General features: G+C 51.3%; 1 long non-coding RNA gene across 2 annotated transcripts; it reads left to right on the forward strand.

Moving 5' to 3' along the window:
• Positions 1-3,919: 3,919 nt before the first annotated feature.
• Positions 3,920-10,453, forward strand: LOC132596891 (uncharacterized). 2 transcript variants are annotated; one of them, XR_009563198.1, is made up of 4 exons: positions 3,920-4,875; positions 5,985-6,078; positions 6,963-8,938; positions 10,012-10,453. It is a non-coding gene; the product is annotated as an uncharacterized lncRNA (long non-coding RNA). The 2 variants fall into 2 exon arrangements; XR_009563197.1 differs by having other exon boundaries at positions 3,920-6,078.
• Positions 10,454-71,386: the final 60,933 nt, after the last annotated feature.

Genomic DNA, 71,386 nt, shown 5'->3' on the forward strand with positions numbered 1-71,386 from the left:
ATGGCCTCATCCACCACTCAGGCCCAGCTCAGGGTACCATTCCCCTGCCGGTGCCATTAGAGCTGGTGCATGATACCCTCCCTTATGGGAAAACACCGAAAACAAACGTGTTTCAGTCACGTGCAAAGGGCTCCTTGGATGTAGTGCCAGCCTCTCCAGAGACAGAGGAGTTGGAGTCTCAGCAGCCCCCCAAAACCCCCGCCCAGGGGGACATGGACAGCCAGACCCTGGAGGCAGCGCCGCCTTTGCGGAAGAGGCGTCTGGGTGCTCTTGCCCTGCTGACGTTTGATCCTTGAGCAGAGGTTGCCCTTGGTGAATTCGCTTTATTTGTGTTGAATCACACAAAGGCAACTTTTGTTTGAGTATCAAATCCTGCCTGGGATGGCTTCTGGGACCCAGTGGCAAGCTCAGGGTCTACGCCTCTCCCGTGATCAAGAACGGACGGTGTGGCTGTGAGGCTCTACGCCTCTCCGGTGGACGAGGACGGATGCTGGTCAGAGAACACAGGTTGATTTGTGACGTGGGGCACCCGGGCCCTTGAAGGAGGGCATTGGTGCTGCATCTGCTTCAGTTCTTACCTTGGACCCTCTGTAATCACCGTTACATTTGGTCTTTGAGCCCAAAGACGTTCTTGCTCCACCATTTTTTCTCTGAAGGTACTTTGACCTTGTGAATAGGTACGGAGTTTGCCCTCGGAAATTTTAGAAGCTGCAGCTTCTCATTGTGTTTCTCCCTCTCTCTCTGTCTTTCCATCTCCCTGCCAGACAGTGCTCTCAATTTTCTCCTTGGTTATGAAATGAAGAGAGGCTATCCGTGTTTCATCCCATTTGTATCAAATAAGAGTGATAAAAATAATCAACACAAAATAAAACCAAAAACAACTGAAACGGCACAGAGCAAAGCCGAGCATATTCAATTGACTACAAATTGGCAGAAGAATCCAATTTTCTTGACAACATGTCAGCTGCCACATTTGACCTGGGGAAATAGAACATTGTAGACATGGTGGCCGCACGATGAAATTGACAGTGGCAGCCGCTCTAGACAGTGAGATTTGATGTAGACAGAGTGTGTTGAGGAAATCAAATCTTCATTCAGATTTTTAAATGGAAAAGAACCGATCCTAATGAAAATGATTTGGGGAAAATAACCAGGGAAATAAAAGAAATGAAAACAGCTCAACAGCGTAGCCAGGAAAGCTAAACTGGGAATTGGATTAGTTTAATGGAATTCACCCTGATAAACAAGTTTTTATAAAAATCAGCGTTGGTCCAATTCTCATTAAGATGGTTAAATTCATGTTGTGTTTGGACTGGAGTCGATGGGGTCGGTAGGAAGATGGGGTCAAAGCACAGCATCCTTTATGCAGCTGACCTTTTCTTTCTTTCCCAAATCTTCCCAGAGAGCTTTCCGGATGGACGTGCTGACTTCAGGGGTGACATGCTGGTGAAGTTGGGTGCATGTTGTCACCAGAGTTGGTGCTATCTTGGTGACGTGCATCCCCTGGCCTGCTCCTTCTTGGTCTCCTTCCACCCCCTTGTAGGGTTCTGGATCACATGCTGATTCCAGAAGTGAGGCAGAAGTCCCTTGGTCCGTGGGGTCTGGTCCTTCAGGGCCGTTGTCTCCAGTACTACTGTTGAATACACAGGAAGGCTGGGACATTCCCAGGTGTAATCCTTCCTAGTATCCCAGTGTTGGCACCTCTCAGGGCCCCATGCTGGCCCCAGAGACATGCCCCTCGTTGGTGCTGAATGTCACGTGGACGTGGAGGCTGAGCCTTGCTTGGGGCGTGGTCCTGGAGTTGGTGCTTCTGCGATCAGAACCATTGCCTGGGATGTGAAAAGAGCTTGTCCTTTGCCAGCACGCTTTATACATGACCAACGTGGCGTGGTGGATCTCTTTACAGAACGACGCCTGCCTTGGAGGATTCCCAGAAGCCATGTCACCCACAGGAAGTGGCCAGCAGCCAGAGCCCTCTCCAGGGTAGGTGCATGAGTGCTGCCCCGGGACGTGCCCTGAAGGTACTGACGATGTGTGTCATCTGGTCCACTAGCTGTCGCCGTCCAGCCCGTTCTCATGAGCACTTCTGGCAGGTGATGCCAGCCCTGGGAAAAGTCTCAGAAGTGCAGGTCAGTATCCATGATTCCTGAAGGGAAGCTGCCCATAATACGTTTTCTTTCTTTAGGACAGACCTTAGGTGGCTGGCCTTTCGCTCCGATTGTAGCAAAACCCACGGGGCTTTCTGAACTCATGCCAACGTCAGGGAAAGGATTCTGCTGTCGGTCCCACTCCAAAGTTCACAAAATGGGTGGTGGGCACAGAATCCGGCCTCTGCTTGTGGCATACATCGTCTGCTCCCCAGCCCTCACAGGCCAGTCCGTTATTGGGGGCACATTCTGAGCATTTCAACTCTGAGAGAGACTGGGGTTCTGATAGCAGAGCTGCTTTGCCTCGTTTTGGAGAGAGGTCATCTGCGGTTCTTTGCTTCGTTCTTCCTCTTCCCCCCCGCCCCCCGCCCTTTCTATTTGGTGTTTCATTTGCTTTGTGTATGAGGCTAATCAAACGGTCAGCCAGTTTCTTTGTGTTAAATCACCCTGTGAAGGATGCTGGGGTGACGACGCCCACGGGGGGCCAGAGGCAGTGTTGGTGGGACCTCGGAGAGTGCAGCTGTGGGCGTCAGCATCATGCACTCGCACAGCACCTCACTGAGCTCCCTCCAAAGGCATCATCTTCCGGAGGGAGGCCCTCTGCCTGTGCGGGGTGGGAGGCCTGGAGTCGCCCTCTCTGGGGTCTGGGGATAAAGAGTTGGCCCCGTGGGGGTTCATCTTCATCGACTCTGCGTCAGGGTTCACTCCACCTGCAGAGACAGTCCGTGGATGGGATGACTGGGGGCAAAGGGCATTTCACATGTCCACGGGCTCCCATGGGCAGCCGTCGGGGCAGTGTACCCAAGGATGGGCACCTCTCTGCAGTATAAGATCCCACCTGGGTCTCTCTCTTAACTTCCAGGAAGGGCCTCTATCTTCACCTCACTCCGGGGAGGTGATGTTCATTAGCCTTGGCCACTGGGAGGGTCCCTGTCTAGGGTGGTGTCCCGGTCCCTGAACGCCCAGCGTTCAAGCTGCCCTGGGGAGGGTCTTCTGGAAGCACAGCCACCTTGAAGCATCGCCTTAGTCCAAGCGTCCGAGCCTCTCCGTGGTACGCGGGGAGAGGTTACCCGAGCAACTTTGCATCTGGACGACGAATGTTGCTCGGTGAACCCCTTTTCGGTATCAAATTCCAGCAGAGAGGCCGTCTCGGAGGCTGTGGCACCTCGGGGAAGAACGTCGGTATTGGCATCACTCTGGGGTACAGGATGGATGGTCGACCAGTTGGAAAGTAATTGTTTCTAATGTACTTCACCTGGTCCACTAGCCGTCCGTACCCACTGCGGCCTGCGGGGCCTGCGGGCCTGGGCAAGTCACTGGCTTCTCAGCTCAGCGTCTCTCCTGGTACCTGAAGGGAGATCGACCGTGTTATATTCGCTTTATTGACTTCGAATAATACATGGTTGATCTTTTCTCAGTATCAAATCTCACCTTGGAGGACCCCTTGGAGACGAAGCCCTTGGCGGGGGTGGAAGCAGAGCGGGGACTTTCGTGTCACTGCCGGGATGGGTGCCTGGATGGAGGCCAGGTCCTCAAGGCGGGGCGGGGCGGGGCGGGGCGGGGCGTGCGCCGCCTGTGATGGGTTCCGCCTCTCACCTGTGGTATGTGACCCACCCTCAGGGCGGCTCCCGGGAGGCCACCATCCTTGCTGCCCAGCTGCGGCCGGCGGAGTAGGCGCCACCTTGGGTACTTGAGGAGAGGTTGTCTGTGATGAGTTCGCTTTATTAATGACGAATATAACACAGATGGCCTGTTTTCAGTACCACCTACCCCCTCACGCGCAGGGCCAGGCCTGAGGCTGGCCTCCTTCAGGGTACGTGACTGCATGGGCTTCGCGTGTGATGCGTCTCATCCGTCCTGCAAGAGCTTCCTGTTGGGCGCGCTGACTTCGGGAGGGAGGCGGAGCTTGCACTGGGGCGCTGGTCATGAAGCATTTGCTCGGTGTGTGACGAATGGCCCGGGTTCCGTCTGTTGCCCATGCCCAACGCCACTGAGTCGCAGGGGTCTCCACAGGGCCCCCCACTGGCCCGCACCTGCCACTCTGCAGGGCGTCCCGCCGAAGGCTGACCCTGTGCATGGCTGCGCCTGCAGGTGTGTCCTCGCCGCTTCCGCTCCCATCCCAATGCCCCCAGACCCAGAGGGATGACCCCCTTCGGGGAAGAGCCCGAGGGCCTGCCTGCTGTGCGCGCTGATCTTCCTGGTGCTTGAGGAGAGGTTGCCCGTGGCCCGTTCGCATTCTTCATGACGCACAATACACGGTCGGCCTCTCTTCAGTATCACATCCCGCCTTGCATGCCTCCTGCAAGCTCGCCAGTGTCCGGTGCCCAGCGGCCAGCGACCAGCGTCCACGAAGGCGGAGCACGCGCCGACTCATCCGGGGCCATGGGGCGGGCCGTGGGCGGGGCCGTCTGAGGAAGGAGCCTCCGTGTGCAGTCAGCCCTGCTCAGTGGTACCTGGCATAGGTTGTCTGTGAGGTGTTCACTTTCTATACGATGAATATTATACAGTCAACCTCTTCCCGGTATCAAATCCCGCCTTGGACGACTTCTGCTCTGGTGCAGACTCCGGGCGGCAGAAGCCTCCACGCGGGTTGACCCGTGGACTTGGTTTAGGACCTGTGCCGCTGGCCTCTTCATTTTCCAGCTGCATCCGTTCTGGAGGGTTCCCGAGAGCAGCGCGGAGCGGACTCCGTGGTTCCCGCGGTCCCAGACGGCCCTGCTGGGCCCAGGTGCTGGGCTAGGTTTACCTGCTGACTCTTATTTCCCGCTGGCACCCTCACCCCCACCCCAGCCCTGCCGAGACCCAGGCACGGCAGGATCGCCCAGGGCAGGGGAAGGGTCCAGGGCCCCTGGAAAGGTGAACTCGAAGAGCACCTCCAGAGGATGACCTAGGGCTGTTTGGTATTTGCTAATTGCCCTCTGGGCTCCAGGAAGCCATTTCTGAGCCTGGCTTGCATCATCCCCACTGGCAAGAGATAACTTCCTTGCCTTGGAAATCTCAGCTCTGGGCATGCCTTTCCCCATGGGCTGCTCCTCGGGCCGTGGCCTCTCTGTGCCCAGCACGTAGCGAGGGGTCGCCCCAGCTCCAGGAAGATCAGCAGTGACCTTGCCAGTGGGGCGTCAGGCCTTCAAGCTCTACAGATGCGCCTCCTTCTGCTGGGGTGCCCACCCCTCCTCTCCAGCCCCTCAGCCATAGCCCTGCAGGAGAGATCGCCCTTTCTGGCCTGGACCGCTACCCAGGCCCCCCATCTGCGTCTCCTTCCCGTCCCCCTCCTCCTTCTGCCAGGGAGAACCTTCCAGAGTGCAGTCTGGCTCTCTCTGCCCTGCCCAGAGCCCCTCCGTGGCACCCCTGCCCTCATGCTCGGCTCTAAAACAGTAACTAGTGTCTCAAGGCCCCCAGACTGGCCAACCTCACCCCCTGCCCCTCCCTGCCTATGACACTTTACGGTGTATGCCCATTTTTACGTCCATCCGTCCTCCTGCCGGGAGCTGAGTCCCTGGTGGCCGCCTCTGTGCAGCCTGCCCTGACGCCCTTCCCCCCATCCGGGGTGCAGGCCTCCCTTAGCCCCCCATGCCCTGTATGTTCTTTCCTGGGACACTGCAGAATCTCTTGCTCTTTGCTTCACCCCGCCCCCACCAAGAGTTGCCCCCTTTCTAGAGCAGGGGTTTGGGATTCTGGAGGTGTTGAAATGTCCCTTGCTCAGCAAGGCTGTCCCTGATCACCCAGCCTAGCTCCCACCTCTTCCCAGCAACCTTCTCTCATCACCTTGTTACCATTGTCTTCCTAGCTTATCCAAAATTACCTGATGTTAATATTTTCTTTCTCTCTCTCCTCTAGACTGTAAAATTTCTCAGGGCAGGAAATTTTTCTGTCATGTTGCCTGCTGTGCCTCCAGCCCTGGGATCCAGGCCAGGCCCACAATAGCAGAATGGTGAGTGTTTGTCGATTGAGTAACGGACTCCCTAAGGACTGGGACCTTATCAAGTTAATCCCTAGGAAAGTGCCAAGCACAAAGGAGGCACTCAAGATGTGGTGATGAGCATATGAATATGGTAATTGGTTTTTAGAATTTCTTCACATTTTTTAAAAGCCATTTGATTTTTCATCATTTTCTGCCCCTTCCAGGATGTCATTTGAGAGTCTGAGGTTTGCTGCTGGGTCTGGGCTCTTCTTTCCACTTTCCAGGGGGCCCCCAGGGCCCGGAAAGGAGTGACAAGCCCCAGTACAACCCCACAGACCCTAATTGAGGCCCCACCCCCCACCACCTTCTAGCAAACTCCACAGCACTCAGAGCCGTGTGCTCTGGGGGACTCCATCTGCAACAGGCTGGAGCGTGGCGTCAGGGCTAATATTTTATTCATGGAACTGAATAAATGGGGACATTTGGAGATGAAAATTGTTGTTAATGCATCCACACATCTTCGGAATACATTAAATGTGTGTGGGGGGCGGGAGGGGACATTAGCCTTATTTAATGGCTCCGATGTAAGCATCCCCACACCAGAGCACTGCATTAATGAGCACGGCTGCCTCGGCCCCCTCAATCTCCCAGGCTGCTGCCCGGGAGAAGCATTGCGTACATCGCCGCCACTTGAGAATTATGCATGAGACAAAAGGTCAGCCCAGGGTACCAGACACTGGGCAGCGTGCAGGTTCCAAACTCATTTTAGACCCAAAGACGGTGACCCTGTGCCGCTTGGTGCAGAATTTCATTAAAAGCCAAATTACTGGTTTATCTGTTGTTTGAGGAGAAGAGAAAATAAACAAAGGGCCTTTTTCATCTGACAAGCCGAATGAAAATGTCTGTACCCACAGCAGCCAGGAGGAAAGTCACCACAGACCCTGGAGCCAGAGGATCGGTGACTCGGGGCCATTGCCCAGGCGCCGTAAGTAAGCCAGCCGAAGGTTCCAGCTCAGGGGTGCTCGCTGAGTTCCGGTGCCTGTGTGGGCAAGGGCCCCATGGCCCCAGATTCTCTTTGCATGATGAGGTAGGCTTACTTTTCCCAACACACAGCTTGCCATCCTTTTCGTGGTTTTCCCCTGCACCCACCTGGCACCTCCAGTTTGGTGCCGTTCCTCCTGGAATGGAGTGTTTTCAGTTGGGTGCAGTGCCCACGGCCCTTGGCCCGGAGAGTGGGCCGCTTGCTCCAGAAGAAGACCCAAAGCACAGTGGGAGTCTAAATACCAAAGACCACGTTGAGTGTCTTCGAGCGCGTTTGACGGCTGTATCCACCCCTCGGGCGAGTACAGATCAAGTCAGGACAGTTGGTAGGCAAGAATGAGTGCTCAGACCAGCCCGGTGAGCTCTGCAGGGTGGACTCGGCACCCCTCCCCTCCCCCAGGCTCCCTCTCCTCTCTGCTCTGCCCCACGCTTGCTTGTACCACCCTGCACAGAGTCAGCGGCTGGTGCAGCTCTGGGGACCCATGGAGCTCACAGTCCTCATGGGTCCTTGAGGATGCAAAGACCCCCCCAAATGCCAGGGCTGAGTGAGACCCTTGAGTTTATTCCCCTCCTCTTCCGTCCCTCTACTCGCATCCTCATACACGTAAGAAAACTGACATCCAGGGCGGTAGAATGCTTGGCTGTGACTGTTTTTCCTAAGGGTGGTCTTAAGCTTTGGGGTCTAGACCACCTCTGGCAAATAAGCAGTTTCCCTCTTGGTAACGACAGGGGTGACCCAGCACCCCAGGGCTACGGGAACGCCAAGCGGGACTCAATACCTCATTTCTCAGGGGCTTGCTGGGGGTGACGCTGCTGCCCTGCTCCAGAGCTTCTAGAAGCCAGCGCCTTCGCTCTGCAGTGCCAGCTCATAGTAGGTGCTCAGCTAACGCCTGGATCAAAGCTGGGCTCAGACACCAGCGCAAAGTAAGTATCCGACCTGGGAGTGTATTGAATCAGGTCTTTATTGCCGGGAGGAAGCACACAGGAGGCACTGGGAGGACATTTGTGGAATGAATAAATAAAAGCATGCTCTTTGAGGGAATAAAGGAGCAGAGAAACCAGGAAGAACCTGGGGGAGACAGACATAAATCTCCAGCAAGCACCGCCAAGCTTCTGCAGTCAAGGTTGCTGAAAAGACCCTGCGGAGACAGAGGGGCCATTTGTCACTGCGGGGACGGGCTTGAGGGCCAGGAAGCAAGGGCAGGATGGAACCTTGTTCATCACTTCCGCATTATCCCGGCGGCAATGGAGGGGAGCCCACGGCCATGCCGCCTGCCTGGCGGAATGAGTGCCGGGCTAGGGGTGGGGAAGGACCCCGAGGAAGGGCAGGCTGGGCTGGAGGAGGAGGCAGCCATCTCAGAGCCCACCTCATGCCCTTGGCGCTGCAGTTGTTGTTTTCATACCTATGAGTCCCTATCCAGGGCTCCGCTCCAGTGCCACTTCCTACAGGAAGCCCTCCCTGATCCACCCCTCCACACAGAACCTCAATCTGCAGTCAGATGTCAGTCCTCTGATCCTTTGATCAATAGGTATCTCCTGGCCCAGCCTGCACGCTCCATGGGGACAGGGGCTGTTTCTGGTGTGGTGGCTGTGAGGCCCCTGTGCTTGGTTCGGCCCGGGGAAGGCACTGCATGATGCTGGTTAGCCCTGTCTTGCCTTTGCAGGCACTCTGGACCTGGCACTCGACAGGTGCCCAGTGCATGGACATCCCATGGGCGGAGCCTTGGGTTGACCCCAACCAGGAGCCAAGGGCTGGGCCAGAGGTGGCTGCAAGGACCGCTTCTGCCTAGAGAGATGTGACTGTGAGCTTGGGATCCTGGCCCAACCCTGGAGGCATTCCTTGGATCTGGTGAGTGCTCACCGGAAGGACCACTGGTTGCTTCCCATTTGGGCCTGGCACAGAAGTGGGGTTTGCCCAGGGCACACAGGGTCCAGGGAGCCACGCCCATTATGAGGGTCAGGGCCACCTTACCCGACGTAGCTCCCCTGGCTTCCAACAGTGTTTGTTGAGTGAATGAATGAAACAGGGCCTCCTGACTCCTGCCCGGAGCTCCCTCGACCCCCACCATGGCCTTGCTCCAAGCAGAGGCCAGCCCTCCTCCCTCTGGCTGCAGAAAAGGGAGGGAACCCCACAGGGGCAGGGCTGCAGTAAGCGTACGGGGCGCTTGAGCAGGCTGGGCCCTGACTTGGGTGCCCCGAGCCCCACGCCCAGGGTCCCCGGTCTTCCCTGTGGCAGGACGCTGCTGAGAAGGTGCAGAGTCTGGGGTGTAGGAAACCGTCCAGCGTGCTGCCTCCCACCATCTGCGATATCTTCGTTTTCGCTAACACTCAAAAATAGACGTTTCTGTTATGCTCTCTCGTTGGCAGGGGAGCGGCGGGGCCTGCCAAGGCCTGGGGGAGCCCGCCAGCCTGCGGAGTTTTACTGTACAAACAGTTGGGGAGGGGGGCGTCTCTGCTAACTTGAAATCCCCATCAGTAAACATGCCAATTTAAAGTGTAATTAACTCAGGCCGGAAAACATTCAGCTTTGGACTGCCTTTCACAGTTGACGTTGTTTTTCTTTTATTTATTTATCTCTTTCCGGGTGTGGTGGTGTCTGCGGCAGGTTTCAGCCAGGAAAAATCCAAGGGGGGCTTGAGTGGGGAGGGGGCCGGGTTGGGAGAGGCAGCCATGGAGGGAAGAGAGGGGAGGTCGGACCGACACCCCTTCGGCCCTTGGCCTGGTGTCTCTATCCACTTTCTGTCCAGGGAGATGGGCGCCAGGGGAGGAAACAGAGGCAGAGGGAAGGAGGGCAGACCCCAGTGCCAGCTGGGCCCAGCGATTCAGTCGTGGGCGCGTCGGGGACCCCGGGATGACACTGGGCTTGTGGAGGGGGCTCTGGTTGTCCCTCCTGACTCCCCGCTGTTTTGCCTCCCCTCTCAGTGGCCAGCTTGCTTTCTCTGAACCCATCTTGGAGTCTCAGCCCTTTCCTCTCCTGATCCCATCTCCTGCTTCACACGACTGCACCATGGTCCCTGGTGGTGATCGAGGCAGAGGGCACCCACGCCCCAGGAGACAGATGCACAGCGCCCTCCCTGCCTCACCCAGGAAGCTGGGGGAGGCCCCTGCACCCCCTAGCGTTTGAAGCACCCGGACTTGAGTACCGGGGGACCATCCCGCGGCGGGAAGGACCGGCCTTCACGTGGACCGTGGGGAGGACCGAGGACCGTATGGGCTCATGGAGATGCCAAGGTCCATGCCCTGCCCCACCAGACAGCGGGGCTGGGAGGTGAAAACGCTGGTTAGAAGGACGTAAGAATTCCTGCTCTTCCCTCTGAAGCACTTTGAATCTTGTCAGACCATTTGAGTAATAAACACACATCATAAAAATCTAAATACGTTTGTGTGTCTGTGTGTTCAGAGATGGTGTTGGTTAAGTGGAGGGTTTAGAAACAGAGGCCGTCTGCCTCTGGGACGGCTTCTCACGCAGAGCCCCCGGCCTTGGCCCGCGGAGCACTGCGCGGGGAGCGTCTTCCTGCGGACCACCCCCAACCTGTGAGCTCCCGTCCCGCGTGGGAACCAGAGCCACGGAAGGACGTGCTTTCCTCTCAGTCTCAGGTCTGAGACGGTCCCCCAGCCGCAGCTGCCAGCCCCCACGAGGGGCAGAGAGGCCAGAGCCCAGGGACAGGGTCGGTGCCCACGCCTCGCTCTGCCAGCCTCCGCCTGGTCACGACACAGCCGGGCTGACTCAGACGCAGCCCTGAGCGGGAGCCTCATAAATTACGTAATTACCTACGAAACCTGCCACCGCCGGCTCTCAGCCGGGAAGGACACGCTCCGGCCGTGGGTGACTCACGCTGTTTTCCCCAGAGCCTTTCGCCCGCGCTCTGCCCGCTGCCTTGACCTGGGCTGCCTGGACTGCGGGGGAGCCAGCTGGGCTTCTTCCCCGGCTCCCCAGCATAGGAAAGGCAGGCAGCCACCGTTCTGCCAGCGCTTCGGGTTGGGGGGGTACCTTCTTCAGCCCCCCTCTGCACCCCCCATGGCCCTCCAGATGGACAGCTCCCATCTGACAGAGGAGGAAACTGAGGCCCAGAGAGGTTGCTCTGACTAGTGTCAGAGCGTAGACCTTTGGATGAGTGCAGCCGCTGGGTAGACCCCCAAACCTCTGGCCCCTCCCCTCTTCTCCAGAGTCCCTTGATGTGGGCAAACGCTACCTCTGGAAAAACACTTCTACTCTTGAAAGTGACTTTGACTTTGGGCAACAGGCATAAGGTTGCCCTTCCAACCTGAACTGGGTGTATATACCTGGTGGGGGATGCTGGGGGAGGGGATGCCATTCTTATAAAGAATGGGGTCTGGGGAGCGTGGGCTCCGATGAGGACTTAGGTTCACATCCAGCCTTTGTCACTTACTGGCACTGAGCCTCGGTTTCCTCATCTACAGAATGAGCACCCACCTCGCAGACGGGATGAGAGTGAAATGGGTTTCACGTATACACGAAGTGCTGACCGGGTCAGGTTCTCACTGAAGTGGGGTTTCCCTCCCACTGACCCATGGCTGGCGAGGGTCCCCGGGGACCCTGAAGTCACAACACACCTGCAGCCTGACCCACCCCGGCCTGGAGACCACCCCCTTCTCATGGTCCAGACTACCCCTCGTCACTGGCCACAGTGCCCAGCCCCTGGGCACGCTCCATCTGCCTCCCAGCTCCTGAAGGCGCGCCCCAAACAGAATCACAAGGAACAGAGCCTGTTATGTCCAGAGTCACGTGCAGCTCTGCAGCAAGGTCACGAGGGTGCCGAGGGTCCCCAAATAGATGTGCTGAGGGGCTGGCTTCCTGGGGAAAATCTTGGAGCAGGTACTTTTCCTCCGATGGCCTCAACCTGTCTTTCCTTCCTCATCATGATCCCCCTGGGGCTGGCCCACCGTTCCAGTAATGATATAACAGCCACCCTCTCCAACTGCGCACCTACTGTGCCAGGCAGGAGCTGGATGCTACATCCAAACCCACAGGAGAAGGTCCTGGCGAACAGCACAAATCTGGAGGCAGATCTTGTCAGGATCCTGGCTCCACGTGAACCCTGGGAGGTCACTTGCCTGCACTGGGACTCAGTCTTCTCATCTGTAAAATGGGTGTAACTGAATCAGACTATGTGACATTGACGTCCCAAGAGTCCCTTCCTGTACCATCACCGCATGTGACCAGGCTTCCAGGTTATGGGGTCACTGTCCCCTCAACCACCAAAACACCCCACCACCATCTCTGCTCCCTCCATCGTCCAGGGGGTCCCAGCCCCTCCACAGTTCTGCATTCACAGGGAGGTGGGACAGGGCAGGGCTCACACGCCCTCTCTCCCTGGGACTCCTCACCCCCTCCTTGCCTCCACTCCACAACCCCCTCCTCACCTCCCTCTGCTCTCTGCCCCCTTGCTCTTTTCTTCCCCAGGCACCATCAAGCCAGAAGTGTCCACGGAAGTTTCTAGAAGTTACCCCGGGGAGTTGCAGCTCCCTAGAGGGAACACCCGGAATCTGAGCATCAGGCCTCATTGCTCATGAAGCTTCAGTTCTGCCACAGGATGGGGAGCGGTGCTGTTGCCTGGGTCCAGCCCCTGTGGCCTGGGGGCCAGGCCTCCCCTCATCCCTTCCTGTAGCCCTTCATGGGACTCCGGTCCTATCAGGGATGCTGGGGCATCAGAGGGGCTTTGCTGGCTCCCCAGGACACAGAGCACAGCCATTTCCTCAAGGCAGTGCCCTGGGGCACAGGCTCTACACACCAACTGCCTCCGTTCTCATCCCAGTGTAACACTGTGCGCGGTATTTCATCTCTGTGGGCCTCAGGCTTCCTATCTGTTAAATGGGGCTGTCATGAGGATTAAATGAGTTAATCCGTGCAAGTGGATGAATATTAGCTGTGAGACGCTTCACTGCTCATCGTCTCTGAGACCCCGTGAGATACCTAAGGTGCCCCCCTTTATTCTTCTGGTTGAGGTGGTGGTGTGCCCCACTATTTTTTTGCTCCCTTGCCATGATCACTGACACCTTTGGTCCCCAGAGTGAGGGGTCACAATTTGACTATCGCAGAGGTCAACTTCTCAGCAGCCTCCAGACCCTTCTCCGCTGGGGACACTCCTGTCCCGGCTTCCGGGCTGTGAGGGCTGCAGATGGGGAGGGGTGGCTGGATGCTTGGATGGGAGGGTCCAGAGATAGAATTCAAGTCAGGGTGTGGAGCTAGATGCCGGGAGACAAGACCAGAACTCAGCACACAGCCTGGCACCTGGGAGGAGCCGGAGAATTAATGACAAAATGGGGGCCCCCGGGCTTGGGGACCCTTGGATGTATCTTAGGCCAAATGGTTTGGTGTCAGAGGACAGGACAGACAGGGCCAGGCAATGTTGGCCAGTGGTCAGCGCTGTGACTCAGGCTGGTTCTGGGTACCGTGGGGACCCCTGAGCTGGCAGCCCCAAACCTCAGCAAGGGGCCTTGTGGCATGGTGCTCTGTCCTGCCAGCCCACGACCTCAGCATGGACTGTCAGAGGGTTGAGGAATGTGTGTGTACGTGTATGAATGATTGCCTACCCCACCATGTGCACATGTACACACACGCAGATATGCACATGAGTAAGAGAAGGCTTTCTGTGTGCTTGCCAAGGTCAGGGACCCTGGACAGGGTGCACCGGGGTCAAGGGAGTCAGGAAGCAGAAGTGTCTACTGCCAGAGATGGTGAAGAGTAATGGGCATTAATGGAAGGTGAGTACTGGATCGGGAACTGAGCTAGAAGAAAGGTCTGGGGTCAGAGTGGACCTGGTCCTCTCTGAAGTAAGGCTACTCACTAGTTCTTTCTGAGACTAAAGCAACTGACACCCTGTGCAGCTGTCCCTGGGTCACTCTGATGCCTCTGAGTCACAGGACTCTCTCATCCTCTGCTGGTCACTAATGAAGTTGACTCCACTGTGGCCTCCTGGTGATGAGCCCTCTCTGCTCAGAGGGGGGCGGTCGCTTCCACTCACACCCAGTTCCCCTAATGGCCACGCTCATTTGCTTCCCGCGGCACAGGGGGCACTGCCTCTGCTCTGAGGACTGCTCAGCAGACACACCTCTCCTTTGGCGGCACACCTGACAGAGCAGGGCTGGGGTCATGCACTACCCAAGAATACAGTCAAGTTTTCTCACAGGAAGAAAGTTTGTTTTCCAGAATCAACTACATTTCCAGCCCCCAGGACAGGGATGGGAGACTGGGGGGTGGGGAGGGCAAGTGGATGATAGATTAAAGGTGCTTCACTCCCCACTTGGGTTCCAATCCTTTAACCATGAAGACAGGGATGGGGAGGAAAGTGTCATTGATGTTGCAAGCACCACACGCTCCAACACCTGAGCCACAGCCCAGCTCTGCAGTGGACTTGCTGTGTGACCTTGGGGAAGTCACTCAGACCCTATGTGCTTCCGTTTCCTTACTGCGTGACCTGAGTTTTTTGGAGAGAGACCTGAGACCCCGCCTGACACAGCGTCGTGCGGAGAGCTGGCGCTCCGTCACCCCGAGGGCTCCCTGCCAGCATCCTCGGCCCCTCCCCCCCGCCCCCCCCCCCCCCGCCTGGCGCAGACACGGGGGATGCTGGGTGCGTGGAACAGACCACCTTGAGCTTGGGGCACGGCCGCTGTGCACCGGCCTCTCCCCCGCAGAGGGAGGAAGACTCAAACCGAGCCCTCCGAGGGGCCATGGACGATGACTGGCGCAGGGGCTCTCGGTCCCCAGGATGCGGGGGCGGAGGCCCCTTCCTGGAGTCCTGGCTGGGTCGGTAGGGCTGTTGTTTGTCTCCCGTCTGCTGTCACCTTCCGTTTAGCATCATCCTCACGGCGCTGACGTTTTCCTGAGGCCAGTCCAGGAGGAAGGGAGCCGGTGGCTGCTCGGGACACGCAAGGGGGGAGACGGGGTGTGGGTGGTGGGCCTGGGCTTTACCAAGGCTGCCTCCTCCCTGGACTTGCGGTGAAGAGGTGGTACGGGCCCCTCCCCCATGGCGGGTCACGCCATCGGTCCCCCCCAGGCTCCAACAGCCGTAGGTTTCCAGCTTCCCCGCCTCGTTTGTGCACAGCAGAGCGGGTCCCTGGGTAGCTCTCCAGCCTGAAACACGGCAGCTGTCCTGTTTCCTCCTGCATCTCCTTTCCCTGGGACTCAGTGCCGGTGTTTGCAGCAAAAGGAGTCTCAGCTGGGGACTCAGCGGCCTTTCCTAGCCACCTGGCACGTCGTAACCTGTAACAAAACAATAGCCATTAGAGTACGTTAATATTCAAGCACGCAGTTTCCACTTAACCGGTGGTTTCCGAGCACCCCACGCGCTGGACAGAGAGCCAGTGGTGCCCAGTCTCTCCCTAGCCAAGTGCAAGGCCAGGAGACAAAAGAGTGAGACCCCAAGAGGCCTGGGGCAGCTAACGGGACGGGGTGCCCACTCTCAGGGCCGGGGAGAAAGAGCCTTGGGTCATTCCCTCAGCGCAGTGGGATGAACCCACGGCCCCAGGATGCTGTCCGGGGCACGGGAAGGCAGCGGAATGCAAAGAGCGTAAGTGCGTCCCTATCCTTTATCGCCAGGAATGCACCTGCCGCCTGTCTGGCAGCTTTTAATACCACCTCTCCCATTTTCGGCTGGAAGAAAGTCAGCTTCGGCTTGGGAACCCATCTGCCTGAGGTCCCCGTGGGAAGGCGGCGGCGGTGGAGTTAACACAGCCCCCAATGGCAAACCCTCCGGAAAGGCAGGTGCTGGCTGTCACTGTCCCAACTGACATCCTCGTACCCCGGGGTGGCCGGTGGGTGGTCCGGGCTGCCAGGCTGCGGGGGAAGAACCCAACTTGGGTCCCAGGGAGGTGGATTTTGAATGGTTGCCGGGAGGGTGCAGAGCGGGAAAGCCACTGACGGCAGAGAGAAGGCCAGGACACGGCTCAGCGGGCAGAGGGAGGGCTTGGGGGGTCCCGGGGGTCCTGCCCTCTGGCCCGTGGCTAAGGCAGGACATTGTACCCCGGGCTGCACAAAGAAGAAAAGTTTGCGCTCTTCTCGGGGCTGTGTTTCCCCGTAGCCCAGGGCGGTTCGGCGAAATCACTGAGAATGAGGCTGCTGGTTGCTAATGGCCTTGGGGAAAATGGGATGCAATTTAGCCGTTATTTTTCCGGCCCAGAGCTATTGAATAAATGAAGCGCGCTGGGTCTGAGTCACCGGCTGACACACCGCCCGGCTCCTGGCGTCAGGGCCGGCGGGGCGGGGCGGGGCGGGGGCGGGGGGCCTGGAGAAGGTCTGTGAGGGTGGTGGGCGGGTAGCTGGTGGGCTGCTCTCCACTTGCCTGGCGCAGGATGGGAGGGCGAGGGGAGGGGGAAGAGGTGGCCTGGGACGGGGGAGGTGGGGGAGGGACGCAGAGCAGAGCTTGTTACGCGCATGGGACAACGGGGCAGGATGAGGGCGGGCGACAGAGGGGGTACTGAGAGGGGAGAGGGCGGTAGGCAGTGAGGGGCTTGCAAGAGATCATGACCTTGCCTCAGGCGGGGGCAGCCGCTGGGGGACCATTTGCCATCGTCACGCACAGTTAGGGGCCTCCCCCAGGCTTGGGGACTCCTGGAAACGTGGGCAGCAAGCAGACTACCACCGCTTGGGGGAGGGGAGATCAGTCCGTCTGAGCCTTCGGCGTCGCCCGCTTAGGACCCCCTCCCGCGCGCCCCGCCCGCCGCGGTGGGGAGGGGGCGGCAGGGGGGACGGCGCTGGGGTTTGTCCGCAAGCCGCGTGTCTGCGGGACAGCAGCCCGTGAGCTGGGGGCTGCAGTGGGGGCAGGGCTGCAGCCGGCAGACCCTGCTCTGCGCTGGGAAAGCTAAAGGCCGCCTGGGGCCCTCTGGTGCGGTGAAGGGAGGAAGCTTGCCAAACAGCCCCACGGGGGGTCAGCTCCAGGCCTGGGGGGGGGGGCCGGGAGGCTGGGTGGGGGTCCAGAGCTCCCTCACCTGTAGGAAGCCCCCCACCCCCCACCCCCCGCGTGGAGGCGGAAGACCTGGGACATCCCTGGCTTCTCTAAGAATCTGCTGTGTGACCCTGGGCGGGCGCAGGCCTCTCTGAGCCTTCAGTTTCCAGGTGGTAAAATGAAAAACGCAAACAGTGGAAAGTCCTCCTGAGTAGGTAGTCGGTGCCCATGTAAACATGCAGTCTGCGCCGCCAGCCCCCGGGATGGCCAGAGCCTACGGGGCCAGGTTTGGACCCTAGGTCTGAGTTGCTGGATTCTTCTCACACTTTCCAGAACACAGTCGGGGCACACATGAGGGGGCAGGTGCTCCCCACAGAGAGCCTGCTCCCAGCCCCAGTGAGGCTGTCACAAGGGGGCCTCCTCTTCCTCTCCCTGATACCCCCTCCCCCTCACTTATGTCACCCCAGAGCCTCCTTCCAGGGTCCCATCACCACCAGCCCCCTCCAGGAAGCCTGCAGGAGGACACAGCCAGCTGTGAGCCCGGACCAACAGAGGGGAGAAGAGGGGTTACAAGATTCGGACCTCCCGGTCCAGGGGGCTGAACTGTGGAAGGACGCTGGCAGCTTGGCACAGAGCACCCTGTGATGGGTGGCTGTCCCCCTGAGCCACCAAGCCCACCCACTTGCCCTCAGGTCCCAGATGTCTCTGGGGGACTCCCTCCTCCCCTGCCAGCACCACCAAACTCTGGAGGTGCCCGGGGAAGTTGCTTCAGAAATGCAGGATATAACGTGGCCAAGGTGCCTGTGCTCTGGGCTCCCTGGTGGGTGGGGCCCCTTCTCAGGGTGCTCACCCCTGTCTGTTCCTGAGAGCAGGTGAGTGCACCACTAGGCAGCCGGCCCAAGGCTCTTCCTGTAGGAGGGACAGCCAGGGTCAGCCAAGGGTGTCCCTGTTGGTGGTGGAGAGCCTGGCACTCTCGCCCTCACATCACTGAATGCTCCCCTTTGCTCTCTAATGGAGCAGCCCAGAGCCACACAACTGGCGTGTCAGTGCCCTCAGCCAGAGGCCAGCAGGATCCCACCCGCAGATGAACAAGTCGGGGCTATGACATATTGCAGCGAGGAAGCCTGGGGGCGTCTCGGCGTGCTCCGATGTGGGTTTGATTAGGAGGCTTGGGTCGGGGTGGGGTCTACGCAATCTCTAGGTGGATTGGATCCTGTCGAAAAGCGGGAGCTTCTATGACTGGGCGTCTCAATAGACCTTTTCTGCAGACTAGAATGGAGATGAAGCTGCAGTTGGGAAAGAAGCAGCTGTCCCTCATTTTAAGCCAAGAGAGGGGCTGCTTGGCATTCTGCGGAAGGCGCAGCGACCTTGTTTCTGTCTGTGCTGAGACAGTTATGAAGTGGCCTTGCTTTGTCTCATCCCATCACCGTCTCTGAGGAGGCTTGTCTGAGGTTGTTCTCTGTGAGATGGTTTATATCCAGGAGGAGAGTAACCCTGCCCAGCTGGGAGTGCCAGGCCAGCTTCTGGGGAGTGGGGCCAGCTCCTTTCTCTTCTTCCCTAGTAAAGAGCGAGGTGAAGCTCAACCACCTGCACACCTACCTGCAGAGCATGATTCCAAGCATTTATTTTTAGGTTAGGGTTGCTTTCTTTTTTTCCCAGCTTTATTGAGGTGTAACTGACAAAACTGTGTACACTTAAAGTGTACAGTGTGATGATTTGATATACCTATGCATTATGAAATAATTACCATAATCAAGTTAATTAATACATCCATCACCTGACAGAGTTACCTTTTTCGTATGTGATGAGAATGTTGAAAATCTACTCTCTTAGCATCTTTCAGGCATACAAAACATTATAGTTAACGATAATCACCACGCTGTACGTTAGATCACCAGAACTTATTCATCTCATAACTGGAAATTTGTACCTTTAACCAGCATCTTCACTTCCAAGGTCCAGGCAACTACCCTTCTACTCTCAGTTTTCTATGGGCTTAACCTTTTTTTTTTTAAGATTCCACGTGTAAGTGATATCAAGTGAGAGTAATTGTCTTTCTTTGCTCAACTTATTTCACATCACATAATGTCTGCCAGGCTCATCCATGGCAGGATTTCCTTCGTTTTTATGGCTGAATAATATTCCATTGTACACATAAAACAGTTTCTTTACCCGTTCCTCCACTGATGGACGTTGTTTCCCTATCTTGGCTCTTGTGAATGATGCTGCAATGAACGCGGGATGCAGATATCTTTTCAGTTATGCTTTTATCTTCTTTGGATAAATACCCACAAGTGGAATTGCTGGATCATGTGGTCATTCCACCTATCTATCTACTACATCTTCTTTATCCATTCATCTGTTGATGGACACAGGTTGTTTCCATATCTTGGCAATTGTAAATAATGCTGTTATGAACATTGGGGTGCATGTATCTTTTTGAATTAGTGAGGTTTTTTTTTCAGATGTATACCCAGGGGTGGGATTGCTGGGTTATATGGTAATTTTATTTTCAGTTTTTTGAGAAACCTCCATACTGTTTTCCACAGTGGCTGCACCAATTTACATTCCCACCAACAGTGTGTGAGCGTTCCCTTTTCTCCACATTTGTGCCAACATTTGTTATTTGTGTTCTTTTTGATGACAGTGTATCTGAAAGCAGCAGGATACACATTCTTTTCAAGTGCACATTGAACATTGTCCAGGACAGATCACATGCTAGGCCACAAAACAAGGCTTGTTAAATTTAAGAAAAAATCATATCAATCACCTTTTCTGACCACAAAATTATGAGACTAGAAATCAACTATAAGAAAAATTATCTGCAAAAAAAAAGCACAGCTATATGGGTACTGAACAATATGCTGCTAAACAACAAATGGATCACTGAAGAACTCAAAGAGGAAATCAACAAACACCTAGGGATAAATGAACACGAAAACACTATGATCCAAAACGTATGGGAGGCGGCAAAAGCAGCTCTAAGAGGGAAGTTTATAGCATACAAGCTTACCTCAGGAAACAAGAAAAACCTCAAATAAACAACCTAACCTAACACCTGAAAGAATTAGAGAAAGAAAAATAAACAGAACGCAAAATTAGTAGAAGGAAAGAAATCATAAAGATGAGAGCAGAAGTAAATTAAATAAAGACTAAAAAAGTAGAAAAGATCAATGAAACTCTAAGCTGGTTCTTTGAAAAGAGAAACAAAATTGTTAAACCTGTAGCCAGACTCATCAAGAAAAAAGGGAGAGGGCCCAAATCAATAAAATCATAAATGAAAAAGAAGTTACAACCAACACCACAGAAATACAGAGGATCATAAGAGACTACTACAAACAACTGTATGCCAATAAATTGGACAACCTAGAAGAAATGGAGCCAGGACGAAATAGAAAATCAAACAGACCAATTACTAGTAAGGAAATTGAATCAGTAATTTAAAAACTCCCAACGAACAAAAGTCCAGGACCAGACAGTTTCACAGGTGAGTTCTACCAAATATTTAGAGAAGAGTTAACATCTATCCTTCTCAAAGTATTCCAAAAATTTGCAGAGGAAGGAACACTTTCAAACTCATTCTATGGGACCAGCATCACCCTAATACCAAAACCAGACAAAGATATCACAAAAAGAAAACTACAGGCCGACATCACTGATGAAAATAGATGTGAAATTCTCAACAAAATCCTAGCAAACCAATTCCAACAATACATTAAAAGGATCATACACCATGATCAAGTGAGATTTATCCCAGACATGCAAGGATTCTTCAATATCCACAAATCATTCAATGTGATACATTAGCAAATTGAAGAATAAAAATCACATGATCATCTCGATAGATACAGAAAAAGTTTTTGACAAAATTCGACATCCATTTATGATAAAAACTCACCAGAAAGCAGACATAGAGGGAACATACTGCAACATAAGGCCATATATGACAAACCCACAGCTAACATCATACTCAATGGTGAAAAGCTGAAAGCATTTCCTCTAAGATCAGGAACAAGACAAGGATGCCTACTTTTGCCACTTTTATTCAACATAGTATTGGACATCCTAGCCACAGCAATCAGAGAAGGAAAAGAAATAAAAGGAATTTAAATTGGAAAGGAGGATTTAAAAAGTCACTGTTTGCAGATGACATGATAGTATACACAGAAAATCCTAAAGACACCACTGGAAAACTACTAGAGCTCATCAATGAATTTGGTAAAGTTGCAGGATACAAGATTAATACACAGAAACCGGTTGCAGTTCTATACGCTAACAATGAAGTATCAGAAAAATTAAGGAAACAATCCCATTTATCATCACATTAAAAAGAATAAAATAACTAGAAATAAATCTACCTAAGGAGGCAAAATACCTGTACTCTGAAAACTATAAGACATTGATGAAAGAAATTGAAGATAACACAAACAGATGGAAATAATATACCATGTTGTTGGATTGGAAGAATCAATGCTGTCAAAATTACTATACTACCCAAGGCAATCTACAGATTCAATGCAATCCCTCTCAAAATACCAATGGCATTTTTCACAGAACTAGAACAAATAATGTTAAAATTTGTATGGAAACACAAAAGACCCCAAATAGCCAAAACAATCTTGAGAAAGAAGAACAGAGTTGTAGGAGTCCTGCTGCCTGACTTCAGACTATACAACAAAGCTACAGCAATCAAAACAGTATGGTACTGGCACAAAAACAGACACATAGATCAATGGAATAGAACAGAGAGCCCAGAAATAAATCCATTCACTTATGGTCAGTTAATCCACAACAAAGGAGGCAAGAAAATACAATGGAGAAAAGACAGTCTCTTTTTCATTGTGTCCAGTTTTATGCCCGTACCATACTGTTTTGATTCCTATATCTTTGTAGTACAGTTTGAAATCAGGAAGTGTGATGCCTCCAGCTTTGTCTTGGCTATTTAGTGGTTCCATACAAATATGAGGACTGTTTGTTCTATTTCTGTGAAAAATTTCATTGACATTTTGATATAGATTGCATTGAGTCTATAGATGGCTTGGGGTAGTATGGACATTTAACAATGTTAATTCTTCCAATTCATCACCATGGGATATTTTTCAAATTATTTGTGTCTTCTTCAATTTCTTTCAATTGTCTTATAGTTTTCAATATACAGATATTGTACCTCCTCAGTTAAATTTATTCCTGAGTATTTTATTCTTTTTGATGCAATTGTAAAAGGGATTAGTGTCTTAATTTCTCTTTCTGATAATTTGTTATTAGTGTATAGAAATGCAACTGATTTTTGTATATTGATTTTGTATTCTGAACCTTTACCGAATTCATTTATTAGTTCCAACAGTTTTTTTTAAATGGAGTCTTTAGGGTTTTCCTTATATAATATCATACCATCTATAAATAGATGACATGTATAGACTCCATATGAGTCTCTTATGTTCCTTTGTATTTTTCTGGTATCAATTGTGATGTCTCCTCTTTCATTTCTGATTTACTTATTTGAGTCTTCTCTCTTTTTATCTTGGTCTAGCTGAAGGTTTGCTAATTTTATTACCTTTAAAAAACGAGTGCTTCACTTTGTTGATTTTTCTATTGTTTTTCTTCTATTTCATTTATTTCTGCTCTGATCTTTATTATTTCCTTCCTTCAGCTAACTTTGGACTTAGTTTCTCCACTTTTTCTAGGTACTTGAGGTATAAAATTAGGTTGTTTATTTGACATGCGTCTTTTTTCTCAATTTAGATGTTTATTTCTATAAACTTCCCCTCTTAGAACTGTTTTTGTTGCATCTTATGAGTTTTGGTATATTGTGTTTCCATTTTCATTTTTCTCAAGATTTTAAAATTTTACCTTTTTATTCCTTCTTTGACTCATTGATTGTTCAGGAGTGTGTTGTTTAATTTACACGTATTTGTGAATTTTACAATTTTCTTCCTGTTATTGATTTCTAGTTACGTACCATTGTGCTCAGAAAAATACTTGATATAATTGCAATCTTCTTAACTTTGTTAAGACTTGTTTAGTAGCCTAACGTATGATCTATCCTGGAGAAGTGTGTGCTTTAAGAAGAATGTTGTATGGAATTTTCCTATATGTTTGTTAGATCCACTTCTCTGAAGTGTAGCTCAAGTCTAATATTTCCTTATTGATTTTCCATCTAGATGATCTATCCATTGTTGAAAGTGGAATATTGAAGTTCTCTACTACTTTTGCATTGCTGTCTATTTTTGCCTTCAGGTGTGCTAATATTTGCTTCATATTTAGGTACTACAATGTTAGGTGCACATATATTTATAATTGTTATATGCTTTTGATAAAGTCACCCCTTTATCATTATATAGTGACCTTCTTTGTCTCTTGTTACAGTTTTTGACTTCATATCTATTTTGTCTGACGTAAGCATAGCTACCCCTGCTCTCTTTGGGTTTCCCTTTGCATGGAATAGCTTTTCCCATCCCTTCACTTTCAGCCTATCTGTGTCCTTAAAGCTGAGGTGAGTATCCTGTAGGTAGCATATAAATGAGTCTTGGTTTTTTGCCTATACAGCCACTCTATGTTTTTTGAGAGTAAAATTTAACCTACTTACATTTAAAGTAATTACTGATAAGTAAGACCTAAGTATTGTTATCTTGTGGTTTTATGACTATTTTGTAGTTCCTTTTTTCCTTTATTCCTCTCTTTTTTTCCTTTCCTCTCTCCTCTTTTGTGATATTCCATAGCATATTCTTTGATTCCTTTCACTTTATCTTTTGTGCATCTACTATATGTTTTTTCCTTTGTGATTACCATAAGACTTACATAATACATCTTATAGTTACAACAGTCTATTTTAAGCTGGTAACAACTTAACTTTGATTGCATACAAAAGGTCTAACTTTGATTCATCTCCCACATTTTGTGTTTTTGATGTCACGATTTAAAATTTTTGTACTGTATATCCATTAACAAATTGTTGTAAATATAGTCATTTTTAATACCTTTGTCTTTTAACCCTTATACTAGAGTTAAGTGATTTATATACCAGCATAATATTACTAGAGTGTTCTGAATTTGACAACATACTTACCTGTACCAGTGAGTTTTATAGTTTCATATATTTTCATGTTACTAATTGGTGTCCTTTCATTTCAGCTTGAAGACCTCCCTTTAGTATTTCTTACAAGGCAGGTTTAGTGGGGATGAACTCCCTCAGCTTTTGTCTGGGGAGTCTTTATCTCTCTTTCATTTCTGAAGGTAAACTTTGATGGGTAAAGTATTCTTGGTTGGCAGTTTTGTTTTGTTTTGTTTTTTCCCAGAACTTTGAGTACCTCATTTCATTCTTTCCTGGCCTGCAAGGCTTCTGCTGAGAAATCCATTGATAGCTTTATGGAGGTTCCCTTGTATGAGATGAGTTTTGTTTCTCTGACCCCTTAAAAATTCTTTCTTTGAAATTAAAGAGAACAAAAATAGATGGAAAGATATCCCATAATATTGGAAGAGAAGAATTAATATTGTTAAATTCCAATGGCATTTTTCACAGAAATAGAAAAAACTACCCTAATATTTATATGGAACCATAAAAAACCTGAAATAGCCAAAGCAATCTTGAGAAAGAAGGACAAAGCTGGAGGCATCACATGTCCTGATTTCAAACTATATTACAAAGCTATAGTAATCAAAACAGTATGGTACTGGCATAAAACAAGGCACATTGACCAATGGAACAGAATAGAGGCTCAGAAATAAACTCATGCCTACACAGTCAACTAATCTTTGATAAGGACACAAAAAACACACAATGGGGAAAGGATAGACCCTTCAATAAATGGTGTTGGGAAAATTGGATATCCACATGCAAAAGAGTGAAACTGGACTTTTACACCATTCACAAAAATTAATTCAAAATGGAGTGAAGATTTAAATGTAGAACCTGAAACCAAAGTCTAAGAAGAAAGCATTGGGAAAAAGCTCCTTGACATTGGTCTTGACAGTGATTTCTTGGATACGACACGAAAAGCACAGGCAATTAAAAAAAAAAAAAAAAAACAAGTGGGACTATCTCAAACTAAAAAGCCTCTGCACAGCAAAGGAAACCATCAACAAAATGAAAAAACCACCTACTGAATGTGAGAAAAACTTTGCAAACCATATATCTGATAATGGGTTAATATCCAAAATATACAAGGTGCTCATACAACTCAATAGCCAAAATACAAATAACCTGATCAAAAAATGGGCAGAGGACCTGAATAGGCATTTTCCCAAAGAAGAAAAACAGGTGGCCAACAGGCACATGAAAAGATAGATGTTCAACATCACTAATCATCAGGGAAAATCAAATCAAAACCACCATGAGATAACACGTTTCACCTGTTAGCATGGCTATGATCAAAAAGACAAGAAGTAACAGTGTCGGCGAGAATGTGAAAAAAAGGGAACCTATGTGCACTGCTTGTGGGAATGTAAATTGGTGCAGCCACTATGGAAAACAGTATGGGTGTTCCTCAAAACTTAAAAGTGGAATGACCACATGATCCAGCAATTCCACTTGTGGGTATTTATCCAAAGAAAATAAAAGCATAACTGAAAAGATATCTGCATCCCGTGTTCATTGCAGCATCATTCACAAGAGCCAAGATATGGAAACAACCTAGGTGTCCATCAGTGGAGGAATGGGTAAAGCAACTGTGTTTTCTGTGTACAATGGAATATTATTCAGCCATGAAAAAGAAGGAAATCCTGCCATTTGGAACAACATGGATGAGCCTGGTGGACATGATGCTAATATTTTAAGCATTTATGAATATGGCCTCATGAAATCCTGACCTCACCTCCAGTGGGTGGGTGTTACTGTTAGCCCCTCTTTACTGATGAGCAAACTGAGGCCAGAGAGTTTGAGCAACTTGCCCAGGTCACAGAGATGCTAAATGGCCAGCTGGGGTTTGAACTTAGGTCCTTAGGCTCTTGAGTCTAAGCTCACCTTTGAGGATATAGCTTTCCAGCCCACTGAGAGGGTGAGAGAGACTGGGGTGAGTAATGGGGTCACTAAGGGTCCCCACCCAGTCTAGCCCCAGGGTTGCTGGGGTAGACAGTCAGAAGCTGTGATCAGAGCACAGCTGGGATCCAGGAACCAAGGTGTGGTTAACCAAATAATTACCCCCAAAGATGTCCAAATCCTAATCCCCAGCCCCTGTGAATATGCGACTTTTGCAGATGTGATTCAGTTAAGGACCTTGAGTTGGGGAGATGAGCCCAGATTATCTGCATGGGCCCAATGTAAACATAGGTGTCCCTATCAGAGCAAGCAGGAGGGTCAGAGATGGCAAAGGGGAAAGGAGAGGAGACAGTGGAAGCAGAGGTAAAAGAGAGAGAGAGACAGGAAGATGTCGTGCACCTGGCTTTGAAGACGGAGGGGGGGCTGTGAGCCAAGGACTGCAGGCGGCCTCTAGAAGCTGGAAAAGGCAGAAAACCTAATTCTACCTCGGAGCCTCCAGAAGGGACTCAGCCCTGCCAACACCTTGATTTTTAACCCAGTGAGAACCATTTTGAGCCTCTGACCTCCAGAAGTGTTAGATAATAAATTTGTGTTACTGAAGATGCTAAGTTAGTAATTTATTGTAGTAGCAATGAGAAACGAATACACGGAAACACAGCTAGGGCATTTCAGGACACAGGAACCTTGCTCATGGCAGCTGGGGCTGGAGAGGCACTGGGAGCGCGTTCCGTGACATGCTCTGATCTTCCCGCTCAGGAATCTACCCTGGATGCCGTTGGGGGTATTTGGGGGGTGAGGGGCAGCAGGGAGACCGGGCAGAGTCTCCTGCTCCGTCAGGTGGAGATGGAGCTGGCTTGGTCCAGGGGCTGGAGAGAAGCGATGGGTCCATGGGATATCGAGATGCTTAGGACTGTGGGGGCTGGAAGCATGAGCGGAGGGACCTTGGGGCTCCTGGCTCAAGCCCTAAGTGCTCTCTTAAGCTACTTGTAAGAAGAGGGCCCAGGAGGAAGGAACAGGCTGGTGGTGGGAAGGTGACAATTTGCCCGGGAGCCCGTGGGTCCTTCTCATCCAGCAGGGAGGTGTCAGGGAGCCCCGAGGGCAGGGTCCCTCCGCCCCTGAGTTGGCCTCTGCAAAGCTAGCCCAGCTCCCTGGGATGAGGGCCCCTTGTGAGGCCCGGGCTGGGGGTAGAGTGAGGGCCTGGCCTGGCGGCATGTGGCTCTGACCCTCGAGTGACGCCCCAGACGCAGTGTGGACACCAAGCCCTGCTCGCAGGCTCAGCCCTGGAGGTGGGAGGCCAGGCCTGGCGCCCCGCACGTGGTTTTGGAACAACAGCCTTCCGAGACTTGTTTGGTGCCCGTCGAAGACCACGAGCAAATTGCCAGTGGTAGAACATCACAGAAACATTGTTTCTTGCAAAATACTGGAAAGAACCAAGGCAGCGTTACCCAACAGCACAGCGGGGCCTGTGTGCGCAGCCGGGGAGCCAGGCGCCGGGACTTGGACAGCATGTCCTGCCAGGCTGGGAGCATCCCCACCTCTGCGGCCAGATTCCTCAACGACCACTTGGAAACAGAATTGACGGGGACTCAGGGGACAGGAGCCTCTTTCCACTCCCGCTGATAGGAAGTGTTTACAGCCCAAGCCGGCCTGGTCTGGCAGCCCCCTGGCCTCTGTGGCCAGCAGACCATGGCTTTGGGGCTGGAAGACGTGCCCAGACTCTGCGGGATCAGCAGGGCCCTGGGCCTGGCGGGGCTGGCGGGGCTGGCTGGGCACGGGCCTCACCCCTCCCAGTCTGCCTGGGGCTTTAGGGGGAGAGCACGCTTATAGCCTCGGCTCATCTGAAGCCATATCTCCTTCCACTTAGTCCACGCATGCACTTAAGTGGGTGTGACTGGGGGCTTGGGGGCAGGGTCCTGGCAAGCAGAACCCAACAGTAATTCTCCACCATTAAAACAGGATGGAGCTAAGTGGTCATGCGGGGAAACTAGGAAACAGGCGTAAAGAAAATAAGAGAAACTTAAGAAGTTGATTGTTTTGAAATCTCCCCTTGCCTGCCCCCTTCCTGATACACCCTGCGACGTCCTCCGTGCAGGTGGGGTGAGTTTCCCTGTTTGCAGCCCTGTGTCTGACTGGGTGACTTAAAGGGCTGTCCAGGGCCCGAGACTGCGCTGAAGGCCCCAGACGTGCCCTGGCGCCCAGGCTTATTCCTGGGGCCCCAGGTACTTGGCCTGCACCGTACGCAGTGTTTACCACCCTGCTTCTCTGATTGGCAAACTGAGGCTCCAGCTCTTAAGAAACCTGGGATCTCAGGGGCGGTGAGTGCGGAGCTGGGGCTCTGCCCCAGGCGATCCTGCCCCATAACCTGGGCTGACCGCACAGCACACCGCCCCCGACTCAGGCCCTCGCCATGTTCAGAGGCCCTCACCCGGCTCCTCTGAAGGACCCTGATTTCAGGGCCGTCCCTGGCTCACAGCCTTGCTCTGCCTCTGCCCCTGCTGTCCCGGCCACCACGAGCTCATGGCGCCCTCCTCTTCACACACCTGTAGGCACTGGCCTGCCCTGGGCACCCACCTGGGCTGCACCATCCCAGACCCAGACCCAGGCTCTGGGTCACCTCCATCCGTTGGGGAGCATCATGGGCAGATGAAAAAATTATACGTTGGAGTCCTAACCCCTAGTACCTCGGAACGTGACTTTATTTGGAGACAAGGTTTTTACAGAGGCAGGTAGTCAAGTTCATATAAGGAAGGCAGGCCCTAATCTAACAGGATTGACGTCCTTATAAGAAGGGGAAACTTGGACACACAGAGAGATGTACGCAGGGAGGGCATCACACAAAGTTTAAGGCAGAGATCGAGGTGAGGCGTCTCTAAGCCAAAGAACACCAAAGACTGCCGGCGAACCACCAGAAGCTGGGGGAGAGGCCTGGAACAGACGCTCCCTTCCAGCCCTCGGAAGGAAACACCCCTGCCGACACCTTGATCTCGAACTCCTGGCCTCCAGAACTGCGAAACAGTAATTTTCTGTTGTTTCAGCCTCCCAGTGTTGTGGCAGCCTGAGCAGACTGATACAGGGACACAGGCCGGCTCACCCCAGGGGCACTCCCCTGTCACAGCTTTTGCCCAGGCAGTGCCCCCACCCCTGGATGCTTTACCTGCGAGAGGTCGTACCTTGCCAGCCCCCTCCAGGGATGGAGAATGGCTGCCGTGAGGGACGGTGGCCCTGACTTGGGACACGAGGCTCCAAGTGGACCAGGAGTCTGACCCCTTTGGGGTCTGTGGCTTCCGTGCAGCCTCTCGGTCCCCGGGGGGAGCTTCCCACCAGCCTGGGGATGGGGGGGGCTTGGTCCCTGCAGGGAGACGAGACTCCGCTTTGGAGCATTTGAGACCTTGGAGTGTTTGGACCAACCAGGCCACCCCTTGAACCACCATTCATTCTCCAATTAGCTGTGAATGAATCAGAAACACGCAGATTCAATTTCCCATGACATGTAAATGGGTTTATAGACGTTAGGGAGTGAGTCTGGATTTATTTTAGGGGCGTTTGAGCACCGGCCTGCCCTGGCCGCCGAGGACCCGTAGAGACAGACGGGCTCCGAAGAAAAGCTGAGCGCAGGTACCTGCCTCCCACGGGGCTGGTGGCTGTGCGCTAAGGATGCTGCCTGTATCCCCTCCGTCACCTGCCAACAGCCCTGGAATCGACGCAGCCCATTTCCCGTACGGAAAAACAGACACAGACTGGACAAGGCCCCGGAAGGAGGCACAGCCAGGGCCTGTTGCCTGACTCTGGGCCCCGAGCCCTTTGCTACACGACGAGGATTTCAGGAGCCCCGGGGAGATCAGAGTGGCTCCAGAGAGGAACAGGCCTTGAGCAGGGCCCTGGGCAGGGCCGGAAGCTGGCTGGGGCCTGGGGCTGGCGGGGCAGCCTCGCCTGCGGCATAAGGAATGCCGAGTCCTGACTGAGTAATGTGTTCTGGAGGGTTCTAGGCACCCAGATGGGCCTTGGGCTGTAAGCAGGCACTGTGTCTCCCCCGTGGTCCAGACACACTAGCAAGTAGTCGGTGGGCGCCTTGGGCCGCGGCCAGGTGCTGTAAATGACCTCAGGTGGGGCTGCTCGCTCCAGCTCTGGAATCCCAGCCGCTGCCCTCACCCAGTGTCCTGGGCTTCAGGCCCAGGGCTCCGGATGGCTCTGTCCTGCTGTCCAGTGACTCTCCCTGGAGTCCCGGGAGCCAGGGCGGCCTGCGGTGGGTCGTTCGGGACCATTTCCTCTGGACAGAGTGATGTGGAATACAGGGGAAGGGGAAGGAGGGGCTGTGAGCTGAGTGCCCCCCGGGAAGCTGAGCCAGGGCCGCTGGGGGACGTTGGGGGACCCCTCACCGATGTCAAGGCCAGTCGAGCGCTCTCTGCGCGACTTTGGATACGCGGCCCGTTCCTGAGCCGTGCGGTGCAGCTCCCTGAAACCCAGGCCCACCCAAGCCTGGGTGTCTTCAGCCCTGCCGTGCCCTCCCTACCCGGTGTCCCTCACCTCTGCAGCCCCCTCCGCTCCCGCCCGCGTGGCAGCTCCTGCCCAGCCCCAGGAGTGGTCCCTTTGCCCACGGCCCCACGGGGCTGCGTGTGAGCACGTGCAGATCATCATCTTCCCGCTGGTTCTGGGGATGACGTCACGGTCCGCCTCCCCCCAATCACAGCTTGAGAGCAGCCGCGCTGCCACGCCCTCCTGCCCCACCCCCAGCAGGGCCGGCGGCCCCTGGAAGCTACGTCGCCCGTGTTCCCCCATCTCCCCCAGGGGCGGCAGGGCAGCCTGGGGAGGGCCAGCGGCCAGGCTGCCCTGGGTGTCTGCCCGTCCCCGGCAGGGCCCTGGGCCCTGTGTCCCGGTCTCCTCCATACGAAGACCTACAGGAGCAGCGCTAGAGGGCGCCTGCGAGGGTCCCGTGCAGAGAGAGGAGATGCTCTGTAAAAGTTTGCTGTCAGAGTTAACCGTTGTCCCAGCCGAGGCCCTGGGGCCTGCCCCATCCTCTCCCTGAGGGCCGAAAGGAGGGCAGGGGCCAGACCCAGAGGCAGGGCCGCCAGGCCTGTGTGGCCCCCTTGTCCATCTGGTGAGCGGAACTTAGGCTGTATGGAGGGCGGAGGTCCCGGGGGGCTCAGAATGGAATCTGGGGTGAAGGGGTGTATGAGGGCTCTAATCAGGGGCCTCGAAAGCCCTGGGGAGGTGGGCGGTGACTCCCTGGGTGGAGAGATTCACCACGTGCTCCAGAGCCAGCCAGCCAGGAGGCTGGGACCCCGCGCTGGGGGTCTGGGGCCCTGAGCTCCAAAGCCCGCCGAGACCGATTTCCCAGCCGTGGAGGAGGGAAGCAGGGGGTGGATATCACTCAGCAGCTAAGAATCGGACTGACCCCCAGAGACCTGTGTGGCTTCTCACCTTCCAGATGAGGAGACCCAGGGCTGAGTCAGGCTGTGAAGCGGACAGGGCCCTCTCAGGGGTGGGGTGGGGACCATGGGGAGATGAGCTGGTCAAATGCCCCCTCACCTGCAGAGCCAGACGGAGCCCAGTGCCGGTGACCACCCGCTGGGGCAGGTGAAGGACACAGACCCCCGCTCTCCTCTCGGTGCCCCTGAGTCGTGACCTGTTTGCTGCACAGATGCCACGGGAGCCCCTGAGACCACAGCGATCAGTGGCCCCAGGGGCAGGGCTTAGCCTGGTCTCTTCAGACGGTAGGAAGCCCAGATCCAGGAACCCGGGGCTTGTAGCTGCTGCCACCGACCCTCTGGAAGTCTTTGATCAAATGCTCATCCCCTCTGGCCTGAATCTTGCCCCAGACCAAGGGGCGTGGTTCACACCCCTGATGGGTCTGCCAGCCCAGATCCCAGTAGGGCAGGTGACTAAGCTTGGGCAGGGCCCTCACTCTCTGGGCCTCGGTCTGCCCACCCATGGGTGAATCGTTCTCACTCTCCCTGGCTGATGGGCTGGTCACAGTCATGGCTGGAAGGGGGTGGTAAGAAGCCCCTGGACAAGGCAGAGGCTTGCCTCAAGTCCGCCCTGTGGCCCCAGTCCATGGACGGTGCTGTCAGTGGATCCAGCGCCTGTCTGTCCTCCAGGCACTGCCGGGCGGTGGGTGGGGCAGCCAGGCTCTGGGATGGAATCCTTGCTCTGCATGGGATTCCACTCCCTCCCCCTCAGTTTCCCCATCCGTAAAATGGGCTGACCCTGCGATTTCGTGAGCACTGAACACGAGCACCAGGTAGACTGGATCCTGATGGTCACTGGCCCTGTCCCAGCCCCAGTCAGCCAGGCCGAGCAGGAGGGCAGGGCACCAGCTGAGCACTGGGCCCAGCGTGGCCACGTCTGGTCCCGCCGCGCAGCCAGAGTATCCTCTGTCCACTGGTCTGAATTCTTGCACGATTTCAGGGCTTTCTTCTCCCTGAGTTTGGTTGTGGATTGGCTGATTTCCTGCTCGTGGCCACATGTCTGTCCAGATGCCCTCTTTGCTGAGAAGGAGGAGAAGGCTGTTTCACCCCAGAACCTGCTGCACTGCGCACAGCCTCTCGTGCCCCCATTCGCCACCCCAGGCCCCATGCCACTGTGACCCAGCGCTTCACTGGGAGCCCAGAAGGGTCTGCTTGGGGAAGCACCATGTGCTCAGGGGCTGCCAGGCTGTCCCACCAGGGTCAGTGTCATGTTTGCCCGGCAGGGATGAAGGACAGCGACCCCAAATGCATCAATCTTCCAGGAAGGAAAAGAACCCTGGGAAACCAGAGATCCGCAGACACAGGCTCATGCTTCTGGGGCTGAGATGTGAGCTTCCAGAAGGGCTTCCCTCCTGGTGATGTCCTCCTAACTTGGCCGAGACCCTCACAGATGATGGGAAGGTCCCAGGAGGTGAGTGAGGGAAAGACCACCTGCCAGGTGCCTGCTCGCTTTGAGCAGCTCACGAACCTCCTCTCACTTCGTCCTTGCAAACTAGGAGGAAGGTTGGTGTGGGGGCCCATTTTACAGGTGGAGAAACTGAGGCTCAAAGACGGGAAGGGAGTTGTCTGGGTCATGCAGCAGGTCTGAGATAGAGCCAGCATTACCTAGTGTGAGTTTAGAGGTGGGGTAGGTTCCCTATGGTGGCAACTGGGGAGCCTTGAGGGATCTCAGGCCATGCCAAGTTCTGATGTCCCTGCTCTGCTCACCCCACACCTGAAGGTGTCCTCAGGTGAGGGGTCAGCTTGAGCAAGGGTTTGGAGGTGGGAAATGACCCACCCTGTATGTTTTGGGATTACCAGGGGGTAAGGCTGGCTGTGTTGGGGATGACCCTGAGGATCAGGGAGCACTGTGGAGTTGTGAGGGGGCAGGGCGTTTTTGAAAGTTCACCTGCCTACCCCACTGGGGATGGTGGCAAGCGGGGAGGTGATGAAGCGCCAACGCTGTGTGGGGGACTGGGGAGACAGAGCAGGAGAGTGAGGCAAGGGGCCGGTCAGGCCAAGAAGAAAAGCAGCTTCCAGAAGGAGGGGGTTGGGCAAGTGTCCCCAGTGGTCCCCTGACCAGCAGGAGGAGGATGGCCTGGGAGGACACTGGTGGGGTGTCCACGGCAGTGGTGTCGGTAGAGGACGGGGGGTGACAACGTCCTGGTGAGCGGACGGGAGACTGGAAGCATAGGCACGCCTCCAGGGTGGGCAGAAGGAGGCCGAGGGGTCAGGGGCCGGTTTTGGGGGCCAGGGGCCAAGTGCTCAGGGCTGTGAGGGAGGCTGCAGCCCCAGCTCCCACTTCTCAGATGAAAACAAGACAGAGAAGCTCAGAGACTTGCTGGGGCCTGGGGCCAGGGATGGGGCAGGGTGACCCCAGGAATTGTGGAGGGCCACCACCTTTACTCCCCGCTGCAGCAGGTCTGCAGCCCGAGAATCAGCGCCTCTAAGAGGTTCTCAGATGATACTGATGGCGCTGGTGCCACGAACCACAGTGGGAACCGATGCCCCAGAGAGAGAGAGACGGACACAGACAGACAGAGAGATACAGAGAGAGACAGGGAGACAGAGAAGTGCGGAGAGACAGAGAGATACAGAAAGAAAGACAGGGACAGAGAGTCACAGAGTGTTACAGAGAGACAGCGGGACCTCAATTCGCAGTGACCTACCTGGTTGGCAGCTCTCTGTGGATCTGGGAGGGAGTGGACCCGAACAGCTGGGGGACTGGGGACCCCAGGGGGCAGCCGTGGGAGATTGGAGACCTCTTCGTGTGAGTCACATTGGGACCTCTTTTCCTGACCCGGGAGAGTGGGGTGCAGGTGCTGGCACCCAGGCCAGCCAAGGCTACAGGACACGGGCTGGCGGGGGGGACAGGTGGTGACGTTTTGTGCCACCTGCAGTCCTCAGGCCTGCTGCTGAGTGGCCGCGGACCTGCTCTCAGCGGGCTCAGAAAAGGGCCCTTTGTGGCAGCAGGCTCACTCTGCCGTCATTAGAGTCATCAGCCGCGGTGGCCTGCCCCCAGGGACCACCTCCGCTAGGCTCGTCCCTCGATGGCCGGGCTGGCGAGCTCGTGGTGGATGGTCCCCAAGCACAGCTGGGCGAGCTCTGCCCCTTCTCCGGCGGTAGGGGCTTTGGGGGCTTCAGCCTAGGGCCGCTTTCCCAGGCTGATCCTGGCAGCCCAGGGCCCTGTAGGCGGGCAGCAGTGACCCCAGCTCACCCCAGGGAGGGGGGCCGTCACGTCTCCTGTCTAGCCCACACCCCGCTCAGCGCCTGTAATTGGCAGGGCCACAAGGAGGGTTTTGTTGCCCCCGGCGAGGGCAGGCGCATGGGGGGGATTAGCCCCTTTCATCTCCTAGGCCCCCCAATCACCCCTTTCTCTGGCTGGGACTTAGATGCTTTTAAATAACAACAGTCAAGAGGCCGAGGGGGAGCGAGGGGCCCGAGGGGGCTCGGGGCCTCTGAGGTTGTTCACAAAGGAATGAACTCCTGGCTCCTGGAGACGCCAAGAAGGAGGCCCCGCTTGGGTTTAAAAATAGACGTCTGGTCCATGATGTTCTGGCCCCGCTTCCCTGCCCAGCTCAGAACACCTCCCGTGACCTCCTCTCACAGCGAGGCACCCCTTTCCCCAATCCGCCCTGGCCGGTGTCCATTTCAGGACATCCTCTCAAAGACATTCGGTGAAGGGGCAGCGGCAGCGGGGTGGGATGGGGAGGGGGGCGGCGGCCGGCAGAAGTCCCTCCTCCACGCCCTTTCCTGCCCTGTGCCCTCAGCCTGGCACACCTTCCCTCCTCCCTCTACCTGGGAGCCTGGTTTATCTCTCCAGACCTCCCTCACATGCCACCTCCCCAGAACATCTCCCTGTATCCAGGCACAGCTGGAACCCCAACTCTGTCCCATGGGCCACTCGCCACGGTGACCTTTGTCATGATGTCCCCCACTGGCCCAGCCACTCCCGGATGGTCATCTTTGAGCCCTTGGTCCTGACATGGGGCCTGACACTCGGAGAAGGGAGGGAGGAACCAGTACAGGAATGAAGGAAATTCCGTACCCTAATTTGCCTCTCCTGGCCTCATCTTTCCTTCTCCCCACCACTGACCCCTCCCCAGGTCTGCCCCTGCATCCCCTGGCCCTGCCTGTACCCCCTCCACATGTGCTTTGTGGTCCTGACCCTCTGGGGTGAGGACACTTTTCCATGGCCCATGGCAACTCATTCCGGAGGGAAGAACCATGGCCATACTAGTAATCTCTCGCCCCACATCCAGCATCCCCACCTGATGACCCTCACGCCTCTTCAGCTCCCAGCCACGCTCAAGAGTCAGCTTTGAGCCGACTATAACTGATGTGTCTTCTTTGGGTCCTCCATGTGTCACCTCCCTCGAGAGTCTAGCTTCCTGGAGAGAAGACAGGGTCCCAGCTGCTCCTGCCTCCTCAGGGACCCCCCCTGGAGGGTCTGGGGATGGATGGCTATGGAAGGAGAGACGGAGAGTGGGCTGAAACGGAGCCCCCAGGCTACAGACCCCCGAAACACGTCTGAGGGAAATTGCAGGCTGGCCTCAGCTTGCAGGCAGCCTGGGTCTTGGCACAAACTAAATAATTTACTGAATTAGCCAAAGCAGGACCTGAGCGGCTGAGACCTGGGGATTTGGGTAATCTGCTATAAACTGGGAAAATGAAAGCCACTTCCCTGGATGCGACAATTGCCGCTGGGTGGTGGGGTGGGGAGAAGGCCAGCGTCCCTGCCCCCTGGGCACATCTCTTTGTGAGGCTGGTGGGCGCAGTGCTATAGGAGGTGATGGAGGTAGTGAACTTGGACTGTGGCTGTGTCGTCCCTGCCCACAGCAGTCCCGGAACTATGGGCTGCTCCGGAGCCACTCGGGCATCTGGAAGTTTGTTTATTGTGGTGCAGCTGGTCAGCTCTGGATCCATTGAAGGGATTTTCGAGTTGCTTCCTCTGATCATAAACGTTTTGGCATTCAAGGGCACAGAGGCCTCTGACAGCTGGGAACCCTGAGGTCTCCCAGGATTTCCTGTTCTCAAGAAGGAGCACAACTGCTGAACGTGGGGACCGTGAACAGCAGGGCTCCAACGTGCACACTTGCGTTGGCCCTGAGGCACCCCCAGCTCGGCACCCCACACTGCAGTTTTCCAAGGGAAGTCACAGATTCTGATGTTGATGACTTGGGCTCCACGCTGAAGCTGCTGCCACTTTGTGTGCAAAACTCAGATGTAGCTGATTCTCGGGAGCTGTGGCCCGAGGAACCCACTGACCTGACCGTGAATGTGCCCGACGGCCCCTCCTGTCTGGACTCTCAGGGGTGAATGCACGAACCCCATAGCACTTTGGTGTTCACGCTCTCAGGCAAGATGTCTGCTACTGCCTGGCGTCCTCTGGCTCCATCTTCTTCCCCAGAAAACTGCAGAAATTGAAGCTGAGCGAACGTACCCTCTCCCACCCTGGGCACCCAGCAAGCTGCCACTCCCTGTGGGCAGGGACCAGACTTATTGGGGGAAAAGGACCTGAAGGCTCGACTCTGCAGGGTCAGATTCTGACTGGCCGTCACTTACTGTCTGAACTTGGGCAAGTCCCTTCCTCTCTGAGTCTCAGTTTCCCTGTGAGTAAAATGTGGAAGATACTCACCTCTCCATGGGTGTAAGGATTAAATGAGGTTGGGAACATGTTTTGCATATTGGGAAGGAACATGAAAATTATTATTATGGCTGTCCTTCTATAGGTTCCTGATTCTCAGTAGCACATGAAGGCCACTTGAAGCTATTTATTTCCCATCCCTTTCATTTTGCTCATGACATTGGAGGACTGAAAAAAATCAGAACTGGAAGAATCTCGAGAGGTTATTAAGGCTGGTCTAAAGCCTTGAAACGTTGTGGTTCTAAAATTGCCAGCCAGTCAGCAGGGCTGAAATTTCGACTTTCCCTCCCTACCCCCCCTCCTTTCCTCCTTCCCTCCCTCCATCCCTCCATCCATCCGTCAAGCTCTCTACCCATCCATCTACCTATCACTCATCCAACCATCTAACTGTCCATCCACTTATCCATGTTTTTCTATTCACCATCCATCTATCCATCCATCTCTCCCTCCCTCCATTGATCCATCTATTCATTCCTCCCTTCATCCATCCATCCATTTCTCCATCCATCCACCTATGACCCATCCAACCATCTGTCTGCCATGCATTTATCCATCCACCATCCATCCTTCCATCCATCCATCCATACATACATTATCCACCTCTCCTTCAAGCACCCACAAACACTTCCTCCATGTGGGGCACAGGAAACCCAGACTGAATCAGACCCACGCATCTGGAGGAAAACCTAGACTGCCATGGGAAAGTCCAACATGGAAACCCAGAATGGAGAGTGGATATGGGGGAATCCGCAGTAGGGGGATTATACAGGAGCCCAGAGGGGAGCTTTGGAACATGCCAAGGGAGAGGCATGGTCCTGTAGGAGCCTTTCTGGAGGAGGCAGCACCATGTTTTCCCTGCAGCTGTCTGAAGGGCCAGAGAATCCAATCACGTTCTCCTCCTCGGCCCACTCTGGCGTCTTCCTGCTCAGCTAGCCAAGGCTGCCTGCGCTCTGCAATTTAATCCCTGTTCCTGTAGCAGGTTTCCTAGACTTGGAGCCAAAGATAAAAACGTCGTAATAACCACAGTGAGATGCAAAATAATAACAACCCCCAGGGCTGAAAAAAAAAAAGAAAATGAGAGGCTGTCGCTTACATCTCGATAAATTGCAAAATTTATCTTCTTGTGCCATTTCTCCCCTTCTCTATTTCATTTACAGTGGATTTTTAATAAAAAAAGTTGATAAAAATCAAAGCAACATAATCAAAATAGAAAAGCTTGACATTTATACATGTTGTTTATTACTTTAGCGTTTCAAAGTATTAAAAAGGCACACCAAAATTAGTTTCTTATCAAATGTCAAATTTTCATCAAGTTCTCGCCTACAAACTAGTTAAACTTTGTTCTTTGGAACCAAGTTGAGCGTCTGCGTGAGAATGTGGGGAGAGTCCCCACAGACTCGCAACGATGTTTATCTCCGTATCATGGCTCCGCTGAAATGATCACATCATGCTGTCTTCCTAAGAAGCTTTGAGGATAAGTCTTGTTTTCTTCGTTTTTTTTTTTTTTTTTTTTTGCGGTACGCGGGCCTCTCACTGCTGTGGCCTCTCCCGTTGCGGAGCACAGGCTCCGGACGCACAGGCTCAGCGGCCATGGCTCACGGGCCCAGCCGCTCCGCGGCATGTGGGATCTTCCCGGACCGGGGCACGAGCCCGTGTCCCCTGCATCAGCAGGCGGACTCTCAACCACTGCGCCACCAGGGAAGCTCCTCTGGAGAGTTTGAATGCCTGGAACAGAGACCAAGTTAAACCAGTGTCGCCAGGAAGAGAGAACCCTTGGAAGGAGAGGGGGTTCCTGAAGGCTCAGGGAACACAGAGCATCTGGAACAAAGCCTAGAAAGTTGGGTGCAGCTGGGGCCTGACGGGGGCTGGGTCTCCCCTTCTTAAAGATGAAGGTCAGATTTCTGGCCCCTTGACTACCATGAACATGTTGTCGGGGGCAGAGGCAGGGGAATCAGAGGAGATGGGTTTGTATGTACCCACTTTGTACCACCCAGTACATGTCCTGAGCCAGGTCACTTCTCTGAGTTTAGTTTCCCAATAACCTGACCTTCCCTGGCCTCCGTTTTATCAACTGTCATATGAGCAGAGTGACACCCCCGCCCCAGCACAAAGGGGTACAAGCACCAAACGTTCATACTTCCTGCTTCTGAGGTCTTCCCCCAGTTTGGGGATTCTGCAAATCTGTGGTCGAGCGGGGCTGTGACCCAGGACCCTGTCTCCGATGGAGTCTTGTCCTGCCAGCAGCATTGGGGTACCCAGGACACAAGCTCTGAGCCCTGATTCTCTCTTTGCACCCTGCACTCCCCATCACACATCCCCAAGGAAGGGTCACCGTCTAAATTCCAGAACCTTCTGAAGGGGATTGCATCGTCCTCCAGAGCCATATCTCTCCAGAATGCTGTGAGCCGGACAGCTGGAGAATGGAAGACAGGGGAGACAGAGAAGCCAAGAGACACAGCGTTTCCAGATGATTAGAGGAGAGACGCTAACGAGGCTGCTTGTCTCAGAAGAATCTGTGCAAACAGCTGTCAGGGAGATTTCTTCCCATCAAGGACACATCAAGAAGGAAACCAGGGCGAAGGAGTCCACTAGCCCTGGCGTAGACAGGAGACAGAGCAAAGACAATGATGGATACATCAGCATGAGTTGCCTCTTTATAAACGGCCACCGTGGGACAGCCTGTGCCCTAGGACGCCGCCTCCAGTCTGTGGGACCCTCCAGTGCAGGCAGGGAGACCAGTGCACAAACACCAGGATCTAGAAAGGTACACGTCCCCCAGGGGACAAGCCACACACTGGGGAGATTCGGAAGAGGTGGGAATAAGCTCCAGCTTGGGGTTTAGAAAACACAGTATATTCAGGGACAGCTAGAGGTTGATCATGTACACAGTGCCGTAGTAATAAAATTATAATAGATCAGAACAAGGAAAACCTCCGAATGTCGGTGTGACTTACTGTCACACTGCTCTGTCTCGCTTCCTGCCCTCTTCAGCGCCAAGTTCTCCTCCCGGCCAGTGGACCACCTTCCTCTGTGGGTGACTCAGGGACCCAGGCCCCTTCCATCTTGTGGCTCTGCCATCTCCTGGGGCATCAGAGTCCTCTGTGCACAGCCAGCAGATGGGGAAAGTGGCCGTGGGGATGGTGTCACCTTGTCTCAGAAACCCCAGCCTGGAAGTCGCCCACATCCCTCCCACTCAGAATCCTTTGGAGGACAAGCTCGTGGAAGCAAAGAGGGCCGGAACTGGGGACAGATGAGAGATGAAGACAGAGCAGGAGGTTGTGCCGGGAGAACAGAGCCAGAGGCACTAGGAGGATGGCGGTGTGGAGCGGCACCTGGGAAATGAGTGAGGCCCAGAAGAGAGTCCCTGGGGACCCAAGGCTACGCACCATGTCTGCTTCCCCTTTGCCCTCCCTTGTGTCAGGCAAGCTTGCGGAAGTCTCCAGGCTGTGTCAGCTGTGCTGAGGGAGCTAAGACAGCAGTTGGGTCCCGGGGTGGGCGGGGGCAGTGAATCTGAGAGCCCTGTATGTGGGGGGTGGTGGCAGGACAGAGAGAGGGACCCCGTTCTGCCACTCACCAGGACCCCTCCTTGGCCAGCCTTCAGCTAGGCTCCTTGGCGCTCTCTTCCCATCTAGTCATCAGCCTTGGCCTGCAGCCCGCCCTGGGCCTGCAGAGGCCGGTTTGGGCAAAGAATCTGCTACATCCATTTAGTGAGAATCCCCTCACCCTTGACATCTGACCAACTGCCCCCTAATACTTTTCCATCCACTGACCCTCTCACTCTGCTTGTCGGCTGTAAATCCCCAGCTGTCTTTGCCGCATTCAGAGTTCATTCCCTCGCCCCCTTTTACAATAGTCTTGAATAAAGGTTTTCTTGTAATTTTTAACTGGTCGGGGGCCAAATTTTCTAACACCATCAAGAGTCTGACACAATCTCTTCATCTAGAACATTCCTTCCAGAACCAATCTTGCTTGCTCGGGGTTAGGGGCTATGGAGAAGGGCTTTCCCCACGTGGACAGTGGTTCAGGAGCCTGGAAGGTCACGGCCAGCTAGTTGGAGGGGAGGGGAACCTCCACCCTGAGGGGAGGCTGCAGGGGAGGGTCTGATAGCGGAAGTCACACTTGTTCTGTGGCCCCAGGTCTGGGACAGGAATTCCGATGGAGAAATTCTGGCTGAGCTGGAGACCTCCCACTGGCCAGGCTGGAGCTGTAATGGGGCAGGACCCTATGGGGCCTTCCTGGGACAGCCCTCTGCCTTAGCTCCTCTCTGCAGGACCCAGATGACAGTCCCCGATGCACATGTCCTGAGTTGTTTTACGGGTGTGAACCGCCCCCCACCGCTGCCAAATGGAAGATGTTAACTACTTGATGACCATGAGCACACAGCCCCGGGCCTCCTGGAGCTTAATGACTGATAATGTGACCCCTGTGACATCACCCTGTTCCCTCACCAGCAGCCAATCAGAGAAGTGTGCACGATCTCATCACATACCCTGCGATCCCCTCCCTTACCTGACTTTTATTTTATTTCAGACTCTTCAATAACTTTAAAAAAAATATTTATTGGAGTATAGTTGGTTTAAAATGCTGTGTTAGTTTCTGCTGTACAGCAAAGTGAATCTGTTATACATATACATATATCCACTCTTTTTCAGATTCTATTCTCATATAGGTCATTACAGAGTATCGAGTAGAGTTCCCTGTGCTATACAGTAGGTCCTTGTTTGTTATCTATTTTATGTATAGTAGTGTGTATATGTCTACCCCAATCTCCCATTTTATCCCTCACCCCACCCTTCTCCCCACCCCCCGCACCCCTCCCCCTCCCCGGCTTTTAAAAGTGCTTTGCTGAAACCCTTCCGGGGAGCTCAGGGAGTTTTAGGGCATGAGCCACTGATCTCCTGCATAGCACGGCCATAAACCTTCCTCTGCTCCAAATTCTGACGTTTTGGTTTCTTTGGCCTCACTGTGTGTTGAGCACGTGAACTTGTGCTAACAGAAAGGAAGGCTTCCATGGCGGGTACAGGGGTGGGAAGGGCACTCACCCCAGGCTCCTTCATCCACCCCAGGAGCCTGCGCTGGCCTCTGCCACGCAGGGTACGAGAGTCCACATCTGCCCCCCCCTCCGCCCCCGCTGCTGGGGACATGGATGAGTTTCCCTGGGGAACAGGTCCCTGGGCCCTGGCATGAAAATGCGTCAGTCCAGGGACCAGGGCATCCTTTGAAGACTGTTTCTGGTTTTAAACCTCTCCTGCCCAAGTGCCAGTTGAAGCTATTTTTGGGGATTAACCATTCACCCCGGGGCTGTCTGGCCCTTCTGAATGCCCTCGTTAAAGTGTTCATCTGCAGAAAGCGAATACTTGGCCCCAGGGGTATCCAGGTTTCTCGAGAGCCCCGGCTGCCCTTGATTGTAGGGCCTCGTTGTTCAGGCCCTTGCCAGAGGCCAGGGAGGGAACTTGGCTGGCCCCCGAGATCTTGTTAGTGTCTTTTCCCTCAGAAATCCAGATCTGTCTTCCAAAACCACCATTTCCCCATAGTTCATGAATACTCCTCTGTTGACACACAAATACCCACGCACACGTACACATGCCCCTCAGTCCCACTCACCACCCCAGGGAGGGGACGGCTTCCAGGAAGTAATGAATCAGCACAATGGTTCAAGGGCAAGACCCTGGAAGCGGGGGAGGGAGGCTTTGCTGTGGGTGATCAGGGAGGGGTGGGAGCTCCAAGGGCCAGGACGGAGGCAGCCCCTCAGCCTCTCTGCCTTCCGAGGACCCCTAGAGAGCTAGAGTCGACCTGGCCCCTTCCAGGGCCCCAGTCCTCTGCCGGGTCGGGCAGGAGAAGAAGCCCACAGTCTTAGCTCCCCGAGGGAGAGTTATGGGAAACATTGAATTTGAAGTCAAAATCATTTTTATTTGCTATGGGATAACTGGGGCAATTATTTAAACTTTCTCTAAAATTAAGGACAAGAAGAGGGGAGAAAAATGTTTGGGGGAAGTTTCTTTAGAAGAAAAAATACGATTCTTTGAGTGAAATGCAGAAAGGACCACACATGAAGCTTGCCTGGTGTCCAGGCCCTGTGCTGAGCACTTTAAAATAGCATGTCATTTAATTTAATTGTCATCATAATCATACCCATTTTCAAGACTGAGAAACTGAGATTCAGGGAGTCAAGCACTTGCCCTTGGCCCCCAGCTCCTCAGTGAGATGCTATGCAGTGACCTTGAGTTCCAGCTAACAGAGCTGGGTCCTGGACACACAGACTTCCCTCCTTCTCCAGTGACAGGTGTGGCCCAGAAACCTGGGATGGGATGGAATGGGGTGTGAATTCCAGGGCCTTCTTCTCTGAGACCCTGTGGGAGGCTGTCCTAGGGCTGGGACACAGGGAAGGACAGGCTGCCACAGGGCCTCCAGGGACACCCCATCAGTGAGCACCTGGCCTCTCTCTGCAGCTCTCATGCTCTGAGCTGCTGGGTGGGGGGGTCTTCAGCCTGGCTGGGGAGCAGTGGGTATGATTTCCTTCCACCACTGACACGGTGGGTCTCTTGTCTCCTTGAGCATCTGCCTTTCCCGAAAGGCTCAGGCAAGTGGGCAATGCTGAGGAAGTAGGACGGAGCCGGACCCTACAGGGGCTCCTGGGCAGGGGAGCCTTTCTGTTTAGCCTCTGTGACCTTCCCTGAGTTCCGAACGGGAGATTCAAACAGTTGCTGATCCAGGAAGAGAAGGGACGCAAAGCCGAGGGAGAGACAGTCAAGAAACAACATTATAGCCTTGGGGCAGGTCCTGGTTCCACCTCAATGACACACATAACAGTGTCTTTAAGCCCTTTTATAGAATTAAAACCTAACAAATGGAAGATGTCAGCATTCTCCATACCAGAGAAGACCACCTGAGGCCAGACTAAAGGAACCAGAGAAGCTTATCAAGAAGATTTTACCAACGACCAGATTGAGGGCCGTCCCTGCACAGACCCTGATCTCATCAGCAACCCCACCCTGAACTATTGCTGTAAAACTCCTCAGGAAATCCTCCCAGGTTGGGACACATAGTTTTCGAGGGCAGGAACCCACTGCGTTCCTCCTTTGCCTGGCAATAGCTATAAAGCTCTTCTTTTCTACTTCACCCAAAATTCTGTCTCTGAGATTCGATTCTGCACCCGTGTAAAGAGAGGCTGAGCTTTCAGCATCAGGAGGAGGGGAAGAGGCAGCCCTGGGTTACAACCAGAGTGGGTGGAGTGCTGGAGAAAGCCCCAGCCACATGCCCGCCAATTGCAGTGTGGGCAAATACATCCGTTAGAGCCATCAAAGGAATACTACACAGCCAGGAAAAGGGATGAAGTACAGACAGGCAACAACACAGGTGAATCTCCAGGACCTGCCTTTGAGCTAAAAATGTCGACACCCAAAAGAACACATTGCTCGAGGCCACTTATACCTGCCCACATCTGGCAGAACCAAGCTTTGGTGAGAGCTTCATTGTTACCTTTGTGGGAGGTATTGACTGGGAGGGGCAGGGGGCTTTCTGGGATAAGGGGGAAGCTTTATGGTTGGATGGTGGTTTTCTGAGTGTCTCTGGATGTCTCTGCCCTCCTAAGATTTATGCGCTTTTCTGTGTGTATTAACATTGTGTCCATTTTTTTAAAGTTCTCAAAACTTTAATCCTAAACAACCCTGGACACCCACAAAAGAAACAAACAATAAAACATCCCTAGCCTCCTGGGGCTTGCCTGGGTCACCCCCCCCCCCCACCCGGGGCCTCTGAATCCTCTAGAAGCCCACAGTCAGACCCCTGCCCCCAGCAAACAGGAGACTTTGAGGCACCTCTCCGGCCCGGTGTTGGAGGCTGCTTCCTACCCAGGGGGCTTTAAATCTTCCAGATCGTGAACTTTCCTTGAAGAGTGCTTTATGGAATGTCTTCTCACCACAGAGGACAGCTGCTCGGGTCAGCCGCTGAGGGAGGAAAATAATCACAGAGAAGGAGGGGTGGAAAGACGCCCAGAGCCTTCCCCTGCAGGACTCGCGGGGCTGGTGGGGCTCTCACAGCGCCGTCCCGCCCCGAGCCGGGGCCCCTGCCCCATGACGAGAACCATCTCGCACATCTGGACGCCACACCCTGGCCATTACCTCATGCTTTCCTCTGCAGCCTCCCAGGCTGGGGTCCCAAGCCCCCAAGATGCTGCTGGGCCGGTCAGTTTCCAAGCAGGGCTTGGACGTGGCCTCCTTGAAGAAGCAGCTGGATGGACCCCACTTGTGGCCTGTGACCATGGAATTGAGGTTATGCTGGCCCCGTGTACCCCAACCCCCAAGCTCTACTATTCCTGAGGCCCCCAGAAGAAGATCCCCAGACCTTTGTCTCTGGACTGTGTCTCCTGACATCCAGCTCTCTCTGCTCTGGGGACCTGTGGCAGCTGATGACGACAGGCTGGCCCTGGGGAGGGGACACGGCCTTCTATTCTCCTGGGGTTCTGGGGAGATCGGAGGCTCAGAACAAACAGTAACCTTATTACTGCAGCAGGCGTGGCTGGTCCCAGAGCCCAGGGCTCCTACCCTAATGTTGAGGCCCTACCCAAAGTGCCCCCCCCGCCACCTCCAGCAGGGTCTACTTAAGCCCCACACCCCACAGAATCCTGTGGGCATCTGCAGGCCTCCAAGCCCAGCCCCAGTCCCACAGCCTGGATGACAGATGGAGGGCAGAGCGGATCCTTGGGGATACCAACAACCTGGTCCAAGCAGCACAGGTAGCACCCTCATGCCGCGTGGAGGTGGAGCGGGCCTGCAGGGCTCACAGGCAGGGGTGAAGCCCAGTTACTGCCACGCTCTGCTTCATTCCTCTGTTGGCTCCCAAACCACGCCCTCTCCCTGGGCTTCAGCCCCTTCTTACATGCATCCCGAGTGTCCCGTCCCCCCCCCCCCGCCCCCGCCCCGCCAAATGCTAGAAACTGCCAGGTGCCCTAGAGGGAGGGAGGTTCCTCAGGGTGGGGCCTGTGGAGGGGAGCTCAGGGGGTATGAGTTTTCCCTCCCCCTTCCCCCCTCCCCGCCAGCACACTGATGCCTTTCTCTTGAACCTATAGCTTCTTTCTCAGCTCAGTGGGCTCTAACAGGAACGTGGGCTTGGGAGGTGCTGTGGATGAAACAGTGGCTCCCACAAGACAAGTCCATGTTCTAAGTCTCCGACCCAGTGAGTGAAAGCGACCTGTTTTGGAAATAGGGTCTTTGCAGATCAAGAAAGGATGTTGAGATGAGGTCACCCTGGACCTCACTCGGACACCTACATCCCATGACAGGTGTCCTTCTAAGGGACAGGAGAGGAGACACAGAAGAGGAGGTCCTGTGGAGTCAGAGGCAGGGATCAGCCTGAGTGATGCAGCCGTCACCCGAGGATGCTGGTGGCCGCCAGAAGCTGGAAGAGGCCGGGGAAGATCTCCCCTGGAGCCTTGAGAGGGCACGTGGCCCTGCTGACACCTTGATTTCACACTTCTCGCCTCCAGAACCATGAGGAAATACATTTCTGTTGTTTTAAGACCCCCAGAGTGTGGTCATTTCTCCCGGAAGTCACGGGACAGCACAGGAGGCTAGTAGATCTTGGTTTACACCCAGGGTCTGATAACGACTCCTGTGTGACCTTGGAGAAGTCACTTTGCCTCTCTGGTCTCTGCCTCCTCAGCTGAAGTCTCCCTCCTCCATCTTCCCACACCGTGAGGAAGAAATGAGACGTGTTCTCTGTGGCTCCGCATAAGCCTTTGTGGAGTGACCGGTGGGGAAGAAGTGGTTCTGGGAAGATGTGGCAGCCATGCTGGTGAACTTGGAAGGCCACGTTCTGCTAGAAGAGAGCCCTGCTACGGCCCCGCAGCGAGAACTTTCTCCTAGCACTTGGCTGGCGGCTGCTGCGGTGATGGACAGCTCGTCAGAAAGACGGTTCCAGACGGCTGAAGTAATGTTTATTGTATACGCGCCATAGATACTGTCCTGTGGTCAATTAGCCGCCAGCGCGGCCAGGACCATGGGAAGGGACGGGACCTCCTCTGTTTCCAGCTTGGCCTCGCGCCCCGAGATGTTTGCTCTGGAAAGCAAAGGCCGGCGCATGCAGCTCCCCAGGCCCGCGGGGTCCTGCAAGTGCATGGCGGCGGTCGGCAGGCAGGGCCAGGGCCACGTGGTCCCTGGACCCCTCGCTCTCAGTTAGAGGGGCTGACAGTGGGGGGATATGAAAAGTCCCCAACTCTTCCTCGGCCACGGTGGGCGTGAGGGAGCCCCACTGTTTTGTGGAATTTGAGGATAAGAGCTTCTGAAGGGACCTCAGGGGTCACCTTGCACCCTCCCCATAATCTTTCAGACACGGAAACTGAGGCCCAGCTGGGGAAAGGGTTTGTTGGACTACAAACAGCAGGCAGAGGAAAGTCAGAACAGAGCCTCTGGTCTGCAGGGCTCACAGCCTCGGAGCCCCCAGCTGGCCCTAAACGCGAGGTCCTAAGACCCTCATCCAAGGCCAGGGCCCCCAGGCGCTAGGACCCTTCTGCAGACTCTGAGACGGGGACTCACCACCTGGCAAGGCTGCCCACCCAGTTCTTGGAGAACAACTGCCAGTGACAGGACATCCTATGTTGTACCAGCTGAAGCCCCTTTCCTGGGGACCCCTCTTCTTGCCCAGCTCCACAGAGCAAAATACTTCTCCGTTTTCCATTCTGCCCCCTGAAAGAGACCCTGGAGGCAGTGGTCTCAGTCCCCGTGGCCCACCTCCCCTCTCTGGGGCCCAGCCTCTGGACCCCCTTGGCCACCTCCCTTGGCTGCTGGATGTGGGCCCATGGCGGGAGGAAAACTCCTCTGAACCATGGCAGCTTACAGGAAGGAGGGTTTTCGTAAGCTGAGGTCATTCTCCCAACAAATGGGAGAAGAGCCGGGGAAACACTTCATAAGCTTTCAAGAGGTTACGGATTATTATTAGATTATATATGTCCTGCCAGATGTCCATAGAAACATGCACCGTCAGATCTTATGTAACTAATCGTGTCAGTAGCCATGTCCAGGCTCACGCCCTCCCTAACCAGCCCCATATGTCAAATGTACACACGCTGGTGAAGAGAACTGACACATGCGGAGCCCTTCCAGAGTGCAGGCCCTGTTCTCAGCCCACTGCCAGTGTTAACTCATAAACCCCACAGCACGGAGAGGAAGGTATTGCTGGGATTCCTGTTCTGCTAAGGCGAACACTGAGGCATGGAGATTGTCACTTTTTTTTTTTTTTTGCGGTACGCAGGCCTCTCACTGTTGTGGCCTCTCCCGTTGCGGAGCACAGGCTCCGGACGCGCAGGCTCAGCGGCCATGGCTCACGGGCCCAGCCGCTCCGCGGCATGTGGGATCTTCCCGGACTGGGGCACGAACCCGTGTCCCCTGCATTGTCAGGCGGACTCTCAACCACTGTGCCACCAGGGAAGCCCGAGATTAAGTCACTTTTTGCGCGCACACACACACACACACACACACACACACACACACACACACACTGCACATGTAGGTACACTTGTATATGAATCTGCTAATTCATTTATTTATTTCAGGGCAGGATTTCAGGAAGGGTATGCACAAGGTTACCTAAAATACAAGGGTAGAGGCGAAGCCTGCAGGGTACCTGCGGACACCTCTGTCCTCTTTCCTCCTTGGTTCCAGCCACGTGAGCCTCCTTGCTGTTCCCAGAACATCTGAGGTCTTTCCTGGGCACAAGGCTTTGCCATCCCTGCCCCACGGGGCTGGCTCCTTCTCATTAATTAGCTCTCAGCTAAAATGTTGCCTCTTCAAAGAGCTCTCCCCTGTCCACACTTCGCCACCACTGTAAAGCAGCCCCTGTCCATGTCAGGTACTACCCCAAGTTCCTGTTTTATCCTTGTCCCAGCACTCATCACCGACTTGAAATGGTCTTGCTTATTTACTTGTTGACTCTTAAATGTCACTGAGCACCATCTCGTTTGGTCGCTGCTATGATCCTAGCCCCTCGCACAGTGACTGGCATGAGGTCGTGCTCAGCAAGGGAATGAATGAAAGAATGAATGAACAAAATGAGAAGTGAATGACGAAAGAGAGGCTAGGGGAAGACATGGGCAAGGGCAGCAAATGGACCCAGACCTGAGGCCTGGCTCACTAAATGCCTGTCCTGAAGTCCTATTGACTGAGCTTCCTGGCAGCCGAGGGGAAGAGAGAAATACTATCGGTTTATGTGAGTGAAACAACGGTGAGACAGGCCAAACCATCGGGTCAGGAAGCATAGGACTGTTTGTGGTCCTGAGACCAGTTGGATGCTTTCCTTAAGATTCCTACTAAAAGGACCTCCATTGTGATGTCACCCCCAGGTGTGCACTGACCTCCTCATGGGGAGCACGGGGACGCTTTGGGTGCAGCTGATTTCAGCACAGACTGACAGCTCATCTCACGAAACAGTCAAGACAAAAGAGACATGGGGTGGAGGGTACTGTGGGTACCTTGAAGGGAGGTGGCCGGGGGCTGTAGGTGCCCTGCCCACTCTTAGGGTCTGACAAGAGCTGGGCTGCAGCTTCTCCCACGGAAGGGGCGGGACACACTCCCATTCCACCCACGGAAGAGATTATTATCCTTGGAAAAACGGTTTCCACGCAGCCAGGGGCTCCGGGCAGGCAGGTGGGATCACGGGGCAGATCGTACCCATGTCAGCCTCACGCTGCACTTCAGCCGGCTCTGACAGTAACTCATCGCTCCCCAGAGAGGCAGAGGCAGGGCTGGTCGATACAAACTGAAAGCAGTCTGGAATGTTTTTGACAGATTTCTCCTCAAGGTGGTAAAAAGCCTAACGGGTCTGCAGTGTCTTGGCCGTGTCTAAATCGGGTCTGCTAACCGGAGGCACCAAGGCGCTGGTGCGGATCGAGCTCAATATTAGCTCCCAAGGCCCTGCTAAGCCCACCAGCGTCAGTCCCCTTCTGCCCTGTGGTTTCCACTACCTCCTTCACCAAGTCCACACTCTGGACCTGACTGTGGGAAGCGGCGATAAAGGAAGACATTAAAGAGGCAAAGGGCATCATGGCAGCCAGGCAGGCATAGAAAAAAATTCCCACTTAATATTAATGAAATCATCCTGGTGGCATGACCCAGCTTTACAGGAGACTGCAGCACCGGAGAGCGTGGGTCCGTGTATAGAATCCCTGAATGTTAAAATAACATTTGAAATGGGAACCGTGTGTTAATTTACACTTTTAACCCACAGGATTGAATCAGGAGAATGAATAAAATGGAGAGTAATTACAAGGGAGTACAGGAAGTCCTGAACATATTCTTGCCTCAGTGAAAGGTGCCAGAGAGAAAATTGACATCAGCGAGATAATGAAAGCTCAACTTGTGTCTAATGCGAGTACTCACCTCTGGGCAGATCAAATGGTATAAAAAATAGAAATTGACGGTGGTTCTAAAGCTGCTTGTGGATGAAACCGTGGAGTTATGTGATAGGAGAAATCAATTAGGTACGAAGAGGTGAGGCCCCCGCTGAAAGGAGAAGCTTGGAAATTAACAAGGGAAATTGACATGGGTGGTGAGAAAAGGGCTGGAAATTATCTTGCCAAAGGAAAAGCAAAAATAGAAGGCTACTTTGAAAGACTGTATCATTTAAAATAAAAGTATCATGGAAGGGAGAAACTAGAAAATTGCATTTACCAGGGAAAGAAGGAAGAAAAACAGGAAGAAGATGGGGAACACATTTGCTGACTGAGCCCCAAAGCAAAACTAATAAAATGCATGGAGAGTGACCGCCAGAGAGGGAATAGTGGGTACACACTGGCATCTTTCAGATGGGGAAGCTGAGGCCCCACAAAGCACAGGCCCTGTGGAGGAAGGCCTTCCCGCTCCAGCCCACCACCCAGGGCTCAGTGGGGGAGGCAGACTGTCCAACGTTAGAATTAAGTCATGGTGTCCAGCCCGCGGGCCGAGCAGTGGAGGCATCCGTCTCCTCTCAGAGGGAAGAGCAGCAACTCCCCAAAGCCTGGTGTCCCAGGTGTAATAGCACAAAACCAGAGAGCCCTTGCCCACGGCCCACATCCCATCCGCCAGCAAGTCCCTCTGGCTTGACTCCAAAGCATAGCCATGGCTGGGGCAGCCGTCCGGCACCCTCTGCCCAGTTATCACCTTCTCCATGAGGCCCTCCTTGACTACCCCATCTGGAGGAGCACCCTGCCCCAGCATCTGTGGCCACGCTACACACATTACTGATTTTGCTTTCTTCATGACATGACTGTGGTCTAACATTACCATTTTTGTACTTCTCTATTGCCACCCACCCTCTAGAATGTCAGCTCCAGAAGGCCAGGGGTCTTGTCCACTGCTGGTTTCTTTTGCCTATTCAGATACTCAGTAAGTGTTTGTTGAATGAATAAGTGATAGCCTCTGGCCTGGGCCAGAGACCTCTTCTCAGAGCTCCCCCTGCAGCCCACACTCCACCACACTCCCCTCCCAACCCCCATCCTTATCACTCAGCATGGTCAGCCCTGGTCAGACCTGATGCCTCAAGGTCAGCCTCATATCTGAGACCCAGCACCCAGCATCATGCCTGGTCCAGAGCAGGTGCCCCAGGAGTTTACTGAATGTTCTAAGCTCAGAGCAGCCTGGAGGTGGGAGGTGGTCTCAGAGCAAGATTGCAGGGCTTGGAGGGCTCACGAAGCCCCTGCATTTCATAGGCACGAAAACCAAGACACTCAGAGCAGCCGGGGGACCTTGGAGGGCGAGCTGCTGGCACGCCTTCTGCTCAGCTGGGCCAGGACATGGGCAGCCTCTGGTCTTTCAGGCACAGCTGGTGCGGGGCTGCTTGGCATCTCGAGAGGCAGCACCCACTCCCTCCTTCCTCTTTTTCCCAGGTGAAAATTGGATCTTCCCACGAGGAGGCTCAACCAGTTCTGAGCCCCTGCAGCGGCTGCTCTGTTAATAATGTTCAGGGGGGACGGTCAGCCACAGGCCCGAACGCCATCCCCCTCGGGCTGCGGCAGAAGCACCCCACCCACACCGCGTTCAGAGCCCCCGGGGAATGGGCTGCAAGAATTGTCTGTGCGGGAACGAGATACCCGTCCTGTGATGCAGGATCAGGACATGGCAGGACGCCTGAGTCCAGCTCGGCCACCAGGAGCAGGTCAACGCCAGGTGTGGCACGTACTGCCCGCTCCTTGGACCAGGCTCTGAGGAGGTGAACAGGTCAGGGGGTCCCTCCGTGTCCTGGACGTCGGCCCATGTTCTGGACCAGACGTTGTGTCAGGGCCCATGTCTGTGAGACCGTGAATCTGCCTCCCGGGGCTTAGTGCAAGCTCTGGGCTGGTCCTGCATCCTGGCTGGCTTCTCCCATTGAACCGAAAAACAGGACATCTGAGGCCCAGTCGGACCCCTGGAGTTGGAGTTGGGGTTCTATGAACTTCAGTCTTCCCATCTGAAGGATGGATGTCAGCTTCCAGACGACAAGACCTCCAAACTGTGACTCTGTTGAGGGGACTGGGGCATCACCGTCTGTGAGAAGCTCAGCCTCCCTCCTCGCCGGGAGGCCACCCTCCGCTGCCGGCATCCTGGGCAGTTTCCCCAGCTCCCGCGACAGCAGGTCCAGGACACGTGGCAGACCCAGGGGTTGGTCCAGGACGCCCAGCACCTTTGTCCTCACCTCCATGGAGACAGGCTTGGCCTGTGTCTCTTGCCAGGGCAACCCCCCACCCATCCACCCAGCCAGAAGCTCACCCCAGCAGCATGCCCCTTGAGTCACTCCCCAGTCCCTGTCTTCGGACTACTGGTGCCACCACTCACCAAAGAGAGCACAGGAGGATCAGGAAGGGGGGACCAAGGCATGTGGAATGGATAAAATAAATAGATAAAATGGAAGGCAAAGGAGTGCGTACAGCAGGATGGGGACTCCAAAGCGGGACGCAGTGAAGAGATCAAATGGTTACTTTATGGCACAGAGATGATCCTTTTTTGGGTGATTGGTAAGAATGCCTCACACTTGGAGGACCTTTGGCGTTCACTAAACAAGATAATTTTTCTTTCTCATTTAGCAAAATCCATCTAGAGTGGATGTATTTTCTCCATTTTGTAGGATAGGAGAACAAAGCTCCCAGTAGCAAAGAGAGGAATGCCTCAAGTCTCAAGCCCACTGGCATCTTTGAGGGCGTCAGCCCAGGTCCGGCTGGGCCAGCCTCAGCCATGGCCCCGGGTCACCCCACCTTAAAATCTCTGGAACCAGCATTTAAGCAGCCGGCTCCAGGGGGGCCTCGGGAGGTGAGCCCAGGGTGGAGGGGATGAAATTTTATTCCCGATGGTCTTTTGGACACCCGGATTCACTCCACCTTGCAAGTTCTTGGGAGTTTACAAGTCTTTAGCCTGACCCAATAGCCCAGTTCCTCCAGGACTCAGTCATCCCATTTCCAAAGACTTAGTGGGGGCGCTGTTTCTTTGTTCTAAAAGTTAAGGAATCACAAGATCAAGTTCATTGCGTAAAGGTCACTCTAGCTAGACTATGGAAACTTGATTCAAAGGACAAGTTGAAGGGCAATTTGGTGGTACCAGACACATTTTAAAATACGCGTACTCCTTAACCAATCAATAGCACCTCTAAGAATCCACCCAATAGGAATAGTTGCAGAAATGTGCTGCAAGAATGTGTTTACAAGCGTGTTTGCCAGACTGTGATTTGGAAGCGCAAACCAGAAGTCCTTCAACAGAAAACTCGTTCAACAAGACGATTCCTCCATACAATGGAATGTGACACTGTCCATAAAAATGTGGTAGATTTACCTGTACTGGCATGAAAATCTGTCCACGAGTGAAAAGAAATCATTGTAGGAGAAGACTGAATGATCTCTTTGGTAAAGAAGCTACCTAGACATTTGTACATGCAAAGAAGATGGTCTAGAACACAAACCAATATCATCGGTTCCCCAGAGAGATGTTTTTGCAGCAATAAAGGAAATATCAACAAGCCGTGGACTTTCCTTAAATGACCTTTGGGGGACCTCACCTCTGCGATGCTGAGAATGGGGACCAGGGATGGAACTTGGGGTGTTCCTGTGTGTGGTGTGCTCACCTATGTGTTTCCCTATTACTGAGTGACAATCGTGGAAGTGGGGAAGGCACAGGACAGGAAGGAAGGAAGAACAGACTGAACAGCCCAAGAACATTCTCCTTGAGGGGGAGTCGAGACGCTGCTGAGCCCCTACATCCCTCCCTGCCCCTGCCTCAGCTCCCAAGGAGTCTGTAGTCTCGAAGCAGCGGTCCCAGGGCAGCTGGTGGCAGGAACGCTTGCGACTGAAATCTTACAGACACCGCTGAGGATGGAGGCTGGTCAGAAATGGATCTGGGAGCTATCAGATGAAAGACAGGCCTCGCTTCGCCTTCACGGGTGTTGACTTAAAAAAAAAAAGAAGCCTGACCACAAAACATGAGATCATGTGGGCATTTGCTGGACAGGCCGCAAGTGGGGCCCCAGGGACGAGGCTTGCAGGGTGGATGTTTCCACTGTAGCCAGCAAGGAAAGCCAGGGCCTCTGAGATGCGGCTTCGTGCACGAGGGGAAGTAAAACACAGTGGCATGGGGTGGACCCAATAGGATGGAACGGGTGAAATAAATCAAGTAGCAGGGAAGGGGATAGACACACTGGAATGGAAGCTGTACACCAGGATGGAATGAATGGATGAAACATAATTAGCCAAGGTCAGTAGAGCAGGCTGGAATGGGAAGTAGAGAGAAAGAGGTAGAACAGACCGGAATGAAATAAACAAACTGAATTAGGTTGCAATCGAACAGCCAGAGGAACCCAGGATGGACCGGGGAAAGCACGGGGCTGCCTTCTTACAGCAGGAGGGGGCTTGGGTCGTTGTACGGGTGAGGATACTGAGGCCTGAGACGCACAGGACCAGCTTCCCTCTGTCTTCACTGCTAGGACCTTTGTGGGGCCTGTGGCTGAGGTTTGCAAGGTTCCGAGGTGGGGAGCATCTTGGTGTTGGGGGGAGACCTCCTTGGAGGGAGGCAACTCATGTGCAGACCCCATAGAAAGCCCTGGGTGAGGCCAGGCCCTGCTTCTTGCTCTGGCCCTGCCCCTGACTTTGGGCAAGCCCCGCCCCTTGGACCTTTATTTTCCTCACTGTTCAAAGAGCAGGTCTGCTAAGATGACCTTGAAGAGTCCGTCTGTCCCCAAACTCTAAGTTCCTTTATTTCACAGTTATTGAACACGGCCATGGGCTACAGATACAGAAAGGGGCACAAGAGGAGCACAGAACCTGTGACGCATGCTGGAGCCCAGGCCACCACAGGCCAGGTCTCCGGGCGGCACCATGCCCTCATGGCCCCGGACACCCGGGACCGCCCACCTCCTAGGACAGGCAGTGTCATGCCGAGGGTATTGGAGCTGGAGGCCGAAGAAAACCTCAGATATACTGATTCTATCTTCATTTACAGTTTCGATATTTTGTTCATCATGGATACATCTGCATTAATTTTGACTTTTTAATAGATGGTGTTAAAGTATTATTTATTTTGATTACTGAGTTTTTGGCGCCCCTTTAAATGTTGCACCCCAGGCAAGGGCCTCTCTCGCCTCACCCTACTCCTGGCCCTGTTGGTGGGTGCTATGATGACCCCGTTCCACAAAGGAAAAAACAGAGGTTCAGAGACACCTGACTGGTAAGACACCACCAAGGATGCTTGTGCGAGGGGCCGCTTGCTCTGCTGGAGGAAGGGTGACAGTGACTGTGCTTGGAGTGGCTCTCTTTAGGAGCTGCGTCTTCCGGAGGGCATGTTACCCCCCCAAGGGGGAAAGGGAGCAGGAGGGCTCTCTCTTTCCAGTCTAAGCAGAAGGACTGGCCTGTGCAAAGCAGCAGGGAGTTCTGGGGTTGGAGTGCACGTCAGTATGGCCACATTCAAGGCCAATGGCAGGGGTCAGGGCTGGACTTAGAGCCTGCGCCAGTGCCCCAACTGCCTCTTGGCTGCATCACCTCCATGTATCCCCTGGATAAAACATCAGGCGTGCACGGATGACAGAATGACAAGCAACGGGCAGCCGCTCCCAGCAGGGGTGGAAGCAAAAAGTCCCAGCAGCGATGAGCACATCTGGGGAAACTGCTTTCTGTGCATATACGGTCCCGGCCCCTCGGGGGCTTTGACTTCGCAGTGTCGAGGGGGAAAAAGAAGCCCTTCCCAGCCTCAGCTTGCAGGCAGATTTATTTGGAAAATATAGGATTTACAGAAATCCTCGCCAAGTGCAAAGCTCTGAAACCCAGACAGGAGATTTGAGCCACATGCTGTCTGCGCAGATATGGGAAGAGATTGGAGAGCGACACTGAAACCTCTGCTTCTTCCCGGTCTTGGACAGCTCCCCAGGCTTTGGTGGACAGCCCCTCCATAGCCCCCACCTGCCCTTCCTTGCTGCAAACCCACAAGAATCAGGCAAAGCATGTACAGATGTTTGTGTCTTAGGGCTCTGAGCTCTCAGGAAAGTGTCCTGGCTTTAGGGCTCTCAGATCCCTGAGGACAAGAGTTCTGTGGGCAGCTGGCGGCTGCCACCTGCTTGACCCTGGGCATCCCAGAGCTAGGGCATCCCTGGGGAGTTTGCTGTGCCCAAGGCCTGGTGCCTGTCCTGAGAGAAGAGACAGTCCCCAGGGAGCTCAGAGATCCACACTATGGCCTTCTGGTCCTGAAGCCCTGCCCTTGCCCTGAACGTGCCCACAGCTCTACACCAGGGCCCTTTCCACGGGAACTCACAGGTGTACAGTAGACCCTTCTCCTGAGTGAGGTCACTGCATTGAAGCCACGAGTCCTGAAGAAGCCCATGGCCCAAAAAGCCATGGCCTTGTCCCAAGGGAACCCATAGCCCTAAAACACAGCCTTGACTTGGGAGAGATCATAGTCTTAAATTCCGTGTCCCGTCCTGATGGAGAACTTAGCCCTGAAGACATGATCGTGGGAGACCCAATACACAAAGGGACAATAATCAGATCATACGGAGAAACAGAAATCCGACCCACAGCCTGCAGCCACCTGCCCGGGAAGCCGAGCCCTCCCCTGCAGTAAACAGCCCAGGAAGCCAGCCTGCAGGAGCTCAGACCAGCAGGAGGCAGGAGCAGTGACGCTGGGACCCAACAGAGAAAGCAAAGTACGCCCCCTAACGCGTCACCTAGGAGCCCCTCCTCCAGCGAGCTGCTCCCACTGTCCCAGACCAGCAGCCCCGTCGGGTCAGGAGCCTGCCTTTCCCGCCGTGAAGCTCCCCCTCCGCCTGCCCGTGAGGCTCCCCAGTCATAAGCAGGGGTGCTGGCCCCCCGGCTCGAGCGGCTCCGAAAGAACAGCCTTTGCTTTTCCCATCTGGTTGGTCTCCTTTATTCCCACGCTTGCCATTGGATTTAGGGCCCCCCCACCCCGATAATCTCATCTCGAGATCCTGGACTTCATTACATCCGCAAAGACCCTTTCCCCAAATGACGCCACAGTCACAGGTTCTGAGGTTTCAGATGTGGACACAGCTTTCGGGGGAGGCCCCATTCAAGCCACACAGGAGGGAACTCAGCCACTCCCCTGCCTCCACTTCCGTGGGCATAAGTGGCGGACGATAACAGGACCGGCCCCACGTGGTTGCCCGAATGTGTTCTTGGAAAGCCAGCAGAACAGGACCTGGCAGGGGGTACAGTGCACACTGAAAGTCCATCATTGTTCACAGAGTAGGGAGAGGAACTTGGCTTTTTCTCCTTGGGTTGGTCTTCATCTATTTCCACAATCTCATGACCGTGTCCTGCAGGAAACTACAGCCCTAAGCTATAGCACTGCTATAAGGCAACACTTGTCCTAAGGGATCTGAGAGCCCTAAAGCCAGGACACTTTCCTGAGACAGCTCAGACCCCTAAGACCACAAACGTGTCCTAAGGGAGCTCACAGCCCTAAAGTCATGGCCCTACTTGTATCGAGTGCATTGGCCCAAATCCACGTCCCAGGGGAGTTTCATGTCTTAGAAGTCCGGGTCCTTCTCAGCGATTCTTCTCACCCTCTGCTCCATCTGACCCACACCTCACGGGTCCACCAGTGTGATCTTTCCAACAGCCCCTTTCCTAGGTGATCAGCCTGGTGCCCCAGAGCCTGGGTGGCCGGCTTCTGCCGACTTCCTTGCTCACCTCCGCTCCTTTTCTCCACCCAGCTGTCCCCTGAAAACAGGCCAGACTTGGGTTTCTCCTTCTGTGGAGGATGGAGAAAGCTGCAAAGAATGTTGTTTCCACCCTAATAATGAGAAAAAGCCAGAAAAAGTCAAACTCACCAGTCACTAACGCACCAGTCATGTCATCTGAATGCCCAAGAAGATGACCCCCTCCAGACCAGGACACACGTGGGCCTCACGTGGCAGAGCGTGGCAGGAAGTGGTGGCCACCGTGCGACCGGATAAGAGCAAAGCAGCTGAAATGTTAGTGAGGCCAAGGGCAGGCTCGAGTGCTAGCCTGGAATAGCTGGGGGGCTATAAGGGGGGCTGGACACAGGCGGGGCGTGGCGCTTATGCCCGCTCAGAACTTTCTCATCAGACTCCACCAGGTGTGCAGGAGGAACACTGGGCCTGGGGGTGGAAGAGATGCATCTGCGCGGGAACTAGGGGGATGGCTGCGGAGGGATGGGCGTTAAGGCCCACCCACTTTCCCAGACCCTTCTCTCCCAAGAAGCAAATGCCTTAAGCTGCTGGTGGAGGGGTAGCAAAATCTGTCACCTCCAGGGCACAGGCAAGCACCCGTGTGGCTGGACAGAAAGACAAAAGAAAAAACCCTCTACCTGGGGGCAAGGCAGGAACACACCTGGGACCTAGGATCATACACTGAAATCAAACAGTGTATGACCTAGGAGAGAGAAGAGGAGGGGAGCTACCGTGTAAAACTGGAGACAGAGATTGAGGTGATCCAGCCACAGACTGCAGGGGCCACCAGAAGCTGGAAGGGACAAGGGACACAGTCTCCCCTGGGGCTTGCTGACATCTCGATTTCAGACCTCCAACCTCTAGAACTGTGACGGAATAAATTTAATGATTATGTATAACTTATTAATAATCTGTATAAGGGACTTCCCTGGCGGTCCAGTGGTTAAGACTCCACGCTCCCACTGCAGGGGGCGCAGGTTCCTTCCCTGGTCGGGGAACTAAGATCCCACATCCCCCGTGGCCCCGCCTCCAATAATAATAATAATTTATGTAATAAGTAAATCTGCCATTTTCAAGCCACCTCAGCTGTGGCATTTTGCTACGGCAAGCGTAGCAGACTAATACGATATCCCCCAACTTTGGTCTCCTTTTTCAAAACTGTTTTGGCCATTCCTAACCATATAATTTTTAGGGTCAGCTTCCCAGTTTCTGAAAAAAAAATTCTGCTGGAATTTTGATCGGGATGGTGTTGAGTCTATACATCAATTTAGGCAGAATTGCCCTCGTCACAGTACTGAGTCCTTCCATCCATGAACATGGAATGTATCTCCATCTAAATAGATCTTGAATTTCCATCAGCCCGTTTTATCAACTTCAGTACATCTGGCCCCTCTTTTGCTAAATTTATTCCAAAGTATTTTATGTTTTTGATGCTGTTGTGAAAGATATTGCAGCCTTAAAATTTCATTTCAGGTTGCTCATTGCTAGCGTAGAGAAATATAACTGACTTTTGTACATTGATCTGGTAACCTTGCTAAATTCACTTATTAGCTCCAATAGTTTTCCTTTATGGGTTCTTTAGGGTTAGTTATGTGTAAGATCATGTTACCTGCAAACAGAGATAGTTTTGCTTCTTCCCTTCCAATCTGGATGCCTTGTATGTCTTTCTCTTGCTTAATTTCTCTGGCTAGAACTTCCATACAATGTTGAATAGAAGTGATGAGGGCAGACATGTTCGTCTTGTTCTTGATCTTAGGGGGAAAGCACCCAATCTTTCACCATTAAGTTTGATATTCACTGTAGGTTCCTCCTAGATACACTTTATCAGGTTGAAAACGTTCCCTTCATTTCCAATTTTATTTAGAGTTTTCATCACAAATGGGTATTGGATTTTGTCAAATGCTTTTTTCAGTATCTATTGAGATGATCCTGTGGTTTTTATGTTTTTTTATCTTCTGTTAATATAGGGTATTACATTAATTGAATTTTTTGTTGTTGTTTAACCAGTCTTATTTCCTGGGACAAATCCCACTTGGTCATGGTGTATAATCATTTTTACTTATATGTTGGTGGATTCGGTTTTCTAGTATTTTGTTGGAGATTTTCGCATCTGTATTCACAAGAGCTATTGATTTTCTTTGAATGTGATGGTTTAGTCTGGTCTTGGTATCAGGACAATGTTGGCTGCATAAAGTGAGTTGGGAAGTATTCCCACCTCTTCTACTTTTCTGGTTTTGGTTTGGTTTGGACTGGTGTTCATTCTCCTTTAAACATTTGTTAGAGTTCACCAGTAAGGCCAGCTAGTACTTGGCTTCTCTCTGTGGGAAGTGTTGTGATTGCTAACTCAACTCTTTACTTTTATAGATGGATTTGAATTTTCTAATTTCTTCCCATGCTGGTATTTTGTGCTTTCTAGGAAATAGTTTCATCTAAGTTATCTAACTTGTTTGCATGCAATTGTTCATAGTACTTCCTCATAATACTTTGTACTTCTATGAGATTGGAAGTAGTGTCACCTCTTTCATTTCTGCTTTTACTAATTTGCGTCCTCTTTCTTTTTCTCTTGGTCAGTCTAGCTAAAGGCTAGAATGTCAATTTTGTTAATCTTCTCTAAGAACCAACTTTGGGTTTCATTGATCTTCTCTATTGTTTTTCTATTCTCTCTTTCATTAACTTTTACTCTAGTCTTTATTATTTATTTTCTTGTACTTGGTTTGGGTTAAGTTTGCTCGTCTTTTTCTAGTTTCTTAAGGTAAAATGTTAGCTTATGGTTCTGAAATCTTTCTTAATTTTTAATGTAGGCATTTGCAACTGTAAATTTTCCTCTGAGCACTGCTTTCTTTGCATCCAGTAAGTTTTGGTATGTTGTGATTTTGTTTTCATTCATCTCTACACAGGTTCTGCTTTCCCTTGTGATTTGTTCTTTGACTCAATATTTAGAGGTATATTATTTAATTCCACATATGTGTACATTTTCCAAGTTTCCTTTTGTCATTCACTTCTAATTTCATTCCATCGTCATCAGAGAACATGCTTTGTATGATCTCAGTCCTTTTCAAGTTTTTTTAAATTTATCGAGACCTTTGTTTTATGGCCTAACATATGGCCTACCCTGGAAAACGCGCTGTGTGCACTTGAGAAGAATGTGTATTCTGCTGTTGTTGAGTGACATGTTCTATAAATTCCTGTTAGGTCTAGTTGGTTGATAGTGTTGTTCAAGTCTTCCAATTCCTTGTTCTAGCTAGTTGTTCCATCCAGTATTGAAAGTGAGGGTATGAAATCTCCAGCTATTCTTGTTGAATTGCCTATTCCCATCTTCACATCTGAGTTTTTCCTTCATGTATTTTGGGACTATGTTGTTAGGTGCATAGAAGTTTACGATTGTTACTTCTTGATGAATTGTCTCTTTAACTGCTATAAAATGTCATCTCTCTTCCTAGTCACATTTATCTTATAGTACATTTTGTCTGATATTAAAATAGCCACTCCAGCTCTCTGTTACTATTTGCAAGGTATATCTTTTTTCCATCCATTTACTTTTGAGCTATTTCTGTCTTTGTATCTAAAATGCATGTCTTGTCGATCAAATATAGTTGGGTCTTAATTTTTATCCATTCTTCCAATCCTTGCATTTTAATTGGAGTGTTTAATCTATTGATATTTAATGTTAACAAGATTTATATATGCCATTTGCTTTTCATTTTCTATGTTGTATGCCTTTTTTGTTCTTCTATTCCACAATTACTGCTTTATTTTGTGTTAAATAGATACTTTCTAGTATACTATTTAAAACCTTTGTCATTTCTTTTACCCTATATTTTTGAGTTATTTTCTTAGTGGTTGCTTGTGGATTAAAATTATCATCTTTACTTATAGCAACTTAGTTCAGATTAATGCAAACAAGTTCAGTACCGTGCAAAACATTTGCTCCTTTATAGCTCCGTTTCCTTTCCACTCTTTTGTGCTGTTATTGTCTTACAAATTATATCCATATACATTGTATGCCCGTCGACACAAATCTGTAATTATTGCTTCATGCAATTGTCTTTTTAACATCTATGTGGTTAGATTTACTGGTCATCTTTCATTCTTCCTGTGGATCTGAGTTACCATCTAGTGTCTTTTTTTTTTTTTTCCAGCCTGAAGGACTTGCATTAGTATTTCTTGTATGGCTGATATGATGGCTATACATTCTCTCAGCCTTTGTTTATCTGGGAATGTCTTTATTTTTTTCATTTTTGAAAGACAGTGCTGCTGGATATAAAATTATTATTGACAGTCTTCACTTTCAACAGTTTACAAATGTCATTCTTCTGTTCTCCACAGTTGTTGAGGTGAAGCCAGCTGTTAATCTTATTTATTTATTTATTTATTTATTTATTTATTTATTTATTTTGTGGTACGCGGGCCTCTCACTGCTGTGGCCTCTCCCGTTGCGGAGCACAGGCTCCGGACGCGCAGGCTCAGCGGCCATGGCTCACGGGCCCAGCAGCTCCGCGGCACGTGGGATCCTCCCGGACCGGGGCACGAACCTGCGTCCCCTGCATCGGCAGGTGGACTCTCAACCACTGTGCCACCAGGGAACCCCCAGCTGTTAATCTTATTGAAGACCCCTTGTACATTTTAAGTAGATTTTTCTTGCTACTTCCAATATGTTTTTTCTGGTTTTGACTTCTGTCAGTTTGACTATAATGGGTTCAGGTGTGGATCTCTTTGAGTTTCATCTACCTGGATTTTGCTGAGCTTCTTGGATGAGTATATAAATATTTTCACCCACCTTGGGAAGCTTTTGGTCATTGTGCTTTCCAGTATTTCTTTCTGTCTCATTCTCTCTTTCGTCATATTTTGGGACTCCCATTGTGAATGTATTGGTACAAGTGATGAGCTCTCTCTTTTTCTCTCTCTTGCACCAGTGACCTCTAGATTGCCACATCCAATGATCAACATTATCATTTTAATTTTTATCTCAGCAGCATTCCACATAATTTATCACTCCCTCCTTCTTTTTAAAAATAGCTTTGTTGGGATATGATTTGCATACCATAAAATGTATCCCTTTAAGATGTTCAGTGGTCTTTAATATATTGAGAGATAAGTGCAACCAGCACCATAGTCAATTTTTATCACCTCCAAAAGAAACCCTGTGTTCTTTAGCTATGGTCCTCCTACTCTCCCATGACTCCTTCCACTCCCACCCACAGACCTAAGCAATCATGAATCCATTTTCTCTCTCTATGGATTTTCATATTGTGGACATTTCATATATATGGACCCCTATAATCTGTGGTCTTTTGTGACTGATTTCTTTCACTTAGCATAATGTCTTCAAGGTTCATTCACGATGTAGTATGTATCAGTGTTTCTTTTCTCTGTGTGGTCAAATAATATCCCATTGCACTGCTACACCACATTTGGGTTATTTCCACCATGGGCTATTTCAAGTGCTTATCAGGTACATGATTTGCAAATATTTTCCCCATTGTGTGAACTTTCTTTTTACTCTTTTGCTAGTGTCCTTTGCAGCATAAAAGCTTTTAATTTTGATGAAATCCGCTATATACCTATTTTTTTTCTTTTATGGCTCTTTCCTTTGGTATCATAGCTAATAATTCATTGCCAAACTGAAGGTCATGAGGATTTACCCCTATGTTTTCTTCTGGAGTTTTATAGTTTTTGCTCTTACATTTAGGTGTTTGATCCATTTTGAGTTAGCTTTTGTATATGGTGTGAGGTAAGAGTACAACTTCATCCTTTTGCACGTGGCTATCCAGTTGTCTCAGCACCATTTGTTGAAAAGACTATTCTTTCTCTGTTGGATGACCTTGGCACTCATGTCAAAAATCAGTTTACCATAAACACATTGGTTTATTTCTGGACTTTGAATTGAATTCCATTAATCTATATACCTATCCTTATTCCAGAACCACATGTAATGATTATTGTTGTTTTGTAGTAAGATTTTTAAAAATAAACTTATTTTTTATTTATTTATTTTTGGCTGCGTTGGGTCTCTGTTGCTGCATGCGGGCTTTCTCTAGGTGCAGCGAGCAGGGGTTACTTTTTGTTGTGGTGCACAGGCTTCTCACTGCAGTGGCTTCTCTTGCTGCAGAGCATGGGCTCTAGGTGAGTGGGCTTCAGTAGTTGTGGCACGTGGGCTCAGTAGTTGTGTCTTTCAGGCTCTAGAGTGCAGGCTCAGTAGTTGTGGCGCACTGGCTTAGTTGCTCTGCGGCATGTGGGATCTTCCTGCACCAGGGATCCAACCTGTGTCCCCTTTATTGGCAGGAGGATTCCCAACCACTGTGCCACCAGGGAAGTCCCTGTAGTAAGTTTTTTTTTTTTTTTTTTTTTTTGCGGTACGCGGGCCTCTCACTGTTGTGGCCTCTCCCATTCGGAGCACAGGCTCCGGACGCGCAGGCTCAGCAGCCATGGCTCACGGGCCCAGCCGCTCCGCGGCATGTGGGATCTTCCCAGACCGGGGCACGAACCCGTGTCCCCTTAATCGGCAGGCGGACTCTCAACCACTGCGCCACCAGGGAAGCCCTGTAGTAAGTTTTGAAATTAGGAAATGTGAGTCTTCCTACTTTGTTCTTCTTTTTAAAGATTGTTTTGGCTACTTTGTATTCTGAGTCCCTTGCATTGCATATGAATTTTAGATCCAGTTTGTCAGTTTTTACAAAGAAGTCAGCTGGGATTTGGACATGGGTTGTGTTGCACCCATAGATCAATTTGGGGAGTATAGCCACCTTGACAATATTAAGACTTCCAATCCACGAACATAGGATTTTTAAAAATTTATTTAGAGCTACCTTAGTTTCTTCCAGCAATGTTTTATAGTTTTCAGAGTATAAGTTTTGCACTTTTCTTGGTAACCTTGTCCACAAGTACTTCATTCTTTTTTATGCTATTGTAAATGGATTTGTTTTCTTAATTTCCTTTTTGGATTGTTTATTGCAAGTATAGAGAAATGCAATTGATTTTTTATATATTGATCTTGGGTGCTACAACCTTGCTGTACTAGTTTATAGATTCTAATACTTTTTAAAATGCGTTCCTTAGAGTTTTCTATATGCAAGATCATGTCTGCTGCAAATAGAGATAGTCTTACTTCTTCTTACTATGCCTTTTATTTCTTTGTTAATTGCCAAGACTAGAACTTCTAGTACAGTGTTGAAAAAAAAAAGGATGGGAACAGACATTCTTGTGTTGGTCCTGATCTTTTGGGAAAGGGACAAAGGATTTCAGCATTAAGTGCAATGTTAGCTGTGGGGTTTTCACAGATGCCCTTCGTCAGTTTGAAGACGTTCCCATCTACTGCTTTTTTGTTGAGTGTTTGTATGATGATGGGTGCTGGATTTTGTCATGTGCTTTTTTATGCATTCTGAGTTGATTGTGTGGTTTGGAGGGTTTTTTTAAATTCTATTGATGTGTATTATATTAATTAATTGATTTTTGAATGTTAAGTCAACTTTGCATTCAGGGGATAAATCCCCCTTGGTCATGTTGTACATTTCTTTACGTGTTGCTGGATTTGATTTGAAAGTATTTTGTTATGGATTTTTGCACGTATATTCATAACAGATATTGATCTGTAGTTTTCTCTCCTTGTGATGTCTTTTTCTGGTTTGGGCATCAGGGTAATGTTGGCCTGATAGAACGATTTGGGAAGTGTTTCCTCCTCTTCTATTTTTTGAAAGAGTTTGTGAAGAATTGGTATTAATTCTTTTAAAATTGTTTCGTTCCTGATTCTTTCTTACGCGAGTACAAATTTGTTGTTGAATTTCTCTACTGAAATTTTCATTTCAGGTATTATACTTTTAAACTCCAGACTTTCTTTTTTTTTTTCTTTAATTTAATTCTTTAAACATAGTTTTAAAAGTTCTTTGAACATATTTACCCTAACTGATTTAAATTGTTTGTCTCCTAAATCCAACATATGGGTCACCACAGGGACGATTGCTGTTGGTTTCTTTTTTCCCCTGTGTATGGACTATATTTTCCTGTTTCATTGCCTGGGACATAATTTTTTGTTGAAAACTGGAAATTTTAAATAGCAATTTGTAACAATTCTGTCATCAGCTCCTCTCCCTCCAGGGATCCGTGTTGTTGTTGGGGTTTTTTGAGTGTGTTTGTTTGCTTTTGTTTTCCTGTTTCTGCCTATTTGTTTAGTGGCTTTCCTGGGCTAACTCTGTATTCCCTGTGGTGTGCAGCCACTGAGTTCTCCGCTTACTTTTTCTTCTTTTTTAAGTTCTTGTTTATATTTTAAAGCCTGGCTTCCTAGGGTTCACCCTGTGTCAGTATAATGTAGTGCTCAGCCAGTGATTGATCAGATTTCCTTAACTGCCTTGACTATAAGTTTTCCATCCTTTGTCAAGATTATCTGTGAGTGAAGGTAACTTTCAAGCTTCAGGTGGTTTAAACATTGTTCCTAGTTTTTACTTCCTGCTTGGGCAGGGCCTCAAAGTCAGGCAGAGGTGAGTGACAGGGTCTTTGCTTTTTCCGTGTCTTTCCTGGGTATGCATATAGCCCTGTGCATTCGCACAACATTTTAGAGACTCAGGAATATGTTGGAACTCTTCAAAGTTCCCTTGGCTTTTCTAGTTCTCCAGGTCTTCCTTTTAAATTTTTGACCAGGCTCTTGTTTGTGCCAACTGAAACCACAGCCTCCGGCAACTGCGATGTTACCAGCAGATTCCTGTTTTTTTTTCAGTAACACCCAGGGCATAGGGCTTTATTCACAGAGCTGAGCTCACAGTCAAATCAAAGAGTAACAACGCCCTGGGAATAGATTTTCTTGTAAATTCTAGTTCCAGGTCAAACTAATGACTGTGCTCTAGGTCTGAGCCTTTCAACAGAACTACACTACTGAACTGGAAAAGGAGCATGTACCAGAACAGCCCCAAATTTGAAATGCCGCAGACTCGCTATTCTTACTGAGGTTCAGTAGTTTTTCCTGAATAGGTACTTTTCAATTTGTTCTCTGCCTATAGTCAATTTCTATCATTCCAAAATTGTTGGATTTTATTGCTTACAAGACTTTTTATTGCTTTTGAGGGAGGGTATGTACACTGAGTTCCTTGCCCTGCCATGCTTAGCGTAGGCTTTTAAAAAAAATTTATTTTATTGAAGTATAGTTGATTTATCATGTTGTGTTCATTTCTGCTGTACACCGAAGTGATTCAGTTTTACACATATATATATATTCTTTTTCATATTCTTTTCCATTATGGTTTATCACATGATATTGAATATAGTTCCCTGTGCTATACACTAGGACCTTGTTGTTTATCCATTCTGTATATAATACTTTGCACCTGCTAATCCCCAACTCCCAATCCATCCCTCCCCCACCCCCACCCCCCAGCCCACCCACTTGGTAACCACAAGTCTGTTCTCTATGTCTGTGATTCTGTTTCTGTTTTGTAGATATGTTCATTTGTGTCATTTCTTAGAGCTCACATATAAGTGATATCACGTGATAATTGTCTTTCCCTGTCTGACTTATTTCACTTAGTATGATAATCTCTAGGTCCATCCATGTTGCCGCAGATGACATTATTTCATTCTTTTTTTCATGGCTGAGTAGCATTCCATATATATTTATATACATCTTCCATATATATATACATTCCATATATATATATACATATATATACATACATATATATATACATTCCATATATATATATACATTGCATATATATATATACATTCCATATATATACACATATATATACATTCCATATATATATACATTCCATATATATACATTCCATATATATATATATACACATTCCATATATATATATACATCCCATATATATATATATATATATATATATATATATATATATATATATATATACACATCTTCTTTATCCATTCATCCATTGATGGACACGCATGCTGTTTCCATGTCTTGGCTCTTGTAAACAGTGCTGCTATGAACTTAGGGGTACATGTGTCCCTTTGAATTATAGTTTTGTCTGGATATACTTAGCGTAGGCTTTTGAGTCTCATTGTGTTGCTCTATTTATCCATGGTTTGTTTCTATTTTGCATAGCAGTCCATCTTACGGATATATCTCAGTTTGCTTGTGAATTTACTGGTCGAATGGTATTTGTGTCATTTCCAATTTTTAGTGACTGAATAAAGTCACCACAAACTCTTACATACAGGTTTTTACGTGACCATGCATTTTCATTACCCCTGGATAAATACCTGCGAGCTGGGTTTCCAGGTTGTGTGGTAAGCATATGTTTAAAGTTGTAAGAAACTGCTAAACTCTTGCAAAGTGGTTGTAACATTTTTCATTCCAATCAGCAAAACTGAGAGGTCCAGTTGCTTCACACCCTCTCCATCGTGGAGGCATGAGGGTGTTTTTTTTTTTTCTTTTAAACATTGTAGCCATTCTAACAAATGCACAGTGGCATAAGATTGTGGTTTTAAATTGCATTTACCTAATGCTCAGTGATGCTGTGTATCTTTCCCTGTGCTTATTTGTCATCCATATATCTTCTCTGTTGAAGTGTACCTGTTCAAATCTTTTGCACATTAAAAAATATCTTTTTGGAGTTTTGAGAGTCTTTATATTTTTGGGATATAAGGCTTTTATGAAAAATGTGCTTATCAAATATTTCCTCCTATCTGTGGCTTGTTTTTTTAATATTAATAACAGTCTGAAACACTAGAATTTTTAATTTTGAGGTAGCCCAATCTATTAATTTTATTCTTTTATGCGTTGTGCTTTTGGTGTCGTATAAAAGAAATCTTTGATAAAATCAAGGAAGGCCATAAAGATTTTTTCCTATATTTTCTTCTAAAAGTTTTATAGCTTCAGGTTTTACATTTAGGTCCAGGATCCATTTTGAGTTATTTTTTGTATAAGGTATGCAGTATGAGACAGGGTTCATCATTCACATTTGGATGTCCAGTTATTCCATCATCACTGAAAAGACAATTTTTTCTCCATTGAATTGCCTTTACACCTACATCATAATTGGCCAGATGGGTGAGTTTATTCCTAGAGTCTCCATTCTTCTTCACGGATCTATATGCCTATCATTTCACCAACCCCGCACTGTCTTAATTACTGTAGTTTATAATAAATCTTGAGATCAGGTAGTGTAAATCCTCCAACTTTGTTCTTCATTTTCAAAATGATTTTGGCTCTTCTAGTTTCTTTGCTTTTCCATACAAATATTAGAATAAGCCTGTGGATATGTAGAATATATACTTTGGAGATTTACAGATCAATCTGGGGAGATTTGAAGTCTTAACAGTAATTGGTCTTCTAATCAATGGACATTATTTATGTGCTTCCATCAGTGCTTTGGAGTTTTTATGTGCAGATCTGGCGCATATCCTGTTAGCTTTCTACCTGAGTATTTTATTTTGGGTTGATATTGTTAATTATGCTGTTTTAAAATTTTCTCAATTTCCATACACTGGTATATAAAAATACTATTGATTTTTGTATATTGACCTCACAACCTGCAATCTTAGTAAATGCACTTAGCTCTAGGAGCTTGGTTGGAGATTCTTTGACATAGACAAGTATGTGGTCAAAAAATACATACTTTTCTATTTTCACTCAACCTGTATATCTGCTATATCTTATTGTCTCTCTGCACTGGGTTGGACCTCCAGTACCTGCTGAAAAGAAATTATGAGGGTGGCTTCGTTCTCTATTTCAGAGGGGAAACATTCAATCTTTTTCATGATTAAGTGTGAGATTAGCTGTGGACAACTAATCTTCTCTTATGCCCATCCAATTTATATCTCAGGTTAGATACTTATATTTTTCAATTCTAGAATTTCCTTTTATTCTTTTTTGAATAGTTTTCTTTGCTCTTCTGATGTTCTGTATTTGTTTCCTCTTTATGGACATAGTTTTCCTTAAGGTCAAGGTCATGTTCCTAATAATTTTTTAAATGTTTGTTTACTAATTCCATATTTTGGGGTCTATTTTTACTAATGGTTTATGAATCCTGTCTTTCCTCTTTCGTTAAATTCTGGACATTATGGTGCTATTTCACCAAACGTCTGGTTTTGTTGTCTCCTTCATTTAAAATGTTGAGTTGTGTTTCAGTCAGTAGTTAATTTTCTTGTGGACAAGCTTGTTCTTTGCAAGACATTTCTAAACTGTGTAGCCCTTCCTCTTGGGCTGGTTTAGTCCTACTTTTAAAGTGTGGCCTTTCCAGTATCTCCAGTCCGGCCAATTGAAACGTGAACATCTCCCAGCCCCATGTGATCTCTGGAGACTGTCCAGCCCACATCTGCCCAGAATGATTCCCCACCCAGCCTCAGGGAGCCTTGCTCGGCACGTGGACAGCTTAGTATTCAGAGACCCAGAGGGATTCCTCTTCAGATTCCTGGAACTCCTTTTCTACACAGAGCCCCTCTTTCCTGAACTGATGCTGCCAGTTCCAGCGGCCCCAGTAGCCCTGACCTGCAATCCTGTCCTTCTCATCAACATGAGACCACCATGTCCAATTCAATGCCCTCTTCCTTGTGCCGTAGATCAGACCTGAAAGGGATTCTAAGCAGAAAGCCAGCTCACCTCATTCTTTGTTTCTTTCAGGGATCACGGTTCGTCCCTGCTTACTGACCAGAAAACCACTGTAATAGTTCCCTAGGGCTGCTGCAACAAAGCACCATAAACTCAGTGGCTTACAATGACAGAAATGTTGTCTCTTATGGCTCTGGAGGCCAGACGTCCAGAATGGTTTCACGGAGCCACGACCAAGGTGTGTGCAGACTGGGGGCTCTTGGGGAGAATTGGTATCCTTGCCTCTCCAGCTTCTAGAGCTGCGTTCCTTAGCTCGTGCCCCTCCCTCCACCTTCAGAGCCAGCATCGTAGCATCTCACTTCAGTGGGCACATTGCTTTCTTGTGCTGTATCAAGTCTTCCTTTCATGAGGACACTTATGGTTTCATTTAGCAGCCCATGGCTGGGAAATGTCTATCCAGTGAGTGCCCGTTTCCCGTGACGTGACCACGGGGGTCTGAAGTGAATCGAAGACGACATATGTTCCTTTCAGTCTTGTTGACCCCTCTCCAGTTACCGCCCCAGGTCCCCCTGACCCCCGCCGTCTCCTGGTCATTGTAACAGCCTCCTTGCTGGCCTCCCTCCAGCTTCTGGCCACCTATGATTCACCCTCCAGCCATCGCACTCTCTCAGAACCGTTTTCCGAAGCCCGTGG

Source organism: Globicephala melas, chromosome 2 (assembly GCF_963455315.2).
Source record: "Globicephala melas chromosome 2, mGloMel1.2, whole genome shotgun sequence".
NCBI classification, from domain to species: domain Eukaryota; kingdom Metazoa; phylum Chordata; class Mammalia; order Artiodactyla; family Delphinidae; genus Globicephala; species Globicephala melas.